Source organism: Miscanthus floridulus, chromosome 14 (assembly GCF_019320115.1).
Source record: "Miscanthus floridulus cultivar M001 chromosome 14, ASM1932011v1, whole genome shotgun sequence".
Lineage (NCBI taxonomy): Eukaryota > Viridiplantae > Streptophyta > Magnoliopsida > Poales > Poaceae > Miscanthus > Miscanthus floridulus.
Window position 1 is genome coordinate 67,907,306 of NC_089593.1, and position 72,089 is coordinate 67,979,394.

The window sequence follows — 72,089 nt, forward strand, 5'->3', positions numbered from 1 at the left end:
CCGGATCTGGCCCCGCCGCCTCCCTCCCTCCCTCTCCTTCCCCGGCGCCTCCCTCCCACCCTCCCGGATTTCCCCGGATCCGACCGCCGCGCCGGCCCTTCCCTCTGGATCCGGCCCCGCCGCCTCCCTCCCTCCCTCCTCCCTCTAGATCTGGCGGCACGGCATGGGTGGTGGTGGAGGTGGTGGCATGGATGGAGGCAGAGGCATGGGTGGCTGTGGTGCGGCCCTGTGCGCGGCTATGCGTAACGATGGCACTTATGCACGCGACATCGAGTGCGCGTGGCCAAGAGACGGCCCCAGGTTGCACGGCGGCGGTCAGCTGTCCTGATGCGCACGACGGCGACGGCCAGGCCTATGGCCACCGGTGAGATTCTTTATCGTAGTCTTAGGTTTAGAGTTCGATAGATTTGGAATTTGGGCATTTTTATTAGGGTTTATAATTTCGTCCAAATCCTCTCCCTCCTCCAAATCCGGCCGTCGGCGCCTCCCTCCTCCACACGGAAGGGCGCCATGTTGGCCTAGGCGTGGTTGCCGCCAGCGGGCAAGGTGAGGCAGGAAACGGTGCCCGTCCGTCTGGTACCGCCGCCGCCCTACGCCGAGCTTCCCATGTCTTCTTCGGGCCCATTGCCGGTGACAGGAACCCAGCACACCAGGTATGCCCGCTCCTTCTCTTCCCTTCCTGCTGTGCCAAATTGAGCACCGGAACCCTAACTTGAGCTATTTAGCTATTTGTATTCGGATCTGATGTAATCACAAGTGTGTACATGTATTATGCCTACTAACTTTGATATTTATTTTATCACCCATGTCAATTGGGTCTACGGTTTAGTGATCTCTCGTTAGCTTTGTATCTTGCTACATGTATCATTGACTTATTGTCAGTTCTACTACTTATATTTTTGTCTTAGTCCATATTGTTTTAGGTCATCTATTTACCCTCCTATAGAGTTGCAGAACACTGGAATTCGACAAATAAAAACTAAACTTTGTTTACTTCTGTGCAACTATGTGGATGCCTGGATGGTGTCTGCTCCAAGCCTTACAATTAAAACTTTTCGTTGCTAAGAAGCAAATAGATAGTTTATAGACATTTAGGAGCTTAAATATGATTTTTTTTCCTTTAGTCCATCTGTGATGCCATTATTCTCAAAGCCCCTTGTGTTCAAAGTTTGGCATACCTGAATGGCTTGCTTTTTAATCAGTTGCTGAGAGCTGAATGGTTCCAACAGCGGATTTTAGATGGAAACTCTGTCATTATTTTTTGTTCTTACGTGATTTTTGTGCGGCACTCCTCGACTGGTGCTTCCAGGATGAGTCCTGCAGCGTTTGCTTGCGGCTCTGATGGATCTGTGAGAAGGTAAATTTAAAAACGGCCACAATTTGTTTCTGGATCTTATCTTGATGTCGCATGCCCTTATAGCATTTCCATTTACTGTCTCTGGCTGCATGATAGAATGAGTGAGAGTGTGCTGCTTGTACTGATAGTCAAGTTCCACATTGTAATTTTGTGCATGATTGATGACATTTATGTATGTCTTTTGATTGAAGTGGTTATGATTAAGCAAAGTTCTACCCGTTGCAATTTGTTTGACCTTTGGTTGTTTTTTTTTGGATGACATTTTGATGCTAATGCATGACAGTGCAAAGAGGTAGCTTTACATCTAGAATTTGCAGTGCATGCGACTGTAGGGGCTGAGATAGTAAGAGCCTCTTTTCAGTGCTTTGTAATTTTGCTTATCTGTACCCACTATTTCACTATGAGTTGGTAATTTTGTCTCTCACTATAACAGAAGTATAACAAGGCCATATTGCTAGCGCAAAGGTAAATATCTCTTTCCAATGTTTTATCTCCTTTTGAATCTTACCGTACTCAGTAGACTGAATCTCAATTCACCTTTTTTACATACTGGGCCAAATTACTTGGAAGCTTTCATGATGAAACAGCCAAAGCATGGTGATTGGTAATGGCCTTCTCAGTTTGCTTGGGAACTTCTCAAATACATGTTTAGCTTGCATATGCCACATTCTTATGTAAATTTGTTTATTTGCTCAGATTTTACGTTTTAAAATTCCATTGATTGAGACTTTGTCAGCACATACTTATTCTTTAATCAATGGTTGTCACTTTAATTGGGCCAATGCTAGTTTACAACAGCAATTAGGTTTATACCCTGTATTTGGTAGAGTATATATCATAGTGTTATAAGATTTGCTTCTTTTTTTGCAATGTTTTAGTGACTGATACCATTTTTGTCTTGCTGCTTGTATTTCTAATTTTATGATTAGTGATTACATGCTCACTGCAATTATACTCTGGATATCATTAGCATTCATTATGTTGGCAAAATTAGCTACCCAGCCTATAACTCTGTAAAACATGTATATCATTTCAGTGGCCTTGTTACCATTGATTTTGGACTAGCTTGCAGAAAAGCTATTTTTCTAGGCAACTTGTAAGATATTTCTTTTCAAGTTTGGATAAGATTAAATTTTCTCTTGAGTTGTGAAGCAGGTGCATAGATATGCTAAGAAAAAAATTATTATTTTTTCTTTGGAAAATAGGTTTGCCGAGTGTAATTCCCCAAAACACTCGACAAACAATAATGGTATGCTGAGAAAAAAAATATTTTTTTTCTTTGGAAAATAGGTTTGCCGAGTGTAATTCCCCAAAACACTCAGCAAACAATAATGGTACGCTAAGATTTTTTTTTGAAAAATAGTTTTGCCGAGTGTAATTCCAAAAAACACTCTGCAAACAATAACCCTTTTGCCGAGTGTATTTTGGAAAAACACTCAGCAAACCACTTTTTTTTGCTAAGTGTCAAATTTGACATTCGACAAACCATTTGCCAAGTGCGCGATAAAAAACACTCGGCAAATAGCTGTTTGACGACACTGTAGATGCCGTGTGCTTTTTGCCGAGTGTTACACTCGGCAAAGCCTCTGCCGAGTGATTTTTGGTCTTTGGCGAGTGCTTGTGGCAGGCAAAGTTACTGTTTCTAGTAGTGTGATCTGATGTATATATAATAATAATGCATGTATCTTTTTTTGTCTTACTTATTCTTGTGTATTAACGTGTGTAGGCATAAAGTGTTTTAAGATCAAAGCCATTTCTTTGCAAATGAGTCTAGGAAAATATCAATCGAATTACCAAAAATGTAAAAAACTGAGAACTTAATATTATGAAGGAGCTATCGATAGGTCATGCGACCAAAAGTTAAATCCGTATAATTCTTGATCATTGCAATTTAATATATTATTTTACTAGTGTATTTTGTTAGTTGCTAGGGCCTATTTTAGAATTTAGCACAGGGTCCCCATTTATGCCGGGATGGCCCTTTACACTGTTACCTCAATGAAATAGCATGATCCTGCAGACTAGAGGAGAGTTAAGAAATAGCCCCACGAGTAGGACCTTCACTTAAGTGGCGTTGTACGCGGGGCCTTCGCGCTTGTGAAGTTTGGTGATAGACCCAAATTGGCAAAGGTGTCAAAGATCTGAAGGTTCCTGCTGCGCATGCTCGTGGAAACCGAAACCCCGAGAAACAATCCCGAAAGGTGCTTGAAAATCCAGCGAATAGCAATTTGTCAATTAAATGATTGAAGCTCAGAGGGGTCCAAGGTATTTCCCTGTTTGACCCAACTGAAAGAAGGAAACAGAAAACCATAAAATGTCTTTCAAAAAGATAGTGAAGATTGACTACGAGACTTATCTTTTGACGGTTGTTGCCTAACGAATTGATTGCTCTGATTGATTCTTTCGCTGAGTGAAATGTCCAAAAGTGAAAAATCATAAGAAAAAGTACTCCCTGTGACTACCTGACAGGTACAAAAGGTTTGGTATTTATTTTTGGCGAACATTGAGGTAAATAGCAAAAGACAACGGTCACCTTCATAGTCACCTCAACTTCTAACTGGGCTGGGCTGCAAGAAAAATGGTAAAAACGCATGTTTTAACAATGGGATTCAGGGCCAGGTGGCTGACCTCATCGGGAGCCCAACTAAAGGTGTTAACTGAGTCCAAGTACTACATAGTAATGGAGCCAAACATTTACATCAATGTGATATTATTATGCTGTCTTTTCTTGGACGGACTAGGGGTCCATAAAAGAGCAATGAGGAAGAACAAATAAACACCATATATACCAGGCATCCTGAGCATGAGCTCTTGCTTCAGCTTCGTTCTTGTGGTTCAAGATAGATGAATATTTAATTCAATATTTTCCTACATGCTCCTCCTCTCTTTTTCTGTAGTAGGCTCGGGAGGCACCAGGATTGCTGTTGTTACAAAGGATAATGAGGCATGGAGCCAGTTGGGATGAGTATGTTCCAACAGGCAGGGGCGGACAGAAGGGGGAGCGGGCAGGTGCCTGCCTCCTCCAATGTTCCACAGACTTCAATAGATGGACCCTTAATCACTCATAATTAGCTGTGGATATCTTCGCTAAAGCCCAGTTAATGGCCCAAATAAGGAAACCACACGTCGGTGAGTGTGAATCGATGCTACTAGCCTCCTTTGTATCTCTGGCCCTCCGTGTCTCCGTCCCTTCTCTGAGTAGCTGCGCTCAACCCCGGACTGCCGATGAGACTCCGATCCGTCATCTGTCCTAGGCTCTTCAGCTGTTCGCTCATCGGAGTCTTCTCCATGGCAGCATGCACAACCGGACTCCTTGAGTTTGCCGAGTGTCCGAAATACTCGGCAAAAGGCATAAAACACTCGGCAAATGGTTCGCCGAGTGTAACACTCGGCGAACAGCACTCGCCAAAAAAATTGACGGCAAAGCCAACTTTGCCGAGTGTCTTTTATCGGGCACTCGGCAAAGCCTTTGCCGAGTGCCCGACACTCGGCAAAGTTGAAACAAAAAAAAAACCCGAAAAAATAGGAATTTTTACCCAAAAAAAAATGGAATTTTTTTTTATCGATGGAGGCCCCCTCCGGCCAGCGCCCACCCATCTATGACATTTTTCACGTGAATTTCATGGCTACGTGGCCGACGCGATTCGAACCCGAGACCTCCCGCTGTGCACATACCTTCTCTACCACTACACCATACTCTCACTTGTGTCTGGATTCTGTTTTAGTTCCCAATATATTATACTAAACCGAGTGTAAATTGCATGTTTGAGGCCCTAAACGAATTCAAATAAAAAAGTTGTAAACTACAAAGTTTCATAACTTTTCGAGATCTACACTTTTAGTTTAGGAAGTTTTTCCATCCGAGGTCGTTTACAAAATTTGAATTTTAAAATTTTGAAATTCAAACACAGTTTTGCATGGCAAGATGAATTCAAATAAAAAAGTTGTAAACTACAAAGTTTCATAACTTTTCGAGATCTACACTTTTAGTTTAGGAAGTTTTTCCATCCGAGGTCGTTTACAAAATTTGAATTTTAAAATTTTAAAATTCAAACACAGTTTTGCATGACAAGATGTTTTCAAATCAAAAAGTTGTAAACTACAAAGTTTCATAACTTTTCGATATCTACACTTTTAGTTTAGGAAAATTTTCCATCCGAGGTCGTTTATAAAATTTGAATTTTAAAATTTTGAAATTCAAACGCAGTTTTGCATGACAAGATGTTTTCAAATCAAAAAGTTGCCAATTACAAAGTTTCATAACTTTTCAAGATCTACAAAGTTTATTTTGGTTGTTTGGTCATCTGTTCATCCGACATGGTCGTTCTAACATTGTTCACAAATCTTATATATCTCTCTTGTAGTTTCATAAACTACAAGAGAGATATGTTAGATTTGTGAACAAATTTATTTTCACTTTGTCGTATGAAGAAAAGACCAAAACAAACATTGTACATCTTGATGAGTTATACAACTTTGTAGTTGAAAACTTTTTATTTGAATTAATTTACTGCTTCAAAATGTGCTTTGAAATTTTCTTTGCTGAGTGTAAAAAAAATAACACTCGGCAAAGAAGCTCTTTGCCGAGTGTCAAAAAAAAACACTCGGCAAAGAGACTCTTTGCCGAGTGTTAAAAAAACACTCGGGAAATAGCCTCTTTGCCGAGTGTCAAAAAAAACACTCGGCAAAGGCGTCTTTGCCGAGTGCCCGAAAAATAACACTCGGCGAACCACCTGGCACTCGGCAAAGAGCCGGTCTCCGGTAGTGACATGACAGTGCTAGGCCGGAGTAGGCCTGTAGCCGAGCAGCTTAGCGAGCAGAAACATCCAAACATAGATGATTCTAGCTTTCTATGCATACACAGACGTGAAGATCAAAAAAATCAGAGCTAAAACGAAAAAGTTATGGATTAAACAAGATTTTCTTTAGTAAAATAATAGATTAAATCTAACCTCAAATTTTAAAAGTAGAAATCTACTTAACAGTAGTATGAACATGTAGATTATGGAATTACGAACCTAACGCAAGTTGAACAGATCAAATCAGAGTTAAAACGGAGATTTTATGGCCTATAGAAGGTAGTGGTAATTCTGTAAATAAGTGGAACTTGATTTTTGAATTAAAATAAATAAACCTGAGTTTTAAATCTGGCCGAGTACTGCAGGCATTATTAAAAGAAAAAAAGGGTCCTTTCGAAAGAAACCAGGGACGGTGGGTTGAGATCTAAATAGTTGTAAGGTCCTTTTACAAAAGTAACCAGCGAAGGGGTATTGGGCGATATTGGCCGTTGGATTAGAATTGAGCGGCATGGATTGAACCGGGCGGGGAATGTGGCCGGCGGCGAGCTGGTCTACGGCGGCGCCATGGCTGGAGCAGGTGGCGCTAGCGATTCACGGCCTACAGTCCACCGTTGAAGGAACCAAAAGCACGAGAAGAAAGAGAGGACGACGGCGGACTCACCAAAACCGAAAACAAGGGCTAGGAATTGACGATGGCGCACGGCGGCTGCTCGAACCCGACGGCGGCGGCGGAGCTTAGGGTTGCGCGGCTACGAGCTCTGAGCAAGGGCAAAAGCTTGCTGTAGGGCGGGATAGGGAGGCGGCGCGGGCTCGGGCTGCTATTTATGGGCGGAGTTGGCTTGGGGCGCACGCCATCCGAGCACAACGGGGCAGAGGCGGACTCCCGATGGCGGTCGAATCTGTCCCGTGCACGCACGAAAGGAAGAAGGTGCTGCTGACAGGTGGGGCTGAGCCGTCAGCAAGAGGAGATAGGGGAGAACGCGGGCGCGGCACGGCGTGGAACTGGGCCGCTGCAGAAGAAACGGAAGAGAGAGCTGGGCCGCGCTGAAAGCGAAGAAGAGCGGGGAGGCGGGCCAACAGACCGAGGAGAGCAGGCCGACCTGGCTACGGCGGGCCGAATTCAAGGAATGGAGAGAAAAATCCTTTTCTATTTTCCAAACTAATTTCCAAACAAGTTTTGAATGCAAATTCAAATCAATTTGAAATTTAATTTCAAACCACACAATACAAAAATAATATGCAGCAACATGAATGCATAAACATGTATGTAGACCTATATTTGATTTTAATTTTAACAAAGTTATTATTTTCCTAAATTTAAATGCTCACAATATACGTAATTAAATCATTTTTCCTATTTCAAAACCATGCAAATTTGTTTATTCTATGAATAATCTCCTTTCTATCTCTGGCTCTCTGTGTGAATCGATGCTACTAGCCTCCTTTCTATATCTGGTTCTCCGTGTCTCCGTCCCTTCTCTGAGTAGCTGCGCTCGGCCTCGGACTGCCGATGAGACTCCGATCCGTCATCTGTCCTAGGCGATTCAGCTGTTCGCCCATCGGAGTCTTCTCCATGGCAGCACATGACAGCGCTAGACCGGAGCAGGCCTGTAGCAGAGCAGCTTAGCGAGCAGAAACATCCGAGCAGAGATGTTTCTAGCTTCCTGTGCACAATTCAGTACTTGTCGCACTGGTACTCTAGTCTGTTAATGTCCATTCACAATTCAGTGAATATTCTCTTAGAACCAAAGGTCGCTAAGTGACTAAATTAAATAATTGTGATGTTATTTGTTTATTCTATGAATAATCTCCTTTTATCTTCAATTCAATAATCTCTTTTTTTTATCTTCAACTGAATAATTTATGATCTAGTTGGTACTCATCAAGCTAAGTTCAAGTTAGTGGGAACCAAACTATGAAAGTACAATTTTGTATTACCAGACAAATGATATACCATTTTGCCAAACGCGCTATGATCGAATCAATATGACAATATATATGCGTATATATAATTGTATATATCTTTAGTTCATATTTCTTATGGGAAAAGTAATGTCGCGGCGGAAGACCACGTGGCCTCATCTAAAATTGGGAAGTCAGAGGCAGAGTCTTAGCACGACATGTAGATGCACCTGCTGTACCCGTCTGTTTTGTTAGATCCAATTTGGTAGAATGACCATCTAGCATACTGTATTCACCTGAAACTGAACCAAACAAAGTGATTGAAAATTTACTCACATGCACTTCTTTATCTGAATTTGAGTGGACGCTACACTCCATGCCGTGTAGTTAATATGAGCATAATCTAACTGGAATGATTACGCCGAATAACTGTGTTGAACCAATCAAATTAAATAGTACATGCTTGCATACTTCTTTACTGCCTGGATATAGTTCAATGGATTGTTAGTTGGTGACTCATTCATATGAGCGGTAAGTGCCTGACTATATTTCAATGAATGTTTCGGTCTCTCTAGTCTAACCTGCGTATAAACCAGCAGCGAATGGAGCAGGAAGCCAGTAGTGTTTTTGGCCACCCAAGTGATGCTGCTATGGAAATTGTGTATAGGAGTAGGAGGCATCAGGAACACCTGCATTACTACTCTGTCAGGTGGAAGTAAGATATAAGCAAGGACTGGTGCCAAATCGCTAGTTCCGAGATGGCTACTCTCAAATGGCGCCAAACTGTAGGAAAGCCAGAGCAGTACGGTCTCTCACCGTCACACGTTTATGCTAGAACCCCGGTTCATAGCGAGTGCTGAAGGTCAGCTATGTTTAAGCAAAGCTATCAGGTAGCCAGATGCGTGCACCAGGACTGAGGAGATGCTCATTACGTTGAATGACTCAGGCTTAAGAACTAAGAATAAACATTACGTGATCTAATTAAGAGGACTAATTTTTGTAATGGGCCCCTTTTCACTGGATTGCTTGATCTCAATGAATTTCCAAATGAAAATTAGATTGCATCATTGCGTCTCTCTCGTCGGATACGATCAAAACGAACTAACAAATGGACAATGTGTGGAATGCTTTGAGGTATAAAATTGGATCTGCTCTAACAAATATATTCATGATAACAAACCCATCATGATCCTTATTTCCATCAGACCTGTCCAACCTCGAGTGTTCAATCCCATACAAACTTGACAATTGTTCACTGTCAACTATGAAATTCTCGGCAGTACAGGATGAAGCGCATTAGCTAGCTCAATGGCATCAAGTCCTTGTTGCATTCATGACTGTACTCACAGGATGCACTTGAACCACTCCGTACACATGTAGTACAACTATTCTGTCAGGTTTCAGATCCAGAGGTTTCTGCAATTGAGAAGTGAGAACTTAAATTCATGGTCTTGCTAGCTTTGTGCACGTAAATGAATTGATATTTGAGAACCTCCAGTCCTGTCATGACAAAGTGGCAATTGTACATAAGGGCGATGAAAATTTTACTAACTGATTGTGGTCCTTCGTGATGGCGATGGATCCACTCAAGTCTATCGAGACAAGCCAATGACCATTGCCGTCTTCTTGGGCCATTAGAGAGGAGCCATGGACATCAGCATCAGGATAGAGTGCAAGAAACGAACATACTGGTCTTCCGGATAAGCCCAAAAGGATGCTACTCTGAGGACATAGTCAAGGCATGTATGAGAAGATGGCATGCACTCTGTTTTGCTGGAGCCAATTTGGTGGAATGGTCATGTACCTTCCTGTCTAAGCCTGAAACTGAACTGAATAATATGATTGAAAATCAAATGAAATCCACTTCTTTGTCTGAATTCGAGTCGATGGTTACACTCCATGCATTGTAGGTGTATGTGCATCCTCTAGCTGGACTGATTACCCGAAAGAATCGTGTTCAACCAATTAAATTAAATAGTATATTGCTTACACATATACTAAATTGTCATATAGGTTAAAAGTTTGGTGGATTTAAATTTTAATTAAGTTCATCACAATTTTTTTCATGAAAGAAAAGGTTTGTATGAAGATAAAACCAAGAGACTTTCCAATGAATATGCATGTTTAGCAATCATGTTAAATTCAGACAATTGTGAAAACCTGATAAGGCATCAGCTATGCTTGAATGATCTATTAGCTACTGGACTTTATTTGACATTTAGTATCTGGCTACATTTCAATGGAGTTACTATCTCATTGATATGCATAGGTAATTGCATTGAATCAGATTGTATTTCCTGGTCAACTGTTTCAGGCTCTCTAACCTGAGTATAAAATAGCTAGGAAGGGACCAGAGGCCGGTATTGCTAACTCTAGCTTGCTCCTCCAGTGATCTTGCCGTAGAAACTATGTATAGGATTGGAGTAGGAAGCATCAGGATCAGCTGCGTTACTAGTCTTTCAATCAAGCAACCGAGGCAAACCTAGCAATAGCATGAGATAGGCAGCCACCCTACCACCACAGGAGATGATGAGGCCCCCTCGCCACTTGGAAGTTCTGAGATCACCAACCTCTACCAGTGCTAGTGCTTAGAGATGAAATACAGTACAGTGCTGCCAATTCGTGTGCCTTTGTTACCATGGCTAGGAAGAAGAGTTAATTAGGCTAGTCAACAGGTAAAATGGATTGCAATTATTAGACGGATAGCCACAGCTCAAATCGCTGTCTTTTATTGGCGCATGAATTGTTGAGGCTCCAGAATAAGGAAAATAAGGAACACTGCATGTTCTAAGAGGAATGCATATCTCATTCTTGTAAAGCACTTGTTTCACCGGATCGCTTATTCTCAATACATTATTGTTGATGACCAAAATTATTAGCAATATTAGGTAGTAGTTATCCAAACCGGAGTAACTGTGTTTTTATAGAGATAACTAGGAAATATATATGTGTGTGTTGCAACAAGACATACAGTTTACATCATCTATTTCAATGTGTTAGAATTGGACTCTGAACTGTGGTTGGACTTGTGCTATTCTAACTCATATATGAGCAATGGATGAGAGTTCAGGTCACTGATGAGCCACTTAGGACTTTTATCTCTAATTCAACATGTACTGTTACTCTTAAAACCAGCCATCTCTTATGCTCAGGGGAGTGCGGGAACAGACAGATCCACAAGAGAATATAACATACAAAAAAAATAAAGGAAGAAATTTTCTCTTTGTTATTATGTATAGAGTACAGACATAAATATAGATATTGATATTATAGATATAGATGTAATAATACAAATTTGAGTCTATCATTCTCCTGTCCTCCTTCTCCAACTTCTGCTAGTGGACGGCAACCAGCTGTGAAGTGATGGAGCACTGTGAAAGTGATGATGTGGCGTGATATGGGCCCATTTGGTACTCCATATCGATGAAAGCGTGCTCATCTCAAGCATGAATGGTTGTGGCTGTCTCAATGGAAATTCTTCACGGTGAGCAGCTCCTGCTGCCACCGCACACAGGCCTTGTACTTCTTGTGCAAAGAACACACAGAATACTGTTTCTCATGCCACTAACACGAGATTCTGCATGATGCGATCCACCATGTTTAAATTCTTGTGTATAGTTTTATCTAAAGCTTTCAAAAAGCAACATGAACAAGGGCATGAACTACTTACGCTTCCAGTCTTCGCGTAACAAGAGTTCCCAATGCCTCTCATGTCTACGCAGTTCGCATTATAGAAAGGCCATAGAACTATTAGTCCATCCATATGACCTATCTGACACGCTCAACTATAGCTTTATTCTTTGCGTTTTACTCGCGTGCTCTTTTATGGAGCAAACCAAAGATGTCACAACAATGGATACGAGGATATATATATACTACATGACTGTGTGCCCTCCACAGTCTGGCTATAAACTATATATATGCACCTACCATCAGTGGTTGACCCATAAAAAGAGTTTAGGTAGGGCCCACTAAAGCAACAAGCTAGACTATAAAAGAAAAGAAAAATTGAACACATAGATATATCGCAATCGTATAGACTACAGCAGCAACAATTAGACAATGGTTTAGGATGTTTCCTTTAATTTGAGGAACAAATATTCTTCTTTCACCAAACATTAAAAATACATAAAAGTAAAACTCATGGACCAAGACAAAATAATAACCATTGTGTGACTTCCACGTCTAATGACTTTGTTTGGGCCATGTAGTGTTGGCCCAATTAATCAAGCCAAGAAGCACCTACAGCTAGCACCACTTCTTCGCCGATCTCAGACAGGTGACAAGTTCGCCAAGTGTAACGCTGCTACTGCTACTTCGACCGCACACCACCAAGCTGGCCATATAGCACCTGGCAGCACAGTAATAATGTCCTTCAGTGGTGGTCTAACATGGCAAACATCCCTTGTGAGTCAAGAAATGGGTTATGCTCCTCACAGTGTTTTCTTTTGTGTTGAGAAGTTAGGAAGGAAAGAAATGCAAGAATGTTTACAAAAAGAAGCTACCAACCTTCAAGTCATGTAAAACATTAAAAGGAGGAGTCCTTGTGAGTTTCCGTGTGGGTGGGGGAGCACACTATACTTCACCTGTCACACACACTCCACAAGTTGATAAGAAACTATGGTTCCTAAAACACACTTGTATTTTTGCAGGACGCATTGTAATATGACTAACGCCGTAATAGTCTTTTATTGTCGCCATCTTAATTAGTTGGTTAATTTTGAAAAAAAGGGGACTTGGAGACATGGTCACCTTCATAGTTGCCTCAACGACTTCTAACTGGGCTGGGATGCAAGGAAAATGATGAAGCATGCATGTTTTCGCAATGGGGGCAATTTAGGGCTAGGTGTGTGACCTCATCGGCACCCAACTAAAGGTGTCAAGTGAGTCCAAATACTAAACAGTAATGCTGCCAAACATTTCCATTAACGTGATATTGTGTTGTCAATTCTTGGTGTGTGTGTGTGGGGGGGGGGTCCACAAAACAGCAAACAAGAGAAGGAACACCATAGCAGCATCCTAACTCCTGAGTATGAGCTCTTGCTTCAGCATCGTTATTTTTGTCCAAGATATATGAATATTTCAATACTTCACTAGGGGCCCCTCCCCTCTTTTTCTATAGTAGGCTCAGGAGGCGCCAGGATTGCACTTGTTACAGGGATGAGGATGCTCCAACAGGGAAAAGTAATGTCCCGGCAGATGACCACGTGGCCTCATCTAAAACTGGATAGTCAGGGGCAGAGTATATGCATGATATGTACGTACACCAGCTGGCTGCCGTGCGCGTCTGTTTTGTTAGATCCAATTGGTAGAATGACCATCTAGCATCCTGTATTAACCTGAAACCGAACTGAACATATTGATTCATAATTTACTCACACACACTTCTTTGTCTGAATTTGAGTGGAGGGTACACTCCATGCAGTGTAGTTTTATGCGCATAATCTAGCTGGACTGACTTGGCTAGATATTTGTGTTCCACCAATCACATTAAATAGTTTATAGCTTCACAGTTTTCTGATTGTCGAAAGTTTAACGGATTGAATAGGTTCGTCCCAAACCAGGCAACAGTTCTTTTCATGAAAGAAAGGTTTAATAAAAAGATAAAAACGTTGACTTCTAGTGAACATGCATGTTCAGGGATCACCTTCTGTTAGCCGGAACTTAACTTTACATATTAGTTAGAAAAAATAACTCAACGAACCTGACCAGAATTGATTTAACATTTATTTAGTGCCTGACTATATTTCAATGGATGGTTAGTTGGTGACTCATTCATATAAGTAGTAAGTGCATGGAATCAAATTGTACCTCTTCTCTCTAACCAGAGTATATAAAGCAGCAGGGAACGGAGCAGAAATGCAGTGTTTCTCTGACTGCCGAAGTGATCTTGCTATGGAAACTGACTAGGAGTAGGAAGCATCAGGAGCACCTGCAATACTACTCTGCCAAATCACAGACATCCCCTCGGCACTCATTGGAGGTTCCAAGATGGCTAGCTTCAGAGGGCGCTGAAAGTATAACTGGAACAGTATGGTCTCTCGCCACCACGCATTCGTCCTAGCACCATGGTTCGTAGCGATTGTACATAAGGTCGATGACAATTTTGCTACCCTTAGTGTCCATTCACAATTCAGTGAATCATCTCTTAAAACCAAAGGTTCGCTAAGTGACTAAATGAGATAATTGTGATGTTATTTGTTTATTCTATAAAAAAATCTCCTTTTATATCCCTCTTTTTTTATCTTCAACTGAACAATTTTATGACTATATGTGTATATATAATTGTATATATCTTTACTTCATATATTTCTTTTCTCATTCAATGAATTTTATCGGCAGTCGGCGCTTACGTAGACACATCTCAGCTCTAGCTTAGGTAGCTTGCACTGGCAGCCTAGTAGCACTATTATATTACAGGCCAGTCTTGTCGTGTCTTGTCTGCAGATCGACCAAGGAAGCTACATCCCGGCTCTCCTGTGTAGTAGGTTTGGGACCTTAATTAAAGGAGTTTCATTTTCTTTTTCCCGATGTCTGAATCTTGGGGCCAACAGGGAAAAGTAATGTCGCAGCAGAAGACCACGTGGGCTCATCTAAAACCGGGAAGTCAGAGGCAGACATGTACATGCACCTGCCGTGGCCATCTGTTTTGTTAGATCCAATTCTGTAGAATGACCATCTAGCATCCTGTATTAACCTGAAACCCATCCAAACAAAGTGATTGAAAATTTACTCACATGCACTTCTTTATTTGAATTTGAGTGGATGCTACACTCCATGCAGTGTAGTAATATGAGCATAATCTAACTGGACTGATTACGCTGAATAACTGTGTTGAACAAATCAAATTAAATAGTACATGCTTGCATATAGTTTCCAGATCAACTTCGGTTAGCCTAGAACTTAATTTACATATTGGTTAGAAAAATAGCCCAACGAACCTGACCTAACAAGGCACCAGTTGTTTTGTGCTTGCAGGACCTCCAGAAGTGTCTGCTTGTACTGGAATTGATTTCACATTTACTGCCTGAATATATTTCAATGGATTGTTAGTTGGCGACTCATTCATGTGAGTGGTAAGCGCCTGACTATATTTCAATGAATTGTTTCGGTCTCTCTAGTCTAACCTGTGTATAAAACAGCAACGAATGGAGCTGGAAGCCAGTAGTGTTTCTGGCCGCCCAAGTGATGTTGCTATGGAATTTGTGTATAGGAGTAGGAGGCATCAGGAACACCTGCATTACAACCCTGTCAGGTGGAAGTAAGATATAAGCAAGGACTGGCACTAAATCCAAGACACCCCCTCGCCACTCCCAAGAGGTTCCGAGATGGCTAGCCTCAGATGGCGCTGAATTGCAGGACACGCGAGCATTATAGTGTCTCACCGTCACACATTCGTGCTAGCACCTCAGTTCATGGTGAGTGTTGAAGGTCAGCTATGTTTAAGCGAAGCTATCAGGCAACCAGATGCGTGGCACCAGGACCGAGGACATGTTCATTACACTGTGAATCACTCAGTGTGATAACAAAGGGACAGTGGAATAATCAAATTTAGCAAACTAATTTCTCACAAACATATCATCCAACACCTTGTGTGCATGAAGCCATGAACTAAACAGCCCCTGAAAATAAATCTGTGAAACCGCAAGCTGTCCAAACTTCCAACAACAATATACTTGCATCAATTAGTTCACTAGAACACCAATTCCCATAATCTCCAACTCAATATATCAAAGAACACACATATCCCTTTCACGCCAACAGATCCATACAAGCAACCGCTTCACAATATGGAGCAATATCAAGCAAGATGGTGACTTAATCAACACATATGGCAAAGAAAATACTAAATCAAGAGAGGACAACAAATGAGGGGAGGCTTCAAATCCCCCACGAATCTCTCTCTTTTAGTGGTGAATTTGGTGGATCAAAGCCCTCTCTCAACTCTCCCTAACCATAGCTCTCTCCCTCTCTTTCTCTGTTTTTCAAGGAGGAAGAAGCAAATGAGTTCACTGTTCAAAGGAGAAGGGGAGCACGCAGCCCTTTGGGCTGGTTTGTGATTTTTGGTGAAGAGACCTCACTTTTGTGAGCTATTGCAAACAAGTCCAATTGAAATAATTGGATCTGGTCTTCACACTCAGGCTTAAGAATAAACATTACTTGTTCTAATTAAGAGGACTAATTCTTGTAAAGGGCCCCTTTTCTCTGGATTGCTTGTTCTCAATGCATTTCCAAATGAAAATTAGATTTCATTGTTACTTACGTCAAGACAATCGACACAAACATATGGACGATGTGTGGCATGCTTTGAAGTATAGATTGGTTCTGTTCCAACAAATATATGCATGATAACAAACAATCATGATCCTCATCACCATCAGAGTCCTGTTGATCCTCGAGAGTTCAATCCCATATATACATAAATTTGACAGAATGTTCACTGTCAACTATGAAAATCTTGGCAATGTACCGGATGAAGTGCAGTAGCTAGCTCAATGGCATGAAGTCCTATCTGCATTCACGACTGTACTCAGAGGAAGCACTTGAACAACTCCCATACACATGTAGTACAACTATTCTGTCAGGTTTCAGATCCAGAGTTTTCTGCAATTGAGAAGTCAGAGCTTCAAAGGTCGTTCCTAGCTTTGTGCATGGAATTGAATTGAAAACCTCCAGTCCCTGCCTGACAAGGTGGCAATTGTACATAAGGGCGATGACAATTTTGCTACCTGATTATGGTCCTTGGTGATGGTGATGGATCCACTCAAGCCTATCGAGACACGCCAATGACCATCACCATCTTCTTGGGGCATTAGAGAGGAGCCATGAACATCAGCGTCAGGGGTGCAATTAAAAACATATTGGTCTTCCTGATAAACCCAAAAGGGTTGAAAGCAATGCGACTCCCAATTTGCACGTCGTAGGTTCTTTTGTGGAAATAAAATTGAAAGAAGAAGAAACAAACTGTCCTTATTCCTACATATTGTTTTATATATACTAGGCACTAACAAGTGGACCCAATGAAAATAATGCATTAACATGACGCGATCTGGCACGTGTACTGCCCCACTTATCAGCTAGTAGAACTGTAAAAAGTTTGGTCTTGAATATTGTCTCTTGTTAGGCACAGCAAATCTGATTCATCTTCCAAGATATGTTTGAGAGAAACTTAACGCGTTGTTTGGATGCACACTCGCCGGTTCAATACATAAGCAACACCTGTGAGTGACCTCATCTAAAACCAGATAGTCAGGTTAGGCATGCAAGGAGCTTTGGGGATGAGGATGCTCCAACAGGGAAAAGTAATATCGTGCGGACGACCACGTGGCCTCATCTAAAACCAGGCAGTGGCAGAGTATATCCAAGATATGTATGTACACCTGCCGCGTCTGTTTTGTTAGATCCAATTTGGTAGAATGACTATCTAGCATCATGCATTAACCTGAAACAGTGATTGATAATTTACTGACACGCACTTCTTTGTTTGAATTTGAGTGGAGGGTACACTCCATGCAGTGTAGTTTTATGTGCATAATCTAGCTGGACTGATTAAGCTAGATATTTGTGTTCCACCAATCACATTAAATAGTTTATGCTTGCATGGTTTTCTGATTGTCGAAAGTTTGGCAGGTTGAATAGGTTCGTCCCAAACTAGGCAACAGTTCTTTTCATGAAAGAAAGGTTTGTTAGAAAGATAAAAACGTTGACTTCTAGTGAACATGCATGTTCACCTTCTGTTAGCCAGAACTTAACTTACATTTTAGTTAGAAAAAACAGCTCAGCGAACCTGACCTATAATAATGCGCCAATTCTGCTTGTTGGCTCAAAATAGATCTCAGATTTAGATTTGGGAACTACCAAAGGGCAGCTTGGCCCTTGGCCGTTTGAATTGAAGAGAAAGGCAAATAGCTTATTCTGATACAAAGGTGTGCCCCTACTTTTATTGGCAGAGGGCATCATCTACTCTCTACCTGCTCCAGCATATTTCCTAACCACTAAAGCGGATGCTGAGCATATTCCTATTACAAAGGCTTAGAAGCCAGGGAAAGTAAAATACAGAAAAGTAAGATATAAGTGCTGCCGAGCACTAGGCTTATCTATCATTCTCCCCCTAAGCCTTGTGCCGAGTACTGGAAGCGATCTGCTATAGCCCAATCCTCTCCCTCATCTCTTGGAACTTAGACTTTCTCAGCGACTTGGTGAGAATATCGGCCAGCTGATCAGCAGTGGCAATGTGACTGGCCTTGATGCTCCCATCCTCCAAGCAATCTCTGATGAAGTTGTACTTGATGCGGATATGCTTGCTTCTCTCATGGAAGATAGGGTTCTTGGCCAGAGCTAGAGCAGACTTATTGTCCACCTTCAGCTCAACCACATCCACCTTCCTGCCAAGGAGCTCTGCCAGCATCCTTGACAGCCATGGTGCCTGAGTTGCTGCAGTGGTGGCGGCGATGTACTCCGCTTCACAGCTTGAGAGGGCCACCACCTTCTGCTTGACGGACTGCCAGCTGACCAAGCAATCACCGAGGAAGAACATCATCCCTGGTTGTGCTCTTGCTGGTATCCACATCGCCAGCGAGGTCGCTGTCACAGTAGCCGACGAATCGCACCATGTCGAGGGCCCTTCTATAGTGGAGACCGTAGTTGAGGGTGCTCACCACGTAGCGCAGGATTCGCTTGACAGCCTATAGATGCTCCATCGTCGGCCGCTCCATGAACCGGCTCATGTACCCGATAGTGAACACGATATCTGGCCATGTATGGACCAGGTAGCGCAAGCTCCCGATCAGCCATAGGTAAGGACTTTAGGGACATTCACCTCACACAAAACTAGTCAATTCAAGGCTTAGTCCATTAGTTCAGTTGTGACTGAGTGAAACTATTGCTCTAGATGGATGTTCAACTTAACAGTCTCCATCGAAACACTAGTATATAAAAAGAAATGTAGTTCTGAGACTACTTTGTTACAAACCCTAGAGTTTGGTGGGGATTGTTGGATATATTATGGGCTTGGCCCATATAATATTTAATAAATCAAATAAAACTCTATGGTCTGTAACATTAAGCGTTGTATGGTTTAATACCGTACAGGAATTTTGACTGAATGTTGAGAAGCTGAGAAAAGGACATAGGAGTGCCACACGCACGCGCGCATCGCCGCCATTGGTCGGGACGGGCCGTGGTGTGGGTGTGGGCGAGGGCATGGCTGGCAGGCAGGCGGTGAGCGGACGGGCTAGCATGGCCAGGTTTTGCCACTTATTCCACATAATTAGAGGAGTTTCTCTCCTTTATGATTGAAGCGAGTTGATTGCGCCTGTTACCAGTCTCTTCGTGTCTCCATCTCCTGGGTTTCTCCGCTGGCTTTCTCCCTCCCCGCCACAGGCATAAATCAGAAGTCCTCTGTCAAGCCAAGCTCTCCTCTTCGCTTTCGAGAGACCATGTCTCAGCTGCCCTTGGGTTTTCCCCGTCCTATACCTCTATGCGCATGGACCAACGGGAGAGCAGGTGCCTCTGGAACCCTCATTCGCCTACGATCCTTGCACGGGGTGTGCAGTGATTTGGTTTTTGGGGAGCGATTCCACGACTGCTCATCCACATCGCAGACATCACTACACCACAACACCATATCACCGTCAGGCATCTGACGCTAAATTTTTTTTATCGATGGATGATCTAACGCTAAAGATAACTCATAGAGAATCTGACGCTAATTCTCCATTTAGAGATTAACTGTCTATCGCTATAGGTAATCATCTTTAACGTCGAACTATCTGTCGCTGAAAATGGGTATAGCATCAATCCGTCTATCGCTAAAAAAGGGCCCCACCCTTGCTCATGCGCCCACTTACATTGAGCTCGCGTACCCACTTACATTCGGCCATCGTGCACAAATTTTGGCCTGGCCCATGAGTACAGAAACCCTAGAGCCTTCTCTTCCAAATCCTAGAGAAAGAGGCACCGCCAGCTGTTCTCGTCTTCCACCTAGCTGGACCCAGCCTTATCCCCTTCCCTACGATCTCTCTTCCTTGTCTTCTCCACGCACCAGCTCTCTCCGTCGTTCCTCCCAAACATGGATGCCGGCTTCCTCCACATCCTCCTCCCCTGCTCGACTGCTCCTACCCGGGCTAGGTGCTCTACGCCTCTGCTCCACACACCTCAGGTGCTGGGAAGCTACTCCCAGCTAAGCAGGCTAAGAGCAGCGCTGCCACGTAGGCCGGCCTGGCAAGCCTGGGGCAGTAGGGCCTTTTTCTAGGCCAGTCGGTTGGTTGCCGCACCGCCGCTTTGGCTGGGCGGACTGACCTGCAGGGCCTCCGCCACACCAGCTACTGCTGGCCATGCCCCTGGTTGGATTGTGATGTCATCCATGCTGCCCCCTTTCCCTCACTATTGCATGAGCACTATAGTTCCAGATCGGGCATGTATCGCTGTGGTGAGCTCCTCACCTCAATAGATTTGTTCATGTCTTGCTTAGGTGCTGCAAATCGTGGATCTACTTCAGTGGCCCAGCAACCCTAGCTCACTCCCATGCTTGTGACCCATCTTTCTCGGTCTCTCTACCATGGAAAAGGAGGCGGCGGTGGCTTCATGCTTCGGTGGCGGGGCGCCGGCGTGGAGCCCCCAAGCGGCGCGGCCAGTTGGAGGTCCAACTCCAAGCTGGGCCCCCCAAGCGGCGCAGCTAGCCGGAGCTTCAAGTGGCGTGGCCAGCCAGAGATCCAAGCGGCGGCCACGGCGGTGGTGTGCAGTGCGAGTACGGGCGAGGCAGCACGATCAGTTCTTCATCTTCCCCAATCCCAAGCAGTGGCTTCATTTTCTGTTCTTCCTCTTCCCCAACTCTAAGCAGCAACAACAACACAAGTCATCGGACACCATGGCAGCTCAACCAAGTAACTTTCTTGTCTTCTGATCTACTAGGTTTGAATTTGTTCCCTGTATTCTGTAGCTTGCGTGAACTGCTACCTATGTCCTGATGTGCTGCATAATATTTGGGCCTAGTTTGGATCTAGAAATATAATATTCCTTTTTCGAGGAACTATGGCATAACGTTGTACTACTATGTAGTTTATTGTTGCGTTACTCAAGCAACTATATTAATTCTGTTTTAATAGTTCAAGCTACTATAATAATTTTGTTGCCTTTTCTGTCTGCTCTTTGCATAGGTAATCCATCTAGCACTGCCTCTATATTCCATAATGTTGTACTTTTGTGAAACTGATGTTTCAGTATTCTGATAGACACATAGTCTGTGATGTAATGTACTCATATGAACCTGTAATGTACTCCTTTGAACTAGCTATGTATCAATTGGTAATGGTTATGAAATTATGCCAAGATCATGTCTTTTTTTCTATTTTTTTGCAAAAATAGCTCTGAGTGCTCGGTAATTTGTAGCACTAGCAATAGCTGTTTGGCAGAAACATCAGCTGCCCAACATCGGTTCAGGACTTTAGGTAATGTTCCTCTCTGCAGTTTTTAGTTTACGGTCAGTGGATGGAAATTGATGTGCTTATGTGAACAGTCCTTGCTCTCAGTGAGTTTTTAATCATTGTTTATTCACTAGCTAGCTACTATTAGCTTGCAACCAATCCCTATAGTTTTATGCAGTTTCAGTAACTGAGTTTGCTTGTGTTCTTAACTCAAAATTCATTTCTTTGATGTTGTACATGTCTACATGATGAAAGAGTACTGGGCATGTGAGCTCTACAGGAGAAGGCAACATCAAGATGACCAATGTCAAGGCTATGACATGCTTGTATACTATTGTTAGATGGTCCGTCAATTTGTCTTTGGTCTTTCTTTGACAACCAGAGCTGCATGCAAGCCTGTCAGCACCTAATCAAGGTATTTGTGTTGTGCTGTGGACACATTTTGTATAAATAGTTTGAGGAAGGTGTATGTTGTTGATTAATAGTGTGACTTTATGTAGATATGTAGAGTTGTTACTAGTACCATTCTCTTCAATTGGTACTGGATTAGTTAGACATACTGAAACATAAGTACACTTGCTTTTCTTAAGGTTTTTTATTTGTCAAGTCTAACAGACAGATCGTGAAGCAGTTTGTTTAAAGTTCAGTCTTCCATTCCCTTCATGTTTTCGCCTAACACTATAACCTGTCTGGCAAATTCAGACTTGCAGTTCTTTAAATTTCAGTCTTTTGCCATGTAGATCGCCTCAAGTCCTGCCATTACATGGCAAAAGCATTCTTTCTATTGCCATGTCGATGGTTACATCATTCATTTCTTCAGTTAAATAAGTATTGCCAAACCTAAAATAGCTTAGTATTGTCTGTTACTTCTCTGCAGCTTATAGGCAAGAGCTATGCAATGTTTTCGTGCTTGATTAAACTCAGGTGGAATCACATTAGCTTTTCGTTCTTTGGATCTCAGATTAAACTCTGGTAGCATCACCCTAGCTTTTAGCACCCCACAAAGAACTATAATTAATTACATCTGACTAATGTGTTGAGATGTCTGACATAATGCAGTTTCTATTCTATTTCTTGTTCTTGGACCTCTCATTTTTTTGATACTATCAATAATTGTTAGTTACTGGAATCGAATGAACTTACAAAATTTAATTCTCCATGTGCCCCACCCTACATGAGGTCTACAAGGATCAGTAGGCCATCCATAGTGTGTGGAAATCTAAATTCATTCTGTCTATACTAGAAGTATGATGATGTAATTTTGTATGCTATCAAATTTAACTGTGTTTGTCATGCTTCTTGCTGGACCACCGTACGTGAAGTTCTTTGCAATGTCTAATAAATGTGCCTAAACTAGAGGACATACTTGTTCTGTTGTGTACTGTATGATTATTTGGCATGAAATATTTTACCACATTGTATACTCTCAATTGTTCACAGCTAACAGTACTACTGCCTTTGCAAGTCAATCTAGTATATAAGCTAAGTCATTCATTTTATGGAGAGAACAAAAGGTTGTTGTTTGCTGGAGAAAGGGTGATGACACCTATTTGAAAGAAAGAAATCTTCCTATGCATCCACCAAGGTAAATTAGTTGCAATCACACACACACACACACACACACACACACACACACACACACACACACACACACACACACATATATATATATATATATATATATATATATATATATATATATATATATATATATATATATATATATATATATATATATGTTTTTTAACTAAAAGTTCTGAGTGCTAGGTAATGAGACTTAGATAATTGGTGTGTTTATTTCTTATTAGTATTAAATTCTGACACCATGTTTTTTTGTAGGTTTCAGCAGCCTTTCTAAATCCATCAAGAAGTACAGTTTATATGAACAAGGCCATGCAACTGTCTTCAAAGTTTTGTATTACCAGGTGACCACTGATAGTTCACATCATGTCTTCAGCTCAGTAGTAGCACATTGGTTTTTGCAGGTCTGTTGGTGGATCAAGTTCCTTTTTACTTAGTTTCAGCAATATCTAGGCTTAGTGCTAGTGGTAGCACTATTTTAAATCCACACAACCTGATGTATCAACTTGAGTATGTATCTAGAGGAAATAAATGAGATGGTGAGCTTATCTATATGAGCTACTGTAAACTTTTGATCAAATTTGTGAAGCTGCTTGTATTTATTGAAGTGAGAGTCCATGTTGTGTGATGATGAATGAACTTTGTGAAGCTCAGTGTGACATTCTTAATAATTGTTGATAGCTTAGCTTTTTATTTTTTTAACCATTTAAAACTATCTCATTGGACCATCTGTCGGTGAAGCTAAATGTACCATCACAGTCTGTCGATAAAAGTGGTAACCGATTATCTGTCGCTAAAGAGTAGCAGCGGGCTAACAGTCGCTATAAATATTCAGGGCAGCAGACTGTCTGTCGCTAAAAGTACTGTCTAACGCTAAAGATTTTTAGCAACAGGACTTACAGCGTCTATAGAAGTCTGTCGCTATAACTTTTTAGCGTCAGATTGTCTGTCGCTGTAGCCACTTTTAGCGTAAGGCCATCCATCGCTAATCTTGGTGTTGTGGTGTAGTGCATCTTCTTCCAGGTGATCGCTCGCGGAACAGCAAGGTGTTTTCTTCCTGGTGACCGTTCGTTGGACTGCACTGCGAACACCTTCCTGCATCGACTGTGGTCCACGACTTCGAGCAACGCACTATGTCTGGTGCGAATGGAGCCTCCGATGCCCTCGGCATGGGACCCTCCGCTGGGTACACTCTTAACTTTCTGATTACCGTACTTTGCGTACTTACTGTATCGATCGGTATGTCATACTTACATGTTGTAGCGTTTGTTAGTGATATACACATACACATATATGTCGTCACAAACCTGTTGATGTCTTATTTCTGGACTAAATTGACCATGAAAATACCTAATTTTCTAACAACACTAACACACTAGCAGCTCATTCTCTCCTACAGTACCATAAAGCAAGCTGCATGCATGCATCAATTGGAAGCTGCTGATTGCACAGTACTACCTCGCTCATTCTTCTCCTCGGTAGATTCCCAGCAGTTGAAAAGGCCTGCTGCCAGTCGCTAGATCATATCTCATCTTTCATTATCATCGCGTGCACCCAAGAACCATGCATCAGTTCCCAGCAGTTCATGCAGCAACGAACGTCGCATTCCCATCAGTTCACAGCTAGCAGATTAATAATCAATCAAAATACAACTAATCAGGTTGAAGCCGCAATCATTTTCCTTTTCTTATCGAACAATAATGGGTTCTTTAATTTGCTCCTGGCCGGGGAATTTAAACCTTGTTGCATCGTTTGGCACCCCGGCAAGAATATCCTCACTCACCCACGGCCGGCTCCACAACTTTAAGGCTCAAACTACCGCCCAACAATGATGTATACCCACAAAGTGTTTCGCATCATTGATCCAATCCTACATACTAGTCTATGCCAGTAAAGGAAATGTAAAGACCACACAAGATAAGCATAATGTAGATTTTATTGCAAATGGGTATTGGACGATGTGTTTGCCGCTAATGGCTTTATTGCATGGAGAAGAAGGGTGGCCGTTGGTTATGAAGAGGAGCACAAAGGGCAAGAGGAGGGGAGTAGCGGAAGTTGAGAAAGGTATGTCATGAGACCACAAACTCCAGGAGATTAGAATATATGCGCTAGACTGGAGTAAGAATAGGATGTCGATCGGGGCCCCCTACCCCTCCTTATATGTAGTCTGGGGGTAGGGTTACAGGAGATCAAATCAGCTAATAGATGTGTTTCCTAGTTCTGTATATGGAAAGTACAACAGATCATTCAATCATATCCCGTGGATATTGGAATGCCAGCTATCTACGCTTGATAACTTGTGGTAAACATGGGCCTCATTCCTCGTCGTCTTCAGCCCAATTAGTAGGCTTGGGCCGATATATACAGGCGGTGAGGTATCTTGGTCCATATATTCGAAAGAAGCAATGGTGAAAATAATCCAGGTTTTCACCACTGGTTCAAATACGAACTGGCGGCGAAAATGGAATTGGGGGTAAACCATTTATATATGTAGTCACAAAGCCACAAGAAGGCATGCCAAGTTGGGCTGAACAGATCTGGAACTGGTGAAGCTAATTTTTTCATCCCCATTGTGGCTCCTCGTGCACTTTCAGAAAACAGAATTTTTTGGGGGGGCACAATTTTCTTTAAGGCCAAACTGAAGCATCAAAGAATATATAGTTCCCTTGGCGGTTTTAGTATATATACCACAAAAGAAACAAATGTTCCTTAGGTTTTAAGGTAAAAGCATCAATTAATAAGGACGTTTCATACAGCAGAAAGCTGGATGAGGGCAAAACGACCCTCCTAAACAAGCCCTACGTTGTGCACTTACCCTATCTCCCTAGGAGAGCCAGTTTCTCGATCTCATGTATAATTCTCCAAGCTGGCAACACCATTGCTTTCAGATTGTTTCTTGGTCATGAACAAATAACTGACTATATGAAGTATCAATTTTATGTTAATTTATTTCTCAGTTTGTATAGATCAAAATAATAGTCTGATGAACTCTGAAGTGATATCCATGCTGCCTGGTTCTCCGTTTCCTGAATAGTCAAATATTGTTTCCATCCACGGACCTGGGTCAGGCGAAACCGCGTGTGTAGTGTGTAGCGTGACCTCTACGGTACGCACGGGCCCTGCCGCCATGGCCTGATCTGGTATGCAAACCACGTACGTACGTGTTATTCAACGACTAATTGACTATATGTAGCCTCCCGGCCCATACGTACGTGTCCACGAACAAGACAAAGACATGCGTGCTAGACACAACCAGAGGTCAATTTTCATATATATAAAACACAACTAGTCTTCCGATACGTCCTGTCCTGCCTAAATTATTGATGGGTGATATATATATGTGCCCTCATCACACGGTTTAGGCCTAACAGCAGTGTCTTCTGTTTGGTCAAGCCATTATTTCTTAGCTTGCATAGAGCACTATATGAGACTGAGACTGCAACTGACGACGTACATGGTGGGTAATTTGGAAAGCTGAAATGGACTATCCGCATGACTGCAACTTGGCAGAGACCCAGCAGTCTTGGTAAGCTTGTTTGATTTTATTTCTGCGTATATAAATAGGGTAGCTAACTCAAGACATTTGTGTGCATAAAACGTTCGTACGGTGCTACGCAAGATCGAGAGTATGGCAGGGCAGCATGGCCTCGCCACCATGATTGCCGCCGCAGCATTGCTCATTGGAGCCTTGGCGTCCATACCAACAGGTAACCACTTTAACATTCATGCATATACGGCAATGTGTACTAAACCATGCATAGTTAGTTCGTAACAGTGGTGGATCTAGAAGAATAAGTAAAATGGAGTTTCTACCATTATTGTTCTATATCCGTAGCTCTTGTTTCAAGCTTCTATGGGTATCAATTTGTAGAAGCAGCTTAGAAGGGGTTCCATGCTTCGAGTAACGGTAGGGGAGCTCTCGGGCCCATCCTTCCTGGGTGCTAGCTGCTCTTGGTATTACTGTCACTAATATAACATGATATATACGTGCATGGCTGTACGATTGATGCACGGCGGATGGGTTGATCAATGCAACAGGGGTGGATTCCATTGGCGTGTGCTACGGCACCCAGGGTGACGGCCTACCGTCGGCAGCAGACGTGGTGCAGCTGTACCAGTCCAAGCGAATCGGCGCCATGCGCATCTACTCCCCGGACGCCACCATCCTGCAGGCCCTGCGCGGCTCCGGCATCGACGTCATCGTCGACGAGACCAACCTCGACGCGCTCATCTCGAACGCCGCCGCCTGGGTCCAGGCCAACATCCAACCCTACAAGGACGACGTCAACTTCCGCTACATCGCGGTAGGCAACGAGGTCGAGGGCAGCGATACGCAGAAGATCCTCCCAGCCATGCAGAGCCTCGCCGGCGCGCTCTCCGCGGCTGGGTTCGGGGACATCAAGGTGTCCACGGCCGTCAAGATGAGCGTGCTCTCCATGTCCTCGCCGCCGTCCAGTGGCGCGTTTGCGGAACCCTCCGTCATGGGCCCCGTCGTCAGGTTCCTGGCGGGCAGCGGTGCGCCGTTGCTGGCCAACGTCTACCCCTACTTCGCGTACCGGGACGCGGGTGGATCGATCGACCTTGGCTTCTCGCTCTTTGAGCAGAGCTCGACGACTGTCAACGACAACGGGCGGGTGTACACCAACCTCTTCGATGCCATGGTTGACGCGGTGTACTCGGCCATGGAGAAGGAGGGCGAGTCCGGCGTGCCCATCGTCGTGTCGGAGAGCGGATGGCCGTCGGACGGCGGTGGCTTGGGGGCGTCGGTGGACAACGCGCGGACCTACAACCAGAACCTGATCAACCATGTCAGCAACGGCACGCCCAAGATGCCCGGGCCACTGGAGACCTACATATTCGCCATGTTCAATGAGAACGGGAAGCCGGGGGACGAGACGGAGAAGCACTTTGGGCTCTTCAACGGGCAGGATAAGTCCCCGGTGTACCCTATTAGTTTCTCATGAAAAGGACGATCGACGGAGAAAGCTGAAAAATACATTCTTATACGACCAACTGTAGTACGTAATTTTTAGCTTCTTGTACTTGCATTGCTATGTATTGTACGTAAGACTACCCCCAGGAAATATAGTAATATACTACCTCGCGTTGGCATTCTTATATCTCGATCAATTAAGCGAGTGGTTATATTTCAGGTGTCTAAATTTTGAGATGAGTTCAGAACTTCAGATCACATTCTTATACAACCAACTATAGTATATTTTTTTTTATAATGGAACAACGTTCCAGACTCTACTATCCGGAGATGGTACACAGCTGAGCATCAACCACAAAGCCAAGCTATGAGGCACAAATCTTACAACCAAGTGGGGAATAAAATAAGCAAAAAGCAACAAAGTTCAAGCTTATCTTGGGCAAGCGACCAAACGTCTGGAATGGAACTAAAAGCTATGCTCCAATTTGATTCCGGAAGCACCAACCAAACTTTGCAATGACCGCCATCATCGTCTCCAAATCTCTGCAACCACGCTTGGACAGCGGACGCTCCTCCTTCTCGTGCAACAGGGACCACTGCTGGATCCATTAATTCGCCCTAAGGATTACCTATAAATATATATTAGACTTATCCATGTTAAAAACCACATCATTCCTATTCAACCATAGAGCCCAATAAAGTGCTAGATCCCCCAACAAAATCTGGTTTTGAAGCTTAAGACCAACGCCATTCAGCCAAGAACCAAACATATTAGAGAAACTAGTGGGTGGTTGAATTCCAAAAGTGGTGCGCACCGAATTCCAAACAAATCTCACAAAATGGCAATCAAATAATAAATGTTGGATAGTTTCAACAGCACCACAAAAACAACATTTGATATCTCCATGCCAATTTCTTCTTGCTTAATTATCTTTAGTAAACGTAACTCCCTTTATTAAATATCATAGAAAAATCTTGATTTTCAATGGTACCTTTAATTTCCAAAGTGGGTTTTCTTCCGGTTGAACTCCTTGCTTAATCATAGTCCGACATATAGACCGGACCTTGAAAAAGCCACTTGTCGGGTTCATAAACCTGGGGTCCCCAATAGACCCGCTTCTCTGCAAAACCTGGCCCAGCAGGCGGCGCAGCGATAGCATGCGTTTGGGCCGGCCCAGATACATAATGACAGGCTAAGACAACGATCCGGTCCCCGACCGGAAGGCCCGGCCAAGGTGGGACCACAGTCCGACTCTGACCCTCTTCTCCGATCGAGGATAGGCCAGACCTCTGCTCGTTGCTCTTTCCCGACTGAGACGGTCGGGACCGACTGAGAATGACTGACCAGGGACGCCTGCTCGGTACGGGCCCGGGGAGCAGGCGGAGCAGATAAGGTAAGACGCTCAAGTCAACCGCAATACCGAGGATTGTACCGTGCCATGCCCTGCGCATCTACAGGACGGTGCCATCGAGGCATGTCAAGCGAACACGGTAGAACCTGCCAGACGCGTCAGAGTATAAACCATCGTTTGCCGTACCAGGCGAACATGGTAGAGCCAGCCAGATGTGTCTGAACGTAAACAGTATTGTGGGCGCCGCCGGCCATCCCATACCCAATGATGTGGGTAACAAGACTAGGCAGCACACGTATACACTCTCTCTCTTTTTCTCTGACTTGTTAGGCCATCCCTTTCAACTATAAAAGGAGATGAGCTCTCTCCTAAAAGCTCCCCCCAAAGACTGCTCGACTCGATAGCTCAATAGCTCTAGGACTCGACAGCTACATAGTCTACACGCTCTCAACAGCTGATAAGCTCGGACACACAGAGCATACGTTCCAATACTTAGCGCACGTTTGAGCATCTACCACTCTCTTCCACTTGGTTCAGAGTCCGACCGGCCCCCCAACACCCCATTTCTCATTCCTTACTCATTTGTAACCCCACAGCAAACTTCGGGCACCTGGGCTCAGAAATAAAGTCACCGACTGACCTCAACTGGACATAGGGCTTGTTGCCTGAACCAGTATAAATCCTGTGTCATTGAGTGCTAGGCCATATCCGATCATAACGCACGGCAAAACTACAAATATTTACTTATTGGTCATTTTTCGCATCGACAGTTGGCGCCATCCGTTAGGACCACGCCGTGCGCTCACGCCTTTGGTCATCGAATGGCCCACCTTTCCACCATCTTCGGCATGGCAGGCTCGAGCGATACGATTTGCTTTGGCTCACTGAAGTTTCCCATGCTCCCACTTGCTAGGACGTGGACTCCTCCAGTCTTCGTGCCACTCCAGACCATCTTCTTCAGGAGTCTAGACTTTGTCACCGACCAGCTCTGCAAAGAGGCGCTTGTCCTGGCACCAACTGGAGGAGGAGCGCCCTCCACCAACTGCAATGGCCCACTCGACGACCTCAACGCCGAGACACCCGCGCTTCACCTCGAGGCCATGCGGGGCTCAAACCCCATGGTGAGTGATGTACATATTGTTCTTTACTCACTATTTAACACCTTTCGCCGACTCTCCGGAGGGACCTCGTTGTCCCCACCGTGACCGTTGTGCGACCGGCTCCCCTATGGCTTCGTATCCCCCATGGACGCATGCGCGCGGGGACTCTGAAGGATGCTGACGCCGCCCTCTCTCACGTCTGAGTTTGTGGGGATGGCAGGATATGCTCCTGCCTCCTTCCACAACCTCGTCGATGATGAGGTTGAAAGCGATGGCTCCAGCATCGGCGACGTCATGGCACCTGGCCACCCTCTGTCCTAGGAGTGCGCTATGGCGGACATCCTAGGACAACCACCAGAGGTAGTGGAGTCTCTATAGAATCACACCCCTTCGGACCCCGTGCGCAGGCCCACGCGTGTGGGCAGCAGCATGGCAAGGAGTTACGGCAAAGGCTCCTGAACCAGCTGCTGCCTGTGCTAGAGCGCCCGGTGCATCATGCTACGCCACATGTGCGTAACCCGGCAAGTGGTGCTTGGGGCCATGCCCGTCAGGTCCAGCGTACCATACTGGATGGTGGGGATGACCCCCTCAGTTTGCTCGGGCTAGCCAGAACGTTGTTGCTGTGGCGATGCTTCTACGTGGCCTCCCCGAGCCTGTCGACCCCAGGAACAGGCAATCCACTAGAACCTTCGGACGCTGGTGGAGACCACCGCTATTCAGCAGGCGGAGAGCTCCACATCGTGACACTGGCTCGCGGCCTCTTGCCCAACTAGTGGACTAGGGCCGCACAAGTCGAATCGCTCCGTCCACTCACCGCAGCAGTTGCCAGGCATGGAGCAGGAAGCCTTGGCTACACTATAGCCCAACCCGGCGCCCACTCCACACCGACCACCTGTGCGCAAATGGCTCGGGCCAAACCATGATGCTCGTAGTGTCATCAACAATCGACGAAATGCCCAGCACGATGAAAACGCCCATCGAATGGCGGCGAGAGCAGGCAGCGCGGGCCCTAGCCTAACCATTGAGGAGTGTGAGGACACGCACCCCAGACATGGTGGCCGACCAAATGACGGGAGCACCAGCCCAAATGGCCTAGGGCCATGGGCCTTTGGTCATCACATCTAGAAAGCGCCGTTCCCACAGCACTTTCGATCGCCCACCAACATCACCAGGTACACCGAGAAGAAGAACCCCGGTATATGGCTCGAGGACTTCCGGCTCGCCTACCAAGCCAGAGGAGTGGATGATGACTACTTCATCATCCAGTACCTCCCCATCTATGTGGTGGAGCATGTTTGAGCATGGCTCGAATTCCTTCCGCCCGACAGCATCCACGACTAGGCAGATCTCAAGATGGTCTTCGTCGGAAATTTCTAGGGGACGTATGTCTGTCCTGGGAATTCCTAGGACCTCAAGAGCTGCCAGCAAGAGCCCAATGAGTCCCTATGGGATTATATCCATAGGTTCTCAAAGCAGTGCAACTCCCTTCCTGATGTCGTCAACACAAACATCATCAGCGCGTTTCTCTCTGGGACAACCTATGAGTCCTTGATCCATAAGCTTGACTGTGTGAAGCCCCATACCACCCGTGACATGCTCGACATCACCACAAACCATGCCTTCAGTGAGGAGGTGGTCGGGGCGGTCTTCAGCGGTGATCGGGACAGGGGCAAGGCCAAGTGCAAGGACCAAGGCGAGTGCCCCTCCACACAAAAGGGCAAGAAGAACAAGAAGTACCGGCACCAACAGGCCAACCCAGCTTTGGTCATTGTGGCTGACCAAACGGGCAAGCAGCCCTAGCAGGGCTAGCCTGACCACTTCGACAAGCTCATAGAGAGTCCATGCACCAACCACGCATATCCCGTCAAACACCTCTACAAGGACTATGAGCTCCTCAAGCGCTTCCTGCGGCAAACCGCCAAACCAAAGGAAGGGAAAGGCAAGGAGGAGGCAGCCACGAAAGGAGGCACGACGGGCAAGGATGAAGACGGCTTCCCCGACCCCAAGGAATGCCTCATGATCTTTGGGGGATCTGACGCTATCCACTCCAAGCGCCAACACAAGGCACGCTATAGAGAGGCTTGAGCCACCGAGTCAGCCATCCCCTCTTTCCTTAGTTGGTTTTACTCCCCAATCACTTTTGATCAGAGAGACCATCCTTCCCACGTCGCCCGACCGGGTCGCTACCCGCTCATCGTCGACCCCATCATTCGCAAGAAGTGCCTCACCAAGGTGCTGATGTACGAAGGCAGCGGCCTCACTTTTGATCAGAGAGACCATCCTTCCCACGTCGCCCGACCGGGTCGCTACCCTCGACGCCATGCGCATCCCCTGGTCGGAGCTCCGCTTAGTGAGCTCTCCCTTCCATGGCATGATCCTAGGGGTGCAGGCGTATCCACTTGGGCAGATCGACCTACCCATCATGTTTGGTGACCGCGCCAACTTCTGCTCAGAAGTCCTAGCCTTCGAGGTAGTGGAATTTCCAGGGTCCTACCATGCCATCTTGGGGCAGCCATGCTACGCCAAGTTCATGGCAATCCCCAACAACTCCTACCTCAAGCTGAAGATGCCAGGGCCGAACGGTGTCATCAACATAGGTAGTACCTTCTCGCATGCCGACATGTGCGACCGTGAGCATTATGAGCTCGCCACTGCCATCATCAACTCCGTCGAGCTCCCGGAGCTTGTGAATTCGGTGACTCTAGCAGTCCCCGACTGCAATGGGCCGACCTCCTCAAGTGCCTTTCATCTGACTGAGGAAACAAAGGCGGTGGAGATCGACCCCACCGACCCGACCAAGATGGGCGGATTAGGACCAAGCTCCCAGCCAAATAGGAAAGCCAGATCGCCAACTTCCTACACGCAAATCGCAATGTCTTCGCATGGAAGCCTTCTGACATGATGGGCATACCGAGGGAGGTTGCCGAGCATGCACTACGTGTCGTCCCAGGCTCAAATCCCACCAAGCAATGCCTGTGTTGCTTTGACGATGAAAGGCGTAGGGCCATAGGCGAGGAGATCACCAAACTTCTGGTAGCCAGATTCATCAAAGAGGTATACCACTCCAACTGGCTAGCTAATCCTGTTCTTGTTAAAAAGAAGAACGGGAAGTGGAGAATGTGTATTGACTATACTGGCCTCAACAAGGTGTGCCCAAAGGATCACTTCCCTTTACCATGCATAGATCAGATAGTCGACTCCCCCTCAGGGTGCGAAATCCTCTCCTTCCTAGATGCCTACTTAGGCTACCACTAGATCACGATGAAAGAGTCTGACCAGCTCGAGACTTCATCCATCACCCCGTATGGTTCATACTGTTACGTAACCATGCTTATCGGTCTGAAGAGCGCTGGCGCCACCTATCAATGGTTGATGTAGCGATGCTGCACCAACCAAATCGACCCACCCGACCAACCTAACCAAGTCGAGCGGCCAAAACCAACAATCGCCGTCTATGTAGATGACGTAGTGGTGAAAACGGCTCAAGCTAGCGACCTGATCACAAACTTGGCCACGCGAACCTCCGAAGGTTCAACATCAAATTGAATCCCAAAAAATGTGTTTTTGGGGTTACGAAGGGTAAGCTGCTCGGATACATCGTATGCGAGCACGGCATCAAAGCCAACCCCAAAAAAATCATGGCCATCTCCAACATGGGCCCGATACGCAATGTCAAGGGCGTATAGAGGCTCACTGGCTGTTTGGCCACCCTGAGACAGTTCATCTCCCAACTAAGTGAATGAGAGATGCCTCTCTACAAACTTCTCAAGAAGACAGATGCATTCGTTTAGACAAAGGAGGCACATCAGGCTTTGGAAAGCCTCAAAGCATCACTGACGTCATCACCAATCCTCGTCGCTCCTGATCGGGGAGAATCCCTCCTCCTCTACATCATGGCAAGCAACCACGATGTGAGCGCCTCCTTCATCATCGAGAGGGAGGAGCCAGGACACCCCCTAAAGGTCTAAGGACCAGTGTACTTCGTCAATGTGGTACTCACCGATGCCAAAGTTCGCTACCCCCAGCTTCAGAAGCTTCTGCACGCCGTGCTGATGGTGACCTAGAAGCTCCTGCACTACTTCACCGACCACGAGGTCATGATTGTCACCTCGTACCCACTCCAGGAGGTCATCCGTAACCATGAGGCCGCCAGCCGAAACACCAAGTGGGCTCTTGAGCTCATGGGCCATGACATCAGGTATGTCCCCCATACCACTATTAAGTCTCAGGCTCTTGCTGACTTCATCGCCGAATGGACGGAAGTCTAGCTCCTGACCCCGGACATCACCCACGAGTACTAGATGATGTACTTCGATGGGTCGGTTATGGCACCTGGCTCAGGAGTTGGAGTGGTTCTGATCTCTCTGAATGGGAGCAGGCTCTGCTATGCGATCCATCTCCATTTTTCAGCCTCGAACAATGTCGTGGAGTATGAGGCCCTCATCAATGGACTACGCATCGCTGTCGAGCTCGGCGCCACATGGCTATATGTCCACGGAAACTTAGAGTTGGTCATCGACCAAGTCATGAAGGAGTCCTCCTACAAGAGCCCTCTCATGGCGGCATATTGCCAGGAGGTGCACAAGCTCGTGGACAAGTTCTGAGGGATCGAACTCCATCATGTCCCTTGAAAGGACAACGATGTGGCCGACTTCCTCACAAAATTGGGGGCCAGACAGGAATCACCCGCTGACGAGGTCTTTGTAAACGACCTCCACGAGCCGTCTGCCCGCATCCAAAAGGATCTGACACACACGCACTCCAACACCAATCTGGCACTTGGGGGCTCTAACCCCCGACGTGCCCCGACCCCGACCTAGTGCTTGGGGGCTCCGACATTGGTGCTTCCATGGCAACATCGCCTGGCGACATCGCCGTGATGGCACTCGATCTGGTCGACTACAGAGCACCACTGCTCACCTACCTCCTCAAGGAGGTTCTCCCACTAGAGCATGATCAATCGCTCAACGTGCCAAGATGTTCGTCACCATTAGTAATGAACTTTACAAGTGAAGTCCATCGGGAGTGCTCATGAAGTGCATCCCGACTGACCAGGGGAAACAACTTCTCCTTGAAGTCCATGCCAAAATCTGTGGACATCACGCGACCCCAAGGTTGCTAGTTGGGAAAGCTTTTTGTCAAGGTTTTTACTGGCCCACTGCGCTGCGAGATGTAGAGGAGGTGGTCTGCAGGTGTGAAGGATGCTAGTTCTACGCTTGGCAGACTCATCTCGAGAGTAGGAACTTTAGACCACCCCCATCACCTGGCCATTGACGGTCTGGGGCCTTGACATGGTCGAACACCTCAAAAAGGCCCTGGGTGGCTTCACTCACCTACTCGTGGCAGTGGACAAGTTCACCAAGTGGATAGAAGCGAAGCCCATCATCAATATCTGCTCAGAAGAGGCAGTCAAGTTCTTCCTCGACATCATCTATCGGTTTGGTGTCCCTAACTGTATCATCACCAACCATAGAACAAACTTTATCAGGAAGAAGTTCCTAGACTTCTGTGATGGATATGGTATCAGGATCGATTGGGCCTTAGTCGGACACCCGCGTATTAACAGTCAGGTCGAGCAGGCCAATGGCATGGTCCTCCAAGGACTCAAGCCCTGCAAGTTCGACCTACTCAAAAAGTATGCTGGGCAATTGGTTGTAGAGGTCCCAGTAATCCTTTGGAGCCTAAGAATGACCCAAACCAGTCCACAGGGTTCACCCCTTTCTTCCTCGCATACGGAGCCAAAGTAGTGTTGCCCTTCAACCTTGATCATGGTGCCCCAAGAGTAAAGGCCTTCGACCAAGAGCGAGCCACGAAGGCTCAGCAAGACATGATCGACCTGCTCAAGGAGGCTCGTGAGACGACCGTCATCCGCTCCACTCATTACCAGCAAACTCTCCACTGGTACCATGAATGAAAAATTTGGAGGAGAATCCTAGAGGTCGGTGATCTCATACGCCGGGGGACCCAGTCAACCTAGGAGAAATATAAGCTCTCTCCACCATGGGAAAGACCCTACACGGTGACCAAGGTGATCCGACCAGGTGCCTACTGACTAAAGGACAACAACGGCAATGTTCTCACCAACACATGGAACATCGAACAGTTACATCATTTCTTTCCCTAATGCTCGGTCTTACCGTTTATTTCCATTCAATGCTTGCTCCTACAGTGCCCCAGCCTAAGGACTCTCAGCCTGGGTCACTCGAGGGCTCCATGGGGGTGCGATACCACCCCCTTTTTTACTATCATATAGTAACACTTTTTTCCCAAACAAAAGGGCATCACCCAAATGAAAGGGTATTATGTTCCTTAGATTACCATATGTAACTTGCGCTTTTAGCCTCCTGACCGATCACAGCCCGCCACGACCTACGGTTACGAGCAGCTGAGCCTCGCGGGCCACACCTGGGTTCTTAAGGTTGCAGCCTATGGGTCAACGGGCAGGTATGAACAAGAAAGGACAAAAACAAAGCTATGCAAAGATAAAAACAAGGGCAGACGAGACAAGCTTCACCTCACTAGTGATTTCATCACAAAAACAAACTTGAAATATTCACGAATGTAAACTGTTCACACGGGGCTCCTCCACGAATTCATCTATAACATAAACTGACTATTTCTACTCTAACTCTATTATGGCCCCCCGGCGGCATCGACTGACGGTATGGTTGACGAGGACGAAGGCAGCTTGGTTGTGGTCAGGGCGATGGCGCTCAGCTCGGCTACGGTCGGGATGATGCTCGCCTTCAACCCAGCCTCCACTGTCTGCGGCCACGGTCAAACGGCGAGCCTCCATCACCCACTGCATGTTGACCTGCTCAGCGACCATCTGTGCATACAACACCAAACTCTCCCCCAGCGCATGGATTTCGTCTATGCTCCACCCTTTGGCGTATCCTCTGCAGATGGCCACGAAGTCTAGATCAGGGTGGTGGGTCGCCATCGAGGTCAGCACCCCCGCTGTCTCATAGAACATGCCATCGAAGATGAGCGCCTGAACTTCATTCGGGACCTCCGCCAACTGGACGGTGGGCGTACTGGTGCTCGGTCCCAACCCGAACACCTTAGAGATGATCACCTATGTAATATTGCGAAGCTAGTTGAGCTCTCCATCAAGAATGTGTCGCTCCTCAAGGGACTGGGCTAGCGCCTCCATGCTCTGACTAACCGTCGCTTTGACCATCTCCAGCTCTTGCTCCAGAGAGCCAATCTTTCCACCCAGTTCTAGAAACGAACGACAAATTTAGGAGCAAAGGAAAGAAAAATTCAAGTCATCAACCGAGGGTAGAATAGGTATGTATCGAGAGGGGTGCTTTCTAGAATGGAGAGCCCTTCCTCTCGCTGGGTCACCCTCTTAAGCAGTCGAGCGTTCGACTCCTCTACCCTGAGCATTTGCCCCCGGAGCATGACCACTTCTTGCTCAATGTCTGACCAGGCCTTCCGCTCCACCTCCAGAGACTCCAAGGACTTCTATAGCATTGCCTCAGTATCCGCCAAGTGGGCCTTCGCCGCGTTGAGTTCCCACTCGGCAGCAGTCGCTCGCTTGACCGCACGCAGCTCCACCGCCCGTGCTCCCATCGCCTCAGTCACTCGGTATTGGGACTCATGGTGGGCGGACTCTAGCTAGTACCTAAGCTCGTTGACCCACTACGACGCCATCGCTTCTTGCTCCATCCGACATCATCTCTAGGTCCTACAAGACAAGAATTAGGTGTGCTAAGACAACCATTTAAAAGCTAAGGAATCAAAGACAACACCAAGAACATAGAAAACATACCTCTGCAATGTATGGTAGGTCGATAGTCATGGCCTAATGGACGAGCTCAATCCTCTCCAAGGCCTCCTTGAGCGTCGCCTATCAGACTCCATTGATAGTCCTCTCTCCCTAAGCAGGTGTCAGAGCTTCACCTCCTCGTCATCACAAAGGATGAACCAGGCCTTTCCTGGCTTGCCAGGGCAAGGCCACAATAGCTCATGGGTCACCCCTAACTCGCTAGAAGATCCATCCATCGTAGTATCATGTGACGACTGGATCATCATCAACTCCTAGGACGGCGGGATGGCTGGCGGCTCCACCTCGGTGTCTTCCTCACTGTTGAAGGGGATGTTCACCGCTAGGACTCCATGGCTCACCAACAGTTGCTCTACCTCTGGCCTGGCCATGGCTCCTCTAGATCCCTCTAGCTCTGACCAGGCAGGCGAACCGTGTGATCGTTCATCGGGTGAGATAGGGAGCCTAGTTTCCCTCCTCTCCACCTCTGCGACTGGCGGGGGAGGGACCGCAAGAGTCACCTCCAACCTGGCCTCCACCATCACCATGAGGATCACCGCCATCACGGCCACCGCCATGCTCACGACTGGTCGGGAAGACGCAACCCCCATTATGGAAGGTCGTGCCACCACCAACCTATTTCCCCCCTCGCTCATCATAGCCCACAGCAGGCTAGGTCTCCACTCTTCTTGCATGGGAAGTGGGGAGATCCCTAGTCCTATCGGCTCCTGACCGCTGCAAAATAAGGGCACAAGCGTAGGTTAGTCACATCCAAAAAACTCAACTATGAGGGTGAAGGGAAGCATGAATACATACCCAGACAAAAGCGGCAGAACCTTAAAACTTCGACCGACTGACGATGAGCTAAGTGGATGACGATCGCTCAAGGGTCATAGTTCACGCCCCCTCGAACCGACCGAGGGTAGGGACAACACGGCCAGTCCCTGTTCGGCTCACGAATGGTCACGACCACTAGCTCGCGGTGACCCCGAGGGAACGGGCAGATGATCACATTCCTCCGACCAACTAGCATGTTCTGTCACACTTGGAGTAGGGGCTGAGAAGCCGACGGTGCCTCAAAAGGGCGTCTCCACTCACGACGTGCTTCCTCGACTAAGGAATGTTGTGGCACATCTTCGTATCACGCACACCACCGACGGGCGCGGCTGTGGGCTCATGGCGCTCCACCAAAGTCATGGCAGCGCCCCTGTCTCCCTCGTCCTCTGAGGCACTCATGTCATCACCCATCTTTGTGGGCTCCTCTGACTCAAGCTCTGCCTCCATGTCGCTCTGGCTCTCGCCACCCCGGACCCACCGTTGATCTCCTTCTCCTTATTGAACCTCCTCTAGACCTTCTTGGCTTTCTTCTTATTCTTGGCAAGCATGGCCTCCCTCTAGGTAGCTTGCTGAACCACGCCTTCTGGCCCTCTCGGAAGATGCGGTCGGGATTTATAGCCCACGAGTCTCTTCGAAACGGGCAACTCGAAATCAAACAAAACATCAAAACAAGAAGGAAAATGTCACAGGAAAAAAGCATACCAAATTGGATAGTTTCACGGCATGAAGGTGTACGGGCGTCCCTTCGAGGGAGTCTTCATCCCTCAACTATAGTGCCCGACCAAGATAACCCCAGACTTCATCTTTCGACAACTCCTTCAGCATTGCACGGTCAGGATCTGTTGGGCCAGAGTATTCCCACAACGGCCGCATCCTTTCCCCCAGCAGGGCAACTCGATGATGGAAGAAGGTGTGGAAGACCCGCAAACCATTGAGGCCATTCCGCATGAGCTTCTGAAGCTTCAACTTGATGATAGCTAGCTTTTTCTATTGACGGGAAGGACTCCACATCCAACTTTCCCTCTTCTCTGGCCTCCCCCTAGTAAACGTTGGGAACAGCGCCTCCACTGGGTTCCTGATATAGAACCATTCGCCATGCCACCCCTAGTTGGAATCACTAGGGGAATACACGAGGTAGGGGACCAACGGCTTTGGCCTCTTCTAAGGGCAAATGCCCCAACCGGTGTGATTCTGGTGGTTTCCCCTTGGACAGGGCTCACCCGATCAAGACTCGCTAGAATAGATCCACATGTGGCTCTATCCTGAGGAAGGCCTCACAGACAACGATGAAGCCAGTGATATGCAGCACCCCAGTTGGGTTGAGATGCTGCAACTCTAGGCCCCACTTGTTGAGGAGACCACGCAAAAACCAATGCGTGGGGTACCCGAGCCCGCGCTCGTGGAATGCGAGGAAGGAGACAACCTCGTCGAACTAGGGTCATGGAACAACCACCCTTGACGCAGGAGCCCTCTAGTCCACCACCTCCTTCGACGGAAGTAGCCCCTTCGCGGTGAAGTCAGCTAGCACGGCCTCATCCATGTTGGATGGCCTCTAGTTCGACATCGCACCTCGGATTTATGAACGAATCTGTGAGTTTTTCCACTCCTTTGCTCTACCCTCCTCTCTCCTAGAAACCGCCATGGCACATGAACAGGCTTGGCAAAAAGGAGGAAGGAGAAATGGTAGTGGTTGAAGAAAGGCAAAAGAACAGGAGGAAACCCTCTCCCTTCCCCCTATTTAATGCGGAATGGCGTGCGGCGGGACGTGGCCCTAGCTGACGGGACGTGGCCTGCCCAACAAAACATCGCCTGGCTAACGGGATGTGGCCTGGGCGGGGCCACCACTACTGCAACCCGAGCATGGGAAAAGAGGCACAACCGCATGCAAATGACCCTCCTCCTTCCCAGGCAGGGTTTGGAGGGGCCCGCCAGGGGAATCTCCATCAAGGAGAGGCCAATAGGTCACTCGAGTCGATTGGACGGCTCGGGCAGCTGCCGAGAGATAGGTAAGGAGCAGTGGGATGCCCTATGTGGGTTATGCCAACCCCATCACAAACGACGGACATGGATCCCACTTGGACATATCTGATAGGAGCTCCCCGGACCCATCACTCGAGCCATCGAGGTAACTTTACCAACCCCCGTTCTACTTTCGCAGTGCATAAGCATTCATTCAGCCATTCTCATGCATGTATTCATACATTCAGTCATATATTCATCCACACATTCATCCCATACATCCAAGCATTGCATATGAAATTGTTGCATCACAATGCTTCGCGTCACGTCACGAAGCGGTAGTCATCTCATTCGATATCAGAGACGACCAACCAGGGTTTGAAGGTTGGCCCGCAAAGGGCTCGAGTCCACCTCGTGTCAAATAGAGCCAGGGGAGAAAACGCAGATGAGCCCTAGCGGCCCTCGCCTGATCCGCTCAGAAGCAGACAGGGTCATCTTGACCTTCTCGTTCGATCCTGACCTCAAGCCATGCCCACAGAATCTCCATCAAGGGGAGGCCAGTGGGCCACCTGAGTCGGTCTCTAGAATGGCTCAGGCATCTGCTAGGAGGCGGGTTAAGGAGAAGTGGAGTTCCACATGAGGGCTATGCCGACCCCATCACGAACGACGGATTTGGATTCCACTCGGACATACCCGTTAAAAAGCTCACCGAAGCTCGCCACTTGAGCCATCAAGGCAAGTGGCATCAGCTCAACCCCTCTGGTTGCGAAAACCACGGACAGGGTGATGCAGGAAATCATGCGACCGACCCCGACCAACCCTAGTGGCTCGGGGGCTCGAGCTACCAGGTTCCTACTTAGGAACCTGACTGACTACATAGGTTGCGGTCGAAACGGACACGGGCGAACATCCCAACGAGAAGAAACACAAGAGTCTACAGCCCTAAAAAAGAGTACCAAGGTGCTCAGCCTCCGACCGACTCCCCAGTCGGCCACAGGCTCAGAGGCTACACCCACCTCCGTCTCATTCGACCCTTGGGTGCGTGCTCCGTCTCACCCGACCCCAAGGCCACAGGCTCCGTCTCGCCCGACCCTTGGGTTCGTGCTCCGTCTCGCCCAACCCCAAGGCCACGGGCTCCATCTCACTTGACCCCTCAGGTTCGTGGTCCGTCTCACCCGACCCCAAGGACGCGGGTTCTGTCTCGTCTGACAGCAACCCACTACCTTACACACATCGGGTGCGTTCACGCACACTCTACAGAAAATGGATTACCAGTGAGTCTTCTCCTCAGGGGCTGGGTGCCAATATCCTTCCGGCGCACCTCCACGGACTTCGCCAGTCCTCCCCACGGAGGCTGGGCACCCTTATCCACTCTGCGCGCCTCCATGGCTTTTGCTAGTCCTCCACATGGAGCCTAGGCTCCTGTATCCTACTCGGTTACCCTACACAGTACAACAAACCAAGGGGGAAAACACCGAAGTTCCAATAACAGCCCGCCTCCATGGCACGATGGGTACATGAATTACAAGGCAAATTCAAGCTTTCATTAAGCTAAAAACACAAGCCCCTGGCTTTTACAAATATCATGCGAAACATGTGTGAACAACCCCTTCACGGCTTCACAGAAGTCTTAAAGGGGCTCGGCGGCTCCTGTCGGGTTCATAAACCTAGGGTCCCCAATGGACCCGCTTCCCTGCAAAACCTAGCCCAGCAGGCGGCGCAGCTATAGCACGTGCCTGGGCCGGCCCAGATACATAATGACAGGCCGAGACAACGATCCGGTCCCTGACCAGAAGGCCTGGGCAAGGTGGGACCGTAGTCCGACCCCCTTCTCCAACCGAGGATATGTCGGACCTCTACTCGTTGCTCTTTCCCGACTGAGACGGTCGGGACCGACTGACCGGGGATGCCCGCTCGGTGCAGGGAGCAGATAAGGTAAGGCGCTCAAGTCAACCGCAATATCGAGGACTGTACTATGACATGCCCTGTGCACCTGTAGGACGGTGCCATCGAGGCATGTCAGGCAAACACGATAGAACCTGCTAGACGCGTCAGAGTATAAACAGAATTGTGGGCGCTGTCGTTTGCCGTACCAGGTGAACATGGTAGAGCCTGGCAGATGTGTCTAAACATAAACAGTTTGTGGGTGCCAACAGCCATCCCGTACCTGATGGTGTGGGCAACAAGACTAGACAGCACACGTAGACACTCTCTCTCTCTCTTTCTCTGACTTGTAAAGCCATCCCCTTCAACTATAAAAGGGGATGAGCTCTCTCCAAAAAGCCCCCCTCCCCCGAAGACTAGTCGACTCGACAGCTCAATAGCTCTAGGACTCGACAGCTACACAGTCTACACGCTCTCAACAGCTGATAAGCTCGGACACACAGAGCATACGTTCCAATACTTAGAGCATGTTTGAGCATCTGTCACTCTCTTCCACTAGGTTCAGAGTCCGACCGGGCCTCCAACACCCCACTTTCTCATTCCTTACTTGTTTGTAACTCCACAGCAAACTTCGAACACCTGGGCTCAGGAATAAAGTCACCGACCGACCTCAACCGGACGTAGGGCCCGTTGCCTGAAGCAGTATAAATCCTGTGTCATTGAGTGCTAGGCCATATCCGATCATAACGCACTATAAAACTACAAATATTTACTTATTGGTCACTATTCGCACCGACACCACTCTTAGTCAATTCCACCAAAACAAAGTCCTTCCAAAATGTCCAATATATAGACCAGCCCTGGTGTAAGATTGATCGACACAAATTGGGCGCCAAGCCATAACAAGAGTTCATATTAGCATTTACTAAACCTCTCCGAAATGATACATTAAGTGGTAAAGTTCATAAAACATTTGCCACCGTATCATCCTTTTCCTTATAATTCTAAAAATATTAGGATATGCCTCACAAAGAGGTTTGTCTCCTAACCAAATGTCCTTCCAAAATCTGACTTGTTCCTCACTTTGTACATTAAAACGCCCGCCGGCCAAAAAATCTTCTTTAACTTTTAAAAGGCCAGACCAAAAATGGGAGTCACCTAGGCTATGCTATACTTGTGTTAGAGTTTTGTTAGACAAATATTTCTTTCTTAGAAGCCTTTTCCATACTCCATCTTCATTTATAAGCCTAAACAACCGTTTACTTAGTAGGCATCTATTTTGAATGTCTAGGTTTTGTATGCCTAGTCCACCAAAATCCTTGGGTTTACATACAACACTCCATCTAGTGAGTCTATATTTCTTTTTCTTCTCATCACATGGCCAGAAAAAATGTGAACGATAGTAATCTTGTTTCTTAACTATATTGCTGGACTGGTGGTTGCTATTGCATCTGCCTTCGGCAAGCTAACAAGCTCATTTCCATTCCTTTTCTTTCATTTGTTCTCAGTCTTTTGTAAGTGATCTGATGTATATATAATAATAATGCATGTCTCTTTTTTTGTCTTACTTATTCTTGTGTATTAACGTGTAGGCATAAAGTGTTTTAAGATCAAAGCCATTTCTTTGCAAATGAGTCTAGGAAAATATCAATCGAATTACCAAAAATGTAAAAAACTGAGAACTTAATATTATGAAGGAGCTATGGATAGGTCATGCGACCAAAAGTTAAAGACGTATAATTCTTTATCATTGCAATTTAATATATTATTTTACTAGTGTATTTTGTTAGTTGCTAGGGCCTATTTTAGAATTTAGCACAGGGTCCCCATTTATGCTGGGATGGCCCTTTACACTGTTACCTCAATGAAATAGCATGATCCTGCAGACTAGAGGAGAGTTAAGAAATAGCCCCACGAGTAGGACCTTCACTTAAGTGGCGTTGTATGCAGGGCCTTCGCGCTTGTGAAGTTTGGTGGTAGACCCAAATTGGCAAAGGTGTCAAAGATCTGAAGGTTCCTGCTGCGCATGCTCGTGGAAACCGAAACCCTGAGAAACAATCCGGAAAGGTGCTTGAAAATCCAGCGAATAGCAATTTGTCAATTAAATGATTGAAGCTCAGAGGGCTCCAAGGTATTTCCCTGTTTGACGCAACTGAAAGAAGGAAACAGAAAACCATAAAATGTTTTTCAAAAAGATAGTGAAGATTGACTATGAGACTTATCTTTTGACGGTTGTTTCCTAACGAAATGATTGCTCTGATTGATTCTTTCGCTGAGTGAAATGTCCAAAAGTGAAAAATCATAAGAAAAAGTACTCCCTGTGACTACCTGACAGGTACAAAAGGTTTGATATTTATTTTTGGCGAACATTGAGGTAAATAGCAAAAGACAACGGTCACCTTCATAGTCACCTCAACTTCTAACTGGGCTGGGCTGCAAGAAAAATGGTAAAAACGCATGTTTTAACAATGGGATTCAGGGCCAGGTGGCTGACCTCATCGGGAGCCCAACTAAAGTTGTTAACTGAGTCCAAGTACTACATAGTAATGGGGCCAAACATTTACATCAATGTGATATTATTATGCTGTCTTTTCTTGGACGGACTAGGGGTCCATAAAAGAGCAATGAGGAAGAACAAATAAACACCATATATACCAGGCATCCTGAGCATGAGCTCTTGCTTCAGCTTTGTTCTTGTGGTTCAAGATAGATGAATGTTTAATTCAATATTTTCCTAGATGCTCCTCCTCTCTTTTTCTGTAGTAGGCTCGGGAGGCACCAGGATTGCTGTTGTTACAAAGGATAATGAGAGGCATGGAGCCAGTTGGGATGAGTATGTTCCAACAGGCAGGGGCGGACAGAAGGGGGGGGGGGGGGGGGGGGGCAGGGGCCTGCCTCCTCCAATGTTCCACAGACTTCAATAGATGGACCCTTAATCACTCATAATTAGCTGTGGATATCTTTGCTAAAGCCCAGTTAAAGCCCAAATAAGGAAACAACACGTCAGTGAGTGTGAATCAATGCTAGTAGCCTCCTTTCTCTGAGTAGCTGCGCTCGGCCTCGGACTGCCGATGAGACTCCGATCCGTCATCTGTCCTAGGCGCTTCAGCTGTTCGCCCGTCGGAGTCTTCTCCATGGCAGCACATGACAGTGCTAGGCCGGAGTAGGCCTGTAGCAGAGCAGCTTAGCGAGCAGAAACATCCGAACAGAGATGTTTCTAGCTTCCTGTGCATACACAGACGTGAAGATCATAAAAATCGAAGCTAAAACGAATAAGTTATGTATTAAACAAGATTTTCTTTAATAAAATAATAGATTAAATCTAACCTCGAATTTTAAAAGTAGAAAACCTACTTAACAGTAGTATGAACATGTAGATTATGGAATTACGAACCTAACACAAGTTAAACAGATCAAATCGGAGTTAAAACGAAGATTTTAAGGCCTATAGAAAGTAGTGGTAATTCTGTAAATAAGTGGAACTTGATTTTTGAATTAAAATAAATAAAACCTGAGTTTTAAATCTGGCCGAGGACTGTAGGCTTATTAAAAGAAAAGAAAGGGGTCCTTTCGAAAGAAACCAGGGACGGCGGGTTGAGATCTAAATAGTTGTAAGGTCCTTTTACAAAAGTAACCAGCGAAGGGGTATTGGGCGATATTGGCCGTTGGATTTGAGCGGCATGGATTGAACCGGGTGGGGAAGGTGGCCGGCGATGAGCTGGTCTACGGCGACGCCATGGCCAGAGCGGGTGGCGCTAGCGATTCACGGCCTATAGTCCACCATTTAATGAACCAAAAGCACGAGAAGAAAGAGAGAACGACGGCGGACTCACCAAAACCGAAAACAAGGGCTGGGAACCGACGATGGCGCACGGCGACTGCTCGAACCCGCCGGCGACGGCGGAGCTTAGGGTTGCGCGGCTGTGAGCTCTGAGCGAGGGCGAAAGCTTGCTGTAGTGCGGGATAGGGAGGTGGCACGGGCTCGAGCTGCTATTTATGGGCGGAGTTGGCTTGGGGCGCACGCCATCCGAGCACATCGGGGCAGAGGCGGACTCCCGGCGACGATCGAGTTCGTCCCGGTCACGCGCGGAAGGAAGGTGCTGCTGACAGGTGGGGCTGAGCCATCACCGAGAGGAGATAGGGGAGAACGCGGGTGCGGCACGGCATGGAACTGGGCCGCCTGATTGGGCCGCTGCAGAAGAAACGGAAGAGAGAGCTGGGCCGCGTTGAAAGCGAAGAAGAGCGGGGAGGCGGGCCAACAGACCAAGGAGAGCATGCCGACCTGGCTACGGCAGGCCGAATTCAAGGAATGGAGAGAAAAATCCTTTTTCTATTTTCCAAACTAATTTCCAAACAAGTTTTGAATGCAAATTCAAATCAATTTGAAATTTAATTTGAAACCACACAATACAAAAAAAATATGCAGCAGCATGAATGCATAAACATGTGTGTAGACCTATATTTGATTTTAATTTTAACAAAGTTATTATTTTCCTAAATTTAAATGTTCACAATATACGTAATTAAATCATTTTTCCTATTTCGAAACCATACAAATTTGTTTATTGTATGAATAATCTCCTTTCTATCTCTGGCTCTCCGTGTGAATCAATGCTACTAGCCTCCTTTCTATATCTGGTTCTCCGTGTCTCCGTCCCTTCTCTGAGTAGCTGCGCTCGGCCTCGGACTGCCGATGAGACTCCGATCCGTCATCTGTCCTAGGCGATTCAGCTGTTCGCCCATCGGAGTCTTCTCCATGGCAGCACATGACAGCGCTAGTGTAACACCCCAGGTGCCACGCAACCCAAGGATGCTACACAACTACACCACAAAATGCCGAACTAGAAAATTTCGATAGGAAATACCTTGAAACCAGCCCAACGCGGAAGCAACAAATAGATAGATTATCAAGCGTGGTTCTCTAACATAACAACTACTCGACTTAAACAAACATGAATAAGGATACTCACATCTCATAAACTTAAAAGAACACATCTTAGCATTATGTAGGATCCAGTGAAAGTGTATGTAGTGCAACTAACCCACTACCCTCCATGCTAGCATCAAAAGACAACCTGGGGAGGGGAAAACAAGAGTGAGATTGAATAATCTCAGCAAGCGAACTACTTCAACAGGCTATTTAAACCACATTAGATTAACCAATCATTCGATAAAGTAACAAGTATTAACATCTCCACCAATCTACTTGATATACCAAGAATTATGCGATCATGGCAATGGCAAAACAACATTAGTCTGTACAATAGTTACCATAACGATTGATATAAGGTCCACGTAGAACAATAGTTAACAACCCTCAAAAGCCATAGCATATAGGCCTCCATAACAACTAAAAATATAGGTAGCATAAATACAGAACATATACCTAATACAGAACATATACCTGTAAAAATGGAATAACATTTGCAATGGCATTGAAGCCCATAGGAATGCACTGTAACAACACATATAATATCTCCACAGTCCATAGGCCATACCATAATACACATCACCATAGAGAAGCATCACTTACCATGTTAGTCATTGCAACTCTATCACGCCAATATTTCAAATATCCATACATAACAAATATGCGAATGGCAAGAAGCTCACATACGATATATTCGAAATCCCATAAGTAACATCCCAGTGTATGTTTGCACAAGGTAACTTCATCACATCCCACATCCAAAACATTCCGAATTACATATCAATGCACATGAACTCCTGCCTTCACACCTATTAAGGTGTGAAGTTGTATCGGCACCCAATAAATGATGATGTATGCATATGCATGCATATGAACTCCTGCCTTCATACCCAACAAGGTATGAAGCTACATCGTTATGACGATGCTGTACCGGTACGGTCGCAACCATAGGTTCGCGACATAACTCCAAATGCCATGCAATGCAGTGTGATGCAATGCCACAATATAAATGCCATCTCCAGAATCCAAATACCACATACTCCATAATGACAAGAGAACAAGCCATGATAATATATACGGAGAGATGCATAAAGAGCTTATTCAACATAAATAGTATCAACCATGATTGAATTATAGAATCTCATGTATGCCAAGTATCAACGAAATCATTCTCCATATCATGTTATCTATGGGTCACCTTCATTTTAACAGGTATAGGATAGAATATAAGTATTATCTTTTTAAATATGGAGTAAAGCACCAAATCTGTAATCTAAGCCCAAACCATATATATCATATTTAAAAAGGAACTTCTAAAATAGTGCTAGTCAGCCCGTAACTTAATTCTTAAGTTTAAACACACATATACCCAAAGACTTCTAGAAACTACTTCTGACCTTACTCATAACCCAAAACTTCATTTGGTCCGCACGTGTTAGCCCTAGGAGACAAAAAGTAGCATAATGCCACAGATGTTTTCAAACACCAAGATCAACATAATGCTATAACAAATCCATCAGCTATTAAGCCACTAAGGATTCCATAGACTTCGTCTATAGTAAAAGAAACATGAGATAGTTTAAATTACCAAGTATGTGCCACATGTGCAATATACTATCAGCCTCAACCATGAGTTCAAAAACCATCATCCATTGAACATTTCATTTATCTATGCAGCCATGTTGAATTAAAAAGGAATACACCCACTACATAGCTGTACTAGTAACATCATATTTATACTTCTACCATAACTATGAGCATCATGTATGTTTTTCAGATTACCACATATAAGTATGTGTGCTGCATTTTATAAGTGGAGGCAGTAAAGATAGCATGTTAAAGTGGTAGCAACACAACAGCTACATTCACTTGCCTTTACCGACGATGAAAACGGACGCTAGTTGCGTCTCGAAGTGACTCCACCTGAACATACATGTTTTTCAGTTTGCAGCAGTACCAAAGATGTATAAACAGCAAACAAATGCTTCCTATGCTCGGAAAAACCCCCACAAACAAGGCCTGACAACACTCTGGAAATTCAGCCAACAGCAGCACTGCTGCTTCATCTTTTTGTATCTTTTAATCTATTAAGGCTATGATAGCAAACAAATACACAACTAGGCCTACAACTTTCATGAAGAGATTATATTTTTATCATGCTTAAAAGATGGCCTAATCGGCAGTTGAAAACAGGCTTCAGAATTTGTCTAACAATTGAGACAGCAGACTTCACATTTTTATAACTCCATATCCATTTGTCCAAAAATTATGAAATTTGGCCAGATTGCAAATCATCTCATGGTCTACAACTCTCATATTTCTCACATTTGCAGATAGGGTCAGCAAGGTGGCCCAATGAATGAGCAAAGAATAACTGAACATTCTGCAGAGAAAACAGTACCTCTAACTTCAAAAATCTATATCTAGAGTTCCTCTTATCCAAAGGCCATGTTCTTTACCAATATGGAAAGCTAATGAAAAATGCTACAAGTCTCCTATAATTTGTAAAGTCATATAAATCTTCTAAGGTTCTTCAAATCCGGCTAGATCCAGCTCTGTCCAGATTTTCGTCAGAAAATAGCAGCTAGCTTAGAAAATTCATCTCTCTCAAACCATCTGCGCTAAAATCATGAAATTTCATAGGCAAACAGATCTGAAGGTCCTCTATAACTTCCATATTATCAACTTGTTGAGGAAAAATCGTTTAGGTCAACTAAACCACATGAACAGCAGCACTGCTCGAGCTCCAGGACAGCAGACCCTAGGTTGACATCCAAATGGTGATTCCCCCACAAACCCACTAATCCCCATGACCAAGAAACATCTAAGCACCTCAATTAACAGTTTTAAAGTGGATTCACCTCACCTTGGATATTCCCCAAACCTAGGGCAGCAGGAAGAGATGGGGAAAGGACTAATCTCCATGGAAGACGCACCTCTTCTTGCTCCTCTTGACATCCCCGATCCGATTTGCTGGATCCCCCCAAGGGTTTGGCCCTGCAGATCTTGGATTCAAAGGTAGACAGCCATGGGAAGAGGAGGGACAGAGGAAGAACGTGAGGAAGAGGGGAGGGTCGGTCAGGAGGAAGGAGGGGGCGTGAGTGAAGGAGGGGCTGGCTGGCTTTTTTTTTTTGTATTACAGCTAGGCCGGAGCAGGCCTGTAGCAGAGCAGCTTAGCGAGCAGAAACATCCGAACAGAGATGTTTCTAGCTTCCTGTGCACAATTCAGTACTCGTCACACTGGTACTCTAGTCTGTTAATGTCCATTCACAATTCAGTGAATATTCTCTTAGAACCAAAGGTCGCTAAGTGACTAAATTAAATAATTGTGATGTTATTTGTTTATTCTATGAATAATCTCCTTTTATCTTCAATTGAATAATCTCTTTTTTTATCTTCAACTGAATAATTTATGATCTAGTTGGTACTCATCAAGCTAAGTTCAAGTTAGTGGGAACGAAACTATGAAAGTACAATTTTGTATTACCAGACAAATGATATACCATTTTGCCAATCGCACTACGATCGAATCAATATGACAATATATATGCGTATATATAATTGTATATATCTTTACTTCACATTTCTTATGGGAAAAGTAATGTCGCGGCGGAAGACCACGTGGCCTCATCTAAAACTGGGAAGTCAGAGGCAGAGTCTAAGCACGACATGTACATGCACCTGCCGTGCCCGTCTGTTTTGTTAGATCCAATTTGGTAGAATGACCATCTAGCATACTGTATTCACCTGAAACTGAACCAAACAAAGTGATTGAAAATTTACTCACATGCACTTCTTTATCTGAATTTGGGTGGACGCTACACTCCATGCCGTGTAGTTAATATGAACATAATCTAACTGGAATGCTTACGCCGAATAACTGTGTTGAACCAATCAAATTAAATAGTACATGCTTGCCGAATTTCAATGGATTGTTAGTTGGTGACTCATTCATATGAGCGGTAAGTGCCTGACAATATTTCAATGAATGTTTCGGTCTCTCTAGTCTTACCTGCGTATAAACCAGCAGCGAATGGAGCATGAAGCCAGTAGTGTTTTTTGGCCACCCAAGTGATGCTGCTATGGAAATTGTGTATAGGAGTAGGAGGCATCAGGAACACCTGCATTACTACTCTGTCAGGTGGAAGTAAGATATAAGCAAGGACTGGCGCCAAATCGCTAGTTCCGAGATGGCTACTCTCAAATAGTGCCAAACTGTAGGAAAGCCAGAGCAGTACGGTCTCTCACCGTCACTCATTTATGCTAGCACCCCGGCTCATAGCGAGTGCTGAAGGTCAGCTATGTTTAAGCAAAGCTATCAGGCAGCTTGATGCGTGCACCAGGACTGAGGAGATGCTCATTACGTTGAATGACTCAAGCTTAAGAACTAAGAATAAACATTACGTGATCTAATAAAGAGGACTAATTCTTGTAATGGACCCCTTTTCACTGGATTGCTTGATCTCAATGCATTTCCAAATGAAAATTAGATTGCATCACTGCGTCTCTCTCGTCGGATACGATCAAAACGAACTAACACATGGACAATGTGTGGAATGCCTCGGACTGCCGATGAGACTCCGATCCGTCATCTGTCCTAGGCGCATCAGCTGTTCGCCCGTCGGAGTCTTCTCCATGGCAGCACATGACAGCGCTAGGCCGGAGCAGGCCTGTAGCAGAGCAGCTTAGCGAGCAGAAACATCCGAACAGAGATGTTTCTAGCTTCCTGTGCACAATTCAGTACTCGTCGCACTGGTACTCTAGTCTGTTAATGTCCATTCACAATTCAGTGAATATTCTCTTAGAACCAAAGGTCGCTAAGTGACTAAATTAAATAATTGTGATGTTATTTGTTTATTCTATGAATAATCTCCTTTTATCTTCAATTGAATAATCTCTTTTTTATCTTCAACTGAATAATTTATGATCTAGTTGGTACTCATCAAGCTAAGTTCAAGTTAGTGGGAACGAAACTATGAAAGTACAATTTTGTATTACCAGACAAATGATATACCATTTTGCCAAACGCGCTATGATCGAATCAATATGACAATATATATGCGTATATATAATTGTATATATCTTTACTTCATATTTCTTATGGGAAAAGTAATGTCGCTGCGGAAGACCACGTGGCCTCATCTAAAACTGAGAAGTCAGAGGCAGAGTCTAAGCACGACATGTACCATCTAGCATACTGTATTCACCTGAAACTGAACCAAACAAAAAAAAAAGACGTACCCAGTGCAAAGAGCTCCCGCTCTGTGTGGGGTCTGGGGAAGGGTGTCAGTGGCAAGCCTTACCCTCGCCTGTGCAATGCGAGGAGACCGCGACTCGAACCCGGGACCTTCCAGTCACAGGCGGTAAGACTCTACCGCTTGTCCATGCCGTGTAGTTAATATGAGCATAATCAAACTGGAATGATTACGCCGAATAACTGTGTTGAACCAATAAAATTAAATAGTACATGCTTGCATACTTCTTTACTGCCTGGATATATTTCAATGGATTGTTAGTTGGTGACTCATTCATATGAGCGGTAAGTGGCTGACTATATTTCAATGAATGTTTCGGTCTCTCTAGTCTAACCTGCGTATAAACCAGCAGCGAATGGAGCAGGAAGCCAGTAGTGTTTTTGGCCACCCAAGTGATGCTGCTATGGAAATTGTGTATAGGAGTAGGAGGCATCAGGAACACCTGCATTACTACTCTGTCAGGTGGAAGTAAGATATAAGCAAGGACTGGCGCCAAATCGCTAGTTCCGAGATGGCTACTCTGAAATGGCGCCAAACTGTAGGAAAGCCAGAGCAGTATAGTCTCTCACCGTCACACATTTATGCTAGCACCCCGGTTCATAGGAGTGCTGAAGGTCAGCTATGTTTAAGCAAAGCTATCAGGCAGCCAGATGCGTGCACCAGGACTGAGGAGATGCTCATTACGTTGAATGACTCAGGCTTAAGAACTAAGAATAAACATTACGTGATCTAATTAAGAGGACCAATTCTTGTAATGGGCCCCTTTTCACTGGATTGCTTGATCTCAATGAATTTCCAAATGAAAATTAGATTGCATCACTGCGTCTCTCTCGTCGGATACGATCAAAACGAACTAACACATGGACAATGTGTGGAATGCTTTGAGGTATAAAATTGGATCTGCTCTAACAAATATATGCATGATAACAAACCCATCACGATCCTTATTTCCATCAGACCTGTCGAACCTCGAGTGTTCAATCCCATACAAACTTGACAAATGTTCACTGTCAACTATGAAATTCTCGGCAGTACAGGATGAAGCGCATTAGCTAGCTCAATGGCATCAAGTCCTAGTTGCATTCATGACGGTACTCACAGGATGCACTTGAACCACTCCATACACATGTAGTACAACTATTCTGTCAGGTTTCAGATCTAGAGGTTTCTGCAATTGAGAAGTGAGAACTTAAATTCATGGTCTTGCTAGCTTTGCGCACGTAAATGAATTGATATTTGAGAACCTCCAGTCCTGGCATGACAAAGTGGCAATTGTACATAAGGGCAATGACAATTTTACTACCTGATTGTGGTCCTTCGTGATGGCGATGGATCCACTCAAGCCTATCGAGACATGCCAATGACCATTGCCGTCTTCTTGGGCCATTAGAGAGGAGCCATGGACATCAGCATGAGGATAGAGTGCAAGAAACGAACATACTGGTCTTCCCGATAAGCCCAAAAGGATGCTACAACTGAGGACATAGTCAAGGCATGTATGAGAAGATGGCATGCACTCTGTTTTGCTAGAGCCAATTTGGTAGAATGGTCATGTACCTTCCTGTCTAAGCCTGAAACTGAACTGAATAATATGATTGAAAATCAAATGAAATCCACTTCTTTGTCTGAATTCGAGTCGATGGTTACACTCCATGCATTGTAGGTGTATGCGCATCCTCTAGCTGGACAGATTACCCGAAAGAATCGTGTTCAATCAATTAAATTAAACTTACACATATACTTAATTGTCATATAGGTTAAAAGTTTGGTGGATTTAAATTTTAATTAAGTTCATCACAATTTTTTTCATGAAAGAAAAGGTTTGTATGAAGATAAAACCAAGAGACTTGCCAATGAATATGCATGTTTAGCAATCGTGTTAAATTCAGACATTTGTGAAAACCTGATAAGGCATCAGCTATGCTTGAATGATCCATTAGCTACTGGACTTTATTTGACATTTAGTATCTGGCTACATTTCAATGGAGTTACTATCTCATTGATATGCATAGGTAATTGCATTGAATCAGATTGTACCTCCTGGTCAACTGTTTCAGCCTCTCTAACCTGAGTATAAAATAGCTGGGAAGGGAGCAGAGGCCGGTATTGCTAACTCTAGCTTGCTCCTCCAGTGATCTTGCTGTAGAAATTATGTATAGGATTAGAGTAGGAAGCATCAGGATCAACTGCATTACTAGTCTTTCAATCAAGCAACCGAGGCAAACCTAGCAATAGCATGAGATAGGCAGCCACCCTACCACCACAGGAGATGATGAGGCCCCCTTGCCACTTGGAAGTTCTGAGATCACCAACCTCCGCCAGTGCTAGTGCTTAGAGATGAAATACAGTACAGTGCTGCCAATTCGTGGGCCTTTGTTACCATGGCTAGGAAGAAGAGTTAATTAGGCTAGTCAACAGGTAAAACGGATTGCAATTATTAGACGGATAGCCACAGCTCAAATCGTTGTCTTTTATTAGCGCGTGAATTGTTGAGGCTCCATAATAAGGAACACTGCATGTTCTAAGAGGAATGCATATCTCATTCTTGTAAAGCACTTGTTTCACCGGATCGCTTATTCTCAATACATTATTGTTGATGACCAAAATTATTAGCAATATTAGGTAGTAGTTATCCAAACCGGAGTAACTGTGTTTTTATAGAGATAACTGGGAAATATATGTGTGTGTTACAACAAGACATACAGTTTACATCATCTATTTCAATATGTGTTGGAATTGGACTCTGAACTGTGGTTGGACTTGTGCTATTCTAACTCGTATATGAGCAATGGATGAGAGTTCAGGTCACTGATGAACCACTTAGGACTTTTATCTCTAATTCAACATGTACTGTTACTCTTAAAACCAGCCATCTCTTATGCTCAGGGGAGTGCGGGAACAGACAGATCCACGAGAGAATATAACAGACAAAAAATATAGGAAGAAATTTTCTCTTTGTTATTATGTATAGAGTACAGACATAAATATAGATATTGATATTATAGATATAGATGTAATAATACAAATTTGAGTCTATCATTCTCCTGTCCTCCTTCTCCGACTTCTGCTAGTGGACGGCAACCAGCTGTGAAGTGATGGAGCACTGTGAAAGTGATGATGTGGTGTGATATGGGCCCATTTGGTACTCCACATCGATGAAAGCGTGCTCATCTCAAGCATGAATGGTCGTGGCTGTCTCAATGGAAATTCTTCACGGTGAGCAGCTCCTGCTGCCACCGCACACAGGCCTTGTACTTCTTGTGCAAAGAACACACAGAATACTGCTTCTCATGCCACTAACACGAGATTCTGCATGATGCGATCCACCAAGTTTAAATTCTTGTGTATAGTTTTATCTGAAGCTTTCAAAAAACAACATGAACAAGGGCATGAACTACTTACGCTTCCAGTCTTCGCGTAACAAGAGTTCCCAATGCCTCTCATGTCTACGCAGTTCGCATTATAGAAAGGCCATAGAACTATTAGTCCATCCATATGACCTATCTGACACGCTCAACTATAGCTTTATTCTTTGCGTTTTACTCGCGTGCTCTTTTATGGAGCAAACCAAAGATGTCACAACAATGGATACGAGGATATATATATATATATAGAACTACTACTCTGTAGCTGGCTACAAAATAACTTATTCTGTAGTCACTTTGAGTTACGATAATTACTATGTTAATTTATGAGATTATAGTAACTCTTTACTAAGTGGTTTGCTATAACGTTATGGTAAATATCCCCGTGTGTTATAGTAACCCAACTATAGTAAATATATATTGACATTATCGTAAATTAGTATATAAAATTATGGTAAATGAAGGTGGCTACAGAATAACTTATTCTGTAGCCGGCTACTGAATAGCCTCTCCCTATATATATATATATATATATACACTACTTGACTGTGTACCCTCCACAGTCTGGCTATAAACTATATATATGCACCTACCATCAGTGGTTGACCCATAAAAAGAGTTTAGGTAGGGCCCACTCAAGCAACAAGCTAGACTATAAAAGAAAAGAAAAAATGAATCAAAAATAGATATATTGCAATCGTATAGACTACAGCAGCAACAATTAGACAATGGTTTAGGATGATTCCTTTAATTTGAGGAACAAATATTCTTCTTTCACCAAACATTAAAAATACATAAAAGTAAAACTCATGGACCAAGACAAAATAATAACCATTGTGTGACTTGCACGTCTAATGACTTTGTTTGGCCATGTAGTGTTGGCCCAATTAATCAAGCCAAGAAGCACCTACAGCTAGCACCACTTCTTCGCCGATCTCACACAGGTGACAAGTTCGCCAAGTGTAATGCTGCTGCTACTTTGACCGCACACCACCAAGCTGACCATATAGCACCTGGCAGCACAGTAATAATGTCCTTCAGTGGTGGTCTAACATGGCAAACATCCCTTGTGAGTCAAGAAATGGGTTATGCTCCTCACAGTGTTTTCTTTTGTGTTGAGAAGTTGGGAAGGAAAGAAATGCAAGAATGTTTGACAAAAAGAAGCTACCAACCTTCAAGTCATGTAAAACATTAAAAGGAGTCCTTGTGAGTTTCCGTGTGGGTGGGGGAGCACACTGACACACACTCCACAAGTTGATAAGAAACTATGGTTCCTAAAACACACTTGTATTTTTGCAGGACGCATTGTAATATGACTAACGCCGTAATAGTCTTTTATTGTCGCCATCTTAATTAGTTGGTTAATTTTGAAAAAAAGAGGACTTGGAGACATGGTCACCTTCATAGTTGCCTCAACGACTTCTAACTGGGCTGGGATGGAAGGAAAATGATGAAACATGCATGTTTTCGCAATGGGGGCGATTTAGGGCTAGGTGTGTGACCTCATCGGCACCCAACTAAAGGTGTCAAGTGAGTCCAAATACTAAACAGTAATGCTCCCAAACATTTCCATTAACGTGATATTGTGTTGTCAATTCTTGGTGTGTGTGTGGGTGTGGGGGGGGGGGGGGGGGGGGGGGGGGGGTCCACAAAACAGCAAACAAGAGAAGGAACACCATAGCAGCATCCTAACTCCTGAGTATGAGCTCTTGCTTCAGCATCGTTATTTTGGTCCAAGATATATGAATATTTCAATACTTCACTAGGGGCCCCTCCCCTCTTTTTCTATAGTAGGCTCAGGAGGCGCCAGGATTGCACTTGTTACAGGGATGAGGATGCTCCAACAGGGAAAAGTAATGTCCCGGCAGACGACCACGTGGCCTCATCTAAAACCGGATAGTCGGGGGCAGAGTATATGCATGATATGTACGTACACCTGCCGGCTGCCGTGCACGTCTGTTTTGTTAGATCCAATTGGTAGAACGACCATCTAGCATCCTATATTAACCTGAAACCGAACTGAACATAGTGATTCATAATTTACTCACACACACTTCTTTGTCTGAATTTGAGTGGAGGGCACTCCATGCAGTGTAGTTTTATGCGCATAATCTAGCTGGACTGACTAGGCTAGATATTTGTGTTCCACCAATCACATTAAATAGTTTATAGCTGCACAGTTTTCTGATTGACGAAAGTTTAACGGATTGAATAGGTTCGTCCCAAACCAGGCAACAGTTCTTTTCATGAAAGAAAGGTTTAATAAAAAGATAAAAACGTTGACTTCTAGTGAACATACATGTTCAGGGATCACCTTCTGTTAGCCGGAACTTAACTTTACATATTAGTTAGAAAAAATAGCTCAACGAACCTGACCTTAATAAGGCACCAGTTCTGCTTGCACGGGTGATCTATGGAACAGAACTGATTTAACATTTATTTAGTGCCTGACCATATTTCAATGGATAGTTAGATGGTGACTCATTCATATAAGTAGTAAGTGCATGGAATCAAATTGTACCTCTTCTCTCTAACCAGAGTATATAAAGCAGCAGGGAACGGAGCAGAAAACCAGTGTTTCTCTGGCTGCCGAAGTGATCTTGCTATGGAAACTGACTAGGAGTAGGAAGCATCAGGAGCACCTGCAATACTACTCTGCCAAATCACAGACAGCCCCTCGGCACTCATTGGAGGTTCCAAGATGGCTAGCTTCAGAGGGCGCTAAAAGTATAACTAGAACAGTATGGTCTCTCGCCGCCATGCATTCGTCCTAGCACCATGGTTCATAGCGATTGTACATATGGTCGATGACAATTTTGATACCTGATTGTGGTCCCTTCGTGGTGCGATGATCCACTCAAGCTTATCAAGACACGCCAATGACCATCACCGTCTTCTTGGGCCATTAGAGATGAGGAGCTATGGAGGCTATGGACATCAGCATCAGGAGTGCAAGAAACAACATCCTGGTCTTCCAGATAAGCCCAAAAGGGTTGAAAGCAACGCGACTCCCAAATTGCACGCCATAGAGGCTCTTTTGTGCCAGTAAACAGAAGAACGAACAAAATGTCATTCTTACTATAGTTCTATACTATACTGGTCATCTAATTATACACTTCTGTGTCTTGAATCATACACTCGAGGTGAAGAAGGGAGGAGCAGTGAGATTTGTGTCGGTAGTTCGGCTGGTGCTTGACTTGCTGTGATTTGGAAAAAGAAACAACGGAGATGCATGGAAAAAGAAACAACGGAGAAACATGGTCACCTTCATAGTCGCCCCAACTTCTAACTGGGCTGGGCTGCAAGAAAAATGATAAAAGCATGCATGTTTTAATTAGTAACTAGCCACTGCTGCCCGCGCTTCACTGCGGGTGATGTGCTTGGTATAGGAAACCTCATATGTCTAATATGTTTTCTCATCGTGTTAGTACTGAAGGTTGGTATCAATACTGTAAACGAACATAGAGGTTGGTTGTCATTATATGGTGCCTATTCTAGGCCAGCAAATAAATGACATGTTAGTGGAAAGAAGTATTTGATGGAGTTGGACTCAAGCAACTAACACACTTAGATTTGAAGTACAACATTGGCTAGCATTACATTATAGGTGGAAAGAGCAAAAACTACAATACAAGTATGTCTCATAACGCGAGGGTTTACAAAAGAGTGAATTACGATTCACTCCCCTTAGGCGAAACTACAACACATTTCGTAAATCTGGAACCACACGAAAGATTACACGGCGTCGAACACTAAATTACACTGGGATTTAAAGTTACATGGTCAGGAGCAACCTAGTACAACCAAGGCTTACTCCAGAAGTCGGGATAGACGAGGGCAATGGAGAAACAACAAGATAATGATTATCCAAAACATGGCGTATGACCAACAGATCCAGAAACAGGATACTGAGAAGTCAAACATCGTGAACCCTAAGACCAAACTAACCAACAGTAGACCTGAACTTCTTTGAAAATCAAATCCCTTCTTCTCAGATTACACCATCACCTTTGTCAGACGAACCCAGTTCCACAATGACGACTGGATCTCGTAGCTCTGCTGCGGATTTGAGAAGGATGAGGATGGAGGAGAAGAGCAAGGACCAAGGGCATCTTATAGTGGCGAACGGAGATGTGGCGCAGCTCACCGGAAGTGGAGACGGCATGGATGGGATACACTGCTGGTTAACGCTGTGGGGATACAGCCAGCCATGGCGTGCTTCCTGCACAAGCGAGCGGAGGGGGGAATAAAGGAGAGGAGAGAGGGTTCACTCGACAAGGGAGGCGTGCGGGCGGCCTTGTCCCCAAAAGAAGAAAGAAGGGAGGGGGTCCGGTACGGGGATGAGGGCGAGTATCAAGAGCGGACGAGAGGCCGAGAAAAGTAGAGGCGCACAATGCGCGAGGATGACGAGTGCAGCACGATGCCGTGGCCATGCGAGGACAGGGTGCTAATGCGCCCGACACCGACGGTGTGCGCGGGGCACGCGGTGACAGCGACCCAACGTGCGTAATTTGGTAAAGTTGCCTAGTTAAATGCTTATGGCGCTGCGACGAAACAGACGGCCCCTGTGGAACAGCTACCACATGGCGAGGCTGAGGTGGTTAACCAGGCACCTTTGCCAAGCTACACCACGGTATCGCTCTCGCAACAGAATATTCTCCTTTGAAAAAGTATCCTTGTGTTCTAACGGGAAATCCACAACTGGTTGATGAAGTAGTGCTTTTTCGAAGTAACTGAGCTAATACAGTTTCTGAAGAGAGAAGAACAACGAGGAAAAGTTAGTATTCGAGTAGTCTGGAGTGATCGAAATGCTTAAACTGTCGCCATGCCCCAATCCTAATGTCCGGTTTGACCACGCTACGCACGCATCGACACGTGCGGACGTTGTCGAGACCGGGGCCCACTTGCGTTCAGCTCTCGTTTAGCTATGCGAGCTCGCCTTGTTCACTCACACAGTTCGTTTCCTCTCCGTATTCCACACTTTGTCGGCTCTCGACTCTCGCCCTCGCCCCCATACCAGACCCATCCCTTTTCTGCTTTTTGGCCATGGCCGCTAGCACACCTCCTCGTCGAGCGAACCCCTCTCCCCTCCTTTTTCCTCCCTCCACCCAAGCTCATGCAGGGAACGCACCATGGCTGACGCTCTCCCTACCTCGTGACCCGCCAGTGTTTCCCTTCCACGCCGCCTGCACTTTCTGGTTGCTTGGGTGCGCCCAAGTTAGCTACATTTACTCCAAACCCACTGTCTCTTATGCATCGCCACCCACTGCACGCCGCACCACGACACCGCTCGTGATGGCACGTCCATTGGGCCGATGCTGCCGCTGCTGTCCCCTACAAACCTGATTCCTTTAGACCCCGATGTTGCTTAGTGCCGACGATAATGGAGTGCACCCACCCTCTAAACCTGCCGTCAACCACCTATGAAAAGCCTCGCCCCCCGGCTCCCCCTTCACAACAATACACTCCACACTCAAGACCAACCACCCGCATAAGCCCCCTATCCAAATGCCAACCTATTTCAACATTTTTAGAAAAACCAAAATCTACAGCAACCGCCAAGTAAATTACGGAAATGAAGAAAACATGCATGAGGTCCAGAACAACATGATTCTGTCAACAATAGCACAAACCCACAGCATGCAGTCAACAATCGCTAATATAAAACTAAGCAAAAGTAGATGGGCCCGTCAGCGAACTACCCAATACAACAGTGCCAACACAGGGGTCGATCGATACAAGTTGATACTGATAGTTAATACCAGCCACTCTAGTACTGTTGCTAAGACAAAGATGGAAGCAGACCAATATGGAGGACAAGCTTCTAGAAAAGACGATCTCTAGACTCGATCTGCAATCCTCAATAGCATATCAATTTTATTCAGGTTTCGCCTGCAAAGTTTGATCGAATTGTTGTCAGTTCAGCTGTGTTCGCTATTAACAAGTAGAGAAAATAAGAATAGAATCATTTTACATCAGGAGAGTGCGAGCCAGATGGGCTCCTACTTGGACTCTGCTTCTTGGGGCTCGCTGCTTCACCATTTGCGGGCTATATAGACATTTTAGCAGATATAAAATTAAGCAACAAAAATCACAAAAATATTACCAAAATGATGAAGGGAACCTACAGAAGCATTAGGAGATTTGGATCTTGCTGGTGATCTGCAAAACGTTCCAGAAACAACTGATTCAATATTCAAAACGCATCTTTAACAACTTGGTTCCAAAAGGCACAATCCCAGTTACAGGACACTAGGTAAAATAATGGGACGATTTTAGCTTTCCATAGAAGCTCTCAATTAATAACCACACCTTACAAAACCAACTGAGCTATAGCAAATCGTGGAAATCCCATCCTCAATATCCTAATGCACAATCCCCAGATGACCGCACAATCCCAGATAAAAGGGCGAGATAATTGAGTCTTCAAAAACAAAACAGAACAGACCAAGCAATTCATATCGTTCATTGAGAGTCTGAGCAGTTGAGAAGGAACCCCAAAGAAACCAGACTGTACAGCAAGCCATCATCATTGATGCATGCCTGGGAGTGTAGCTATGTTAACCTGAGCTTAACTGACTTGGTTATTAGAGAATGATTAGATACCAAATATTCAGACCAATGAAGGATACAGAACAAAGATGATACTTCAGTAAAGACTGGTAACCACTGTTCTAGGCTAAGACAGCAGCAATCTTTGGGGGAAAAAGGGCCCAAAGTCGGCAATAGGTAATTACGATACAGAGGTAGGCATATTTGTAATTTGGCCAGATACTCCACTAATGCATATATATTGCGCTTTTGGCAAAACAGTAGAAAAGAACTCAACACATAAGGATTCAAAGCACAAAGGCTGGAACAGTGCTTGTTACCTAGACGAAGAACGTCCTTTTGATGCAGACCTTGAACGGGAACAAACAGACCTCGACCGGGATCTAGATGCTGGACGGCGAGTCCTGGGTGGTTTGCTGCAAAGTATATTCCATGTTAGTATTAGCTATCAACAAGGTTACCCATGACATATATCCCTCCACATGATATACATATCAAAGATCAGGCATTGTAGAAGGGCAAAAGTAGATACATGAAAAAAAGGTATAGAATGAAATGATTCACCCTAAGACAGAAGGGAATGTATCATGGACTTACAGCAGATTGCATATCATCAGAATCTGTGTAGTCCACAATTCCTATGGTGCCTGTAACAAAATAGAAATATATGATAAGAACCTGAAAAAGAAAAGAAGTGTTAAGAACATAGATAGCTTTACATCATATTCCTTGAAGAAGATAAGGTTGGAAACCAAGCAACCGAATGAAATAAACCTCCACAATAAATAATAAGAGATGCTAGTAATCATGTTATGGGGCATTTATATGCGCCCAAATCCTAGAATAAATAGCAACGATGAGTACTTTTTTTGGACACACCAGATACGGGAAGGCTAAGTAGGCGCTCTTTCTAAAACTTTATAAGATGTCATCAAAATGGACGTGTCCGTATTCCAGTTCAAGGGGAGAGAGATTATTGATGAAACGATGTCTTTTATGGGGACTGAGAATATAGGATGTGTGATGAATGTCCCCATAAATTGTGGCCAGCCTACAGTTTCACCAACAAAATGAGCCCATTTGCAAATTTCGAACGCAATATCATCAACCATTCAGTTCTCAAGCTACTTGAATCATAGGGATTAAGTATGGCAAGCACATTACTTAAATAATGGCTATGAGCTCTAGTTATTGTCCCAATACATTTGATCCATTCAAGCGGTGCTAGCATGCTAAAATTGTTGTTGTAGTACATTGGGTTATTGTGTACCCAAGCAAGCTTGAACTTTCTTGTGGCAGTAGCATCCTTGCAACCCCAAGCATTTTTCAACCGTTCCTAAATTACCTTCAACTAAACAGTTAGTATTTTATCAATCAGTATTTCAAAATATCAAGAGCTAATAGTTTCCCGTTCTGAGAAATGAAAATACAAAGAGAAAATAAAATGGAACACAGGGCAACTGGTATAGCCATATATGGATCCCCAGTATGTAACAGGATACGTGCCACTAGTTTTGTCACGACGATGACACCAAAGGGGCAGAAAGATCAAACCTTATTGCTTTTGAAAAAGAAATGCACCCCAAAAATATTTGTGCACCTCTGCTTCTAAATATTTCTGTTGACCATTTCCAAACTGTAATAAAGGCAGCAGCTTTAACCAAAATGCTACTTACCACCGCCTTCGCGATAGACTTCAAAGAAACAAACATCACCAAACTTCCGCATATGATCCTGGGAATGAAGCCATAAAAACAATAAAGTAAGTGAAATTTTCTGTTCTCGGTAATCCCATCTATTTATGAATTTATAAAAAACACAAAATCACGAAGCAGCGATACAGTCTTATGGAAGAACACGAGGGAAAAAGTTTTGCCTCAGACCTTTAAATCCTGCCATGATGCGGAAGAAGGCAGTCCGGTGACAAGAACTGTTGCCATGATTCAAGCTAAAGGCTGCAGACAGACAAGAGAAGAGCAATCACTGGTGTTCAACATGAATAGAAACCATACCACGATACTCTGAGTGTCTCGACAAACCACGACACGCTCCACCACCACCACCAAAGCCACTTGAACGATCATACGAGGAAGTATTACCTCTACCCCCATGAGCAGCCTCCACCAGAGCACAGAAGTAGGCATTGGATCAATAGATTGAAGAGAAAGAGAGCAATCATGTAGCTTATCGGAGCACTGATTAGCTTACTCTTAGATGGTGTCCATCATAGTTGTATCCATCCCGCCCAGCAATTGCATCCTCAGCATCACGAGGATCTTCAAACTACAAGATTAGCAAAGCACCTTAAATTTGCTGTTCATGACCAAAGTCATCAACCAAAACACGATAATCTTTTGAGGGGAAAAGATGACCATGTTATTCAACACATCCAGATGAATCTTACCTCAACAAAAGCATAACCAGGTGGCCTTGGGGGGACCTTCAGGTCGACGTCAACAACTGTACCATACTACGTCGGGGTCGGGCGCGAACTCAATGACCTCGCGGGTGATGGGGAACACAAGGGTGACCCCGGCGGCGCTGGAGCCGGAGCCAGAGCTGGCTGGGGGGTCGGGGTCAGGGGCGGACACGACGATGCCCGACCACCACCCCTCGTTTTGGAACTAGAACGCCTCGATGATGTAGTGGGTCTGGAAGCGCGGCGGGGGCGACGGGGGCGGCGGGCGCGGGCGGATGTGGGATGGCGCGAAGGGCACAGCCAGCACGCCTTCGTCGTCGCCGGCTAGGAGGTGCGCGTACTTGACGGTGTACCGCGCCGGGTGGCGGTACCTGTGGGCCAGTGTGAAGTCGAGGACGTTGGCCTCGAACCAGGACCCGTGGAACCCGTCGTCGTCGACGCGGACCTCGACGTCGGTGCCGGGAGGCAGCGGCGCGGAAAGGGCCACCGCGGGGCGCGGGGAATGGTGCCCGTCGAGCGACCCGGATGGGGACCGCGACGACGGCCGGGGCCTCTTTGAGGCCGTGCTCTGCGAGCGCCCGCACCCGCTCTTGCTCCCGTGGGGGCGGCCGTGGCCCCTCCGTGCGCCGGCGGCGGCGCGCTGCCGGATGCGGCTGCAGCCATTCGGGATCGGAACGGGATTCGGGGCGGCGGGGTTTGGGGGAACTGGGGTTTTGGGTGGGGATGGGAAGGGGTGTCTCTCTGCTATAGGCGTCGTGGGGTTAGTGGGAGCGCTCCAGGCGAGGCCAGGCTTTTGCGCGTTCGATGCAGGCGCGGCGGGCTCGACCGGTATAGGAGGTAGATCAGTGTCAGCGACTGGTGGGCTACCACTGACGCAACGGGAGGCTGACCCCGCGTGTAAGCGGGAGGCATCACGGCCATGCACCGTTTTCTGAGGAGGGAGGGTGTGTGAACGGGGCGAGGAAGCCGCGGTGCCGGACAACTGGCAGGGTGGTGGGACATTCGGCGGGACCATCTATCAGGGGTTGGTTGACGAAGCGCGGGCGACACGGATGGCCGACGATGAACCAGAAGCCTGCTGTGCGATGCGTCGTCTGTGGTTTTGCCGCAGAGCTACGTGGCGCGGTGCCGGACAACAGATAGCTCATGCATGCATCAATGCAAGCGAGGCCCCACAGCAGCATGCACTCGAGTACTCGCATGCGTGGGTCGGCAGCTTTTGCATGCATGCAAGCAAGGCCCCAGCGGCATGCGAGGATGCGTACCGACCACCACGAGTTAGGCACCGACTATGCATGTCGAGAATCTCCTGTCCTCTGCTAGGCGTCACCGTCCATTTGCGTGTCACGTACAGTCAGCAGGAAGCCGTACTTTATTTAATGGGTGCAGTTGCTTCAGCTATCTCATCTGAGCCGTGGAATCTCTATCAAACGCACTAAATAAAAAGTGCATACGTGGACACCCTAGAAGGCCGCCGATTCGGTGTGCCTTCATATCTTTAATTTGGATTGGATGGAGCAGTGGTCAACTCTTTTTGAGCAATTCTAGTAGTCATTTAACATTTGGGTTGAACGGTTGGATGTTCTCTCTTCGTTTTCTACAAGCAAAATAATTGGATAAGAGTTTTGCAGCCCCTAAATGGACTTTGTTTGGTTCATGGGCTCATGGGCAAACTCGCCGAGCAATCTTTAGTCTTTGATTCTTTAAACTGTTTGACCACTTCAGCTGTCATGTTTTCTTAGCACCTTCTCATATGCTGTAGATTTATTTTATAGCCACAACTTCGCTATTGTGGAGTCCAAAGTTTTCGTCACAAGAAGTGTGGCGCGTTACACTTCACTTTTGTGGAGTCCAAATTCTCCGCCACAAGAAGTGTGGCTCGTTACACCTGATGACTTGACTAAGCTTAGCCGTGGCAACAGTGGCGGAGCCGCAGGGTATGCCGCGTATGCACCATTCTTAGGAACTGGTGGGCCTTTTCTTAGGGAAAGTTCAAGCACAGAGTTTTCTTTCTTAGGATACACGACCTCTCAGTTTTAAAATTTAAGAGAAAAATGGCACACATGGCATGGTCAACACTCAACATATAATTCATCTGAATATCACGTTATTGCAATATAATAAGGTTGATGTGGTCAACCGCAAAAACACAATAACCTTAACGGAGGTCTCACAACCAGTTCAACAGCTCAAGGAATCAACAGCCTTAGTGACTTGTTCCTTAGTAGCCAGAGCCTTCTGCAAAGCTTTGATATCACCTTGGAACCCAGACGAGGCCAAAACACATTTGTCTGCCCTGTTCACAAGGAAACAGAGAGAACATTAGCAAATCATCACATCGATTCAGTGACAATATTAGAGAGGCGTTGCTGTGACTATAAAAATAAGGCAGGTTCACTTTGGAAGAAAATTTGCCGAGAGAATGTTAAAATCACCAAGCTGCAGTCCAAAACAAATATTATATGATGGTTACTTCTAAAATTTGTTTATAATGATAGATGTTTTGGTCTAATCATTTTTTTCATCTATAAATACAAATCCCATTTAGGACTAGGCGCCATATTTTGTTCTGTTCCCACAATGTAGCTCAAAAACACGGTAGATCCTGATAGCACCATTATATGAGTTTCTTTATATTCATACAGAAAATACTATAGGTCATGATAGCACCACTATAAGCTCCGTCTTTAGAACACATGCAATTCGACTAATGGTAATTTTGACAACTTATTAAATTCAAAGCTGTGGTTAAATATTTTCGAAGACCATTAATATATCGAGAGGCACTCAAAATTGTGACCAGATTAGTAGCAGTGAAGTTTAGCCTAAAGTGTTGCAAATTCTCAACGAACTGAATAATGAACACTAAATTTCAGAATAGAATAACTGATTTCCAGCCGTAATGAAACAGTGGCAGAGGAGGCACAAATCATAGTTGGAAGCACACGCGAGGCCCTACAGCACTAACCGAACCCAAAGCCGGGGAGTGGGATCTCAATTCAGAGCTACCGAATTCGACCCAAGTCTGTATGGACTCTGAAATCAACAATACATACATGGGACGGACGGCAAGAGAGAGGCTCAGAAACATACAGCTGGGTGATCTTGGAGTGGTCACGGGAGAGGATGCTATAACCGACGGAGAGGCGGGTGTCGGCGGCGACGGCGTGCCGCCGTTGTTCTCGTACGGGTCCAACCTCGCCATCGCCTCTGCTCCCGAGATTCAGTGGCGTGCCCTCACTCCCTGGCGACGCTACTTGTGTGCTTCGGTGGCGGTCGGATCTCTTGGGTGGCCATCGATGGGGTCGTCGTGGGCGCGGATGTACTCGAGGCACTTGAGGTCAGCGATGCGCCAGACCTTGAGCGTGCGGTCCCAGGAGCCCGAGTAGAGCAGAGCGGCGTTATGCACCGTGGCCTCTCAGGGTGTCCACGTACGTCACCACCTAGGTGAAGGGCACGGCAGGGTACCTGGACCCGGAGTACCTCAAGATGTGCTAGCTCACGGACCGCAGCGACGTCTACTCCTTCGGTGTGCTCCTCGTGAAGCTCGCCTCAGCGCGCCGCCCCATTGAGACCAAGCGCGAGATGAAGGAGCGCCTCACCGCGCGCTGGGCCATGGGCAGGTTCATCGGCGGCGCCTCCGCCGATGTGCTGGACCCGCACCTCGCCCGCACATCCGCCGTGGTACGCGCGCTGGGCCATGGGCAGGTTCATCGGCGGCGCCTCCGCCGCTGTGCTGGACCCGCAGCTCGCCCGCACGCTCGCCGTGGAATGCACGCTGGAGATGGTGCTGGAGCTCGCGTTACGGTGCATGGCCCCCGTCCGACAGGACAGGCCCGCCATGAGCGACTGCTGCAGGGCGCTATGGGCCATCAGGAAGACATACCGGGACATGCTCGCCGCCGACGCCACGTCGTAGTTCTCCGACCGAGCCACCACCACCGGCAGCGCCGACAGTGGCCCCGTTCGGTGGCTGAAAAACGCTGGGCAACCGCATCCTCTTCCTCCTGCCCGTCCTCGTAGCAGTACTCCCTGTCGTTGCAGCGGAGCTCAGGGTAGTACCCGCCATCGCCATCGACGTAGCCGTCCTCGCCCTCGAGCAGGAGGAGGTCCTCTTCCTCCATGGCGGCGCTCTGCGCGACGAGGTCCTCGCCCTCGCCCTCGGGAAGTGGGATGCCGAGGTGGAGGAACTGCAGCCTGTACTCGCGAAGCCTCACGCGGAGGCGCACCAGGCGACGCGCGCGCTGCGTGAGCAGAGCGCGGAGCTGGTCGATGTCGGCGGCGTCGAGCGCCATCTTCTCGTCGGCGAAGCGGTGGAACTGGCCGAGCTCCATCTGGACCTCGGCCTTCTCGCGCTGCAGGCGAAGCATCATGGCCATGGCCTCGCTGGCGACGCTGGCCGCGGTGAGGCGCTCCTCCTCGACCTCGGCCCGCAGTGCCGACGCCGCGGACTGCGCCGATGCCACCGCCTCCCACAGCGCCGTGCACTCGCCCTCCGCCTCGACCCGCGCCGTGGGGCCCGCCTCATCGTCCCTGCCTCCCCGCTCTCCTTCACCTTCTCCGCGCCCAGCTTCCGCTTCACGGACCGCCGCCACAGCACGGCCGACGAGGAGGAGTAGCAGCACGGGCACCGCTCCCCGGCGGCCGGCGATGGCGATGCGTCGGGATCTTGGTCGTGATCGTGGTCGTCGTCCATGGCGGCGGCGGGAGGCCAGAGGATTCGGGGAAACCGCATCGAGGCGCAGGCAGACGCGGAGCCTTTTCTCGTTTGGATTTGGGAGCGCGTGTGGCGCCGAGCTCTGCCACCCGCGCAGGCGGCTGAGAAATGGAGATGGGGATGGGTATATGGGATGAGAACCGGAAACGAGGACGGGATGGGGCCAGGGTGCACACAAATCGACAAGTGATGCATGCGTGCAAAGCGAAGACGGTCCCAGCAGCATGTTCATGTTAGGCATCGGCCATGCATGTACGCGTTAGGCACCGGCCATGCATGCCGACAATTCATCGTCACCTGTTTCATTTGATGCGGCCACCTGCTTCACCTGGCCGGTTGAGACGCGTCTCATCTGAGCCGTGAAATTTTGATCTAACGCACCAAACAAAAAGAACTGACGTGGACATCCTAGAAGGCTGCCGATTCGGCGTGCCTTCATATCTTTAATGGGATTTAGGACCAGATGGGCGTCCTCATTGGAGGCCCAACTAAAGGTGTGTTAACTGAGTCCATGTACTACAGAGTAATGGAACCAAATCCCCCACGAATCTCTCTCTTTTAGTGGTGAATTTGGTGGATCAAAGCCCTCTCTCAACTTTCCCTAACCATAGCTCTCTCCCTCTCTTTCTCTGTTTTTCAAGGAGGAAGAAGCAAATGAGTTCACTGTTCAAAGGAGAAGGGGAGCACGCAGCCCTTTGGGCTGGTTTGTGATTTTTGGTGAAGAGCCTTCAAGTTTGTGTGCTATTGCAAACAAGTCCAATGGAAACAATTGGATCTGGTCTTCACACTCAGGCTTAAGAATAAACATTACTTGTTCTAATTAAGAAGACTAATTCTTGTAAAGGGCCCCTTTTCGCTGGATTGCTTGTTCTCAATGCATTTCCAAATGAAAATTAGATTTCATTGTTACTTACGTCAAGACGATCGAAACAAACATATAGACGATGTGTGACATGCTTTGAAGTATAGATTGGTTCTGTTCCAACAAATATATGCATGATAACAAACAATCATGATCCTCATCACCATCAGAGTCCTGTTGATCCTCGAGAGTTCAATCCCATATATACATAAATTTGACAGAATGTTCACTGTCAACTATGAAAATCTTGGCGATGTACAGGATGAAGTGCAGTAGCTAGCTCAATGGCATGAAGTGCTATCTGCATTCACGACTGTACTCAGAGGAAGCACTTGAACCACTCCCATACACATGTAGTACAACTATTCTGTCAGGTTTCAGATCCAGAGTTTTCTGCAATTGAGAAGTGAGAGCTTCAAAGGTCGTTCCTAGCTTTGTGCACGGAATTGAATTGAAAACCTCCAGTCCCTGCCTGACAAGGTGGCAATTGTACATAAGGGCGATGACAATTTTGCTACCTGATTATGGTCCTTGGTGATGGTGATGGATCCACTCAAGCCTATCGAGACACGCCAATGACCATCACCGTCTTCTTGGGGCATTAGAGAGGAGCCATGAACATCAGAGTCAGGGGTGCAATTAAAAACATATTGGTCTTCCTGATAAATCCAAAAGGGTTGAAAGCAATGCGACTCCCAATTTGCACGTCGTAGGTTCTTTTGTGGAAATAAAATTGAAAGAAGAAGAAACAAACTGTCCTTATTCCTACACATTGTTTTATATATACTAGGCACTAACAAGTGGACCCAATGAAAATAATGCGTTAACATGACGCGATCTGGCACGCGTACTGCCCCACTTATCAGCTAGTAGAACTGTAAAAAGTTTGGTCTTGAATATTGTCTCTTGTTAGGCACAGCAAATCTGATTCATCTTCCAAGATATGTTTGAGAGAAACTTAACGCGTTGTTTGGATGCACACTCGCTGGTTCAATACATAAGCAACACCTGTGAGTGACCTCATCTAAAACCAGATAGTCAGGTTAGGCATGCAAGGAGCTTTGGGGATGAGGATGCTCCAACAGGGAAA

General features: G+C 46.0%; 2 protein-coding genes, 2 long non-coding RNA genes and 1 pseudogene across 4 annotated transcripts; 2 read left to right on the plus strand and 3 right to left on the minus strand.

Moving 5' to 3' along the window:
* Window positions 1-14,285: 14,285 nt before the first annotated feature.
* Window positions 14,286-15,323, minus strand: LOC136504491 (uncharacterized). Its single transcript, XR_010770893.1, has 3 exons — window positions 15,186-15,323; window positions 15,000-15,085; window positions 14,286-14,755 (listed from the first exon to the last, which is right to left on the minus strand). It is a non-coding gene; the product is annotated as an uncharacterized lncRNA (long non-coding RNA).
* An 11,344-nt stretch (window positions 15,324-26,667) lies between these two features.
* Window positions 26,668-28,044, plus strand: LOC136504489 (glucan endo-1,3-beta-glucosidase GII-like). The gene is made up of 2 exons (XM_066499429.1): window positions 26,668-26,770; window positions 27,102-28,044. Exons 1-2 carry the CDS (start codon window positions 26,692-26,694, stop codon window positions 28,025-28,027), a joined length of 1,005 nt encoding a protein of 334 aa, XP_066355526.1. The 5' UTR covers window positions 26,668-26,691; the 3' UTR covers window positions 28,028-28,044.
* Window positions 28,045-32,768: 4,724 nt separating this feature from the next.
* On the plus strand, window positions 32,769-33,350 carry LOC136503641 (uncharacterized). Its single transcript, XM_066498651.1, has one exon. It carries the CDS (start codon window positions 32,769-32,771, stop codon window positions 33,348-33,350), a length of 582 nt encoding a protein of 193 aa, XP_066354748.1.
* An 11,628-nt stretch (window positions 33,351-44,978) lies between these two features.
* Window positions 44,979-50,971, minus strand: LOC136505712 (uncharacterized). The gene is made up of 3 exons (XR_010771283.1): window positions 50,696-50,971; window positions 47,870-49,752; window positions 44,979-46,124 (listed from the first exon to the last, which is right to left on the minus strand). It is a non-coding gene; the product is annotated as an uncharacterized lncRNA (long non-coding RNA).
* Window positions 50,972-62,414: 11,443 nt separating this feature from the next.
* On the minus strand, window positions 62,415-66,435 carry LOC136503643 (uncharacterized; annotated as a pseudogene).
* Window positions 66,436-72,089: the final 5,654 nt, after the last annotated feature.

Bases quoted from the DNA above. Each gene is read 5' to 3' on its own strand.
- LOC136504489 (XM_066499429.1), top strand. From the start codon at position 26,692: ATGGCAGGGCAGCATGGCCTCGCCACCATGATTGCCGCCGCAGCATTG. The intron at 26,771-27,101 runs GTAACCACTTTA...TCAATGCAACAG, and splicing joins CTTGGCGTCCATACCAACAG to GGGTGGATTCCATTGGCGTG.
- LOC136503641 (XM_066498651.1), top strand. From the start codon at position 32,769: ATGCGCATCCCCTGGTCGGAGCTCCGCTTAGTGAGCTCTCCCTTCCAT.